Consider the following 72089-nt stretch of genomic DNA (forward strand, 5'->3'; position numbering starts at 1 on the left):
ATAGTAGTAGATGCAGAATCGTTTCGGTCTACTTGTCATGGACGTGATGCCTATATACATGATCATGCCTAGATATTCTCATAACTATGCTCAATTCTGTCAATTTCTCAATAGTAATTTGTTCACCCACCGTAGAATACTTATGCTCTTGAGAGAAGCCACTAGTGAAACCTATGGCCCCCGGGTCTATTCTCATCATATCAATCTCCATCACTTTAATCTTTCTTTGCTTTTTACTTTGCCTTTTACTTTTCACTTTGCATCTCTATACCAAAAATACCAAAAATATTATATCTATCAGATCTCACTCTTGTAAGTGACCGTGAAGGGATTCACAACCCCTAATCGCGTTGGTTGCGAGTAGCTATCGTTTTGTGCAGGTACAAGGGACTTGAGCGTGGCCTCCTACTGGATTGATACCTTGGTTCTCAAAACTGAGGGAAATAATTATGCTACTCTGCCGCATCATCCTTTCCTCTTCGGGGAAATCCAACGCAAGCTCAAGAGGTAGCATCGGTCGGCGCCATCTCGCCGCACCACCGCCTCCTCACTGCCCCGGCAAGTCCGCCGACGACAACTCCGGCCAGCTACAGGGACTCCGGCGACCTCAACTTCCATGCCCGATCCGATCTGGATCTGGAAACCCTAACCGGTTGACTTTTTCGTCTAACTCCCAGATATTTTTAGCATTCTTCGTCATGGCATAACTCTGCATCCATGGCTCCGATTCGTGCGTGTAGCATATCAAAATGTTTGCCTCGACTAGTACTTCATTTCATCTCATTGCATCATGTTCATTTGAGCTCATCTTGATGCCCTAAATGCTGTTGGAAGAGTGCTAGTTTCTGTTAGTTTCAGGTTCATATCAGTATTTGGACTTTTGTCATTTTTTCCATGATTGATGTGTGCCTCCTATGAACTTGAGCTCTACATGTGTTTTGAAGTATGCCATGCCATCTTTACAGGGGTGTATGCCATGTATTTTTGTGATCTCTGCGGTGACTAGCACAAGCATGCAAAGTAGCCCTCTCAATGTTGCTGATTTCAGGGACTTAGAAATATTCCAAGTCTTTGCCCTGTTAATATTTTTATGCCATGTATTCATGTTGCTACCGAGTGATCTGTGCCTCTTTTGAGCATGATCAGTAAGGATGTTTTGTAGAAATTGTGGTGCTCTATCCATCCATGTCTTTGTTTGCAATTATGGATCACCCTAGCTTGACTCAATCGAGCTCTAATTTTGATATAAAATGTTCCTGGCAGAATGTTTACATGTTAAGCATTTTTGCCGAGGTTGTTGTAGTTGATCCGTGCATGCTATGATGTTGTTCTTGCCATGTGTAGCTTCTATGCCATGTCTACTTGCTGGGTGTATGCTTATTTTATCAAGCAATGCCTTGTGGTGAGTGCATCAAGCTCGTAAACATGCCTACTTGATATCTGTTTTGCCATGTTCCAGTTTTCTACCAAGTCTGAATCTGTTAACGATAATTGCTATGTTCACATGGTTGCCATTGTATTTTCTGATCCCTTTTGGCTTATGGTCAGTAAGGGACTTTTGTTGTATGCTTTGAGTAGCTTCATGCCATGCCTTACTTGCCATGATATGTTCCTGTAGCATGTAGTTATCTTGCTCTGAACATTGCTTCCTGATGTTAAATTCCTGACTTGATGTTATTTTCACTAAATCTGTAACCTGTTATCTTTTGCACTTTTGCCATGATTGTTTGAACCTGCTATTGAGTGAATTAGCCGTAGCTCAGTGTTCATCTTTTGTCAAGCATCTGGAGTGGATCCCTGCCATGTATTTTGTTGTTATGTTAGAGTGTTGTAGCATGTTGTTCTTGATGCATTTAGATGGCCTCATGCTGGTAATCGCAGATCGGTGCCATATTTGTTTTGCTTGCCATTTGCAAACCGTGCATCTGATTCCGGTGATCTTTATATCGATTTCGACCGAAATCAACTCCTCTTTCCAGTGGCACTCTTGGTTTTCCAAGTTGAGGCCAGGTTCAATCTTTCCTTTCCAAAACATGCATATGCATCGCATATCACATCCCGCGTATCATGTCATGTTTTGTATCATGTTGTTTGTGCATTGCCCGTGGTTGATTGTGTCTCCCTTTGCTTGTTGTTCTTGCTTTGGGTAGAGCCGGGAGACGAGTACGTGATCAAGGAGCCCGTTTAGTATGCTTATGAGGATCAAGCTAACGTCAACTCGGAGAACTTTGCAGGCAAGATGACCATACCCTCGAAATCACTTCTATCTTTGCTTGCTAGATGCTCGCTCTTTTGCTATGCCTATGCTACGATATCTACCACTTGCTTATCATGCCTCCCATATTGCCATGTCAAACCTCTAACCCACCTTGTCCTAGCAAACTGTTGTTTGGCTATGTTACCGCTTTGCTCAGCCCCTCTTATAGCGTTGCTAGTTGCAGGTGAAGATTGGAGCTTGTTCCTTGTTGGAACATGTTTATTGTTCGGATATCATTATATTATCTTGTCTATTTTAATGCACCTATATACTTGGTAAAGGGTGGAAGTCTCGACCTTATGCCTGGTGTTTTGTTCCACTCTTGCCGCCCTAGTTTCTGTCATACCAGTGTTATGTTCCTTGATTTTGTGTTCCTTACACGGTTGGGTTATAATGGGAACCCCTTGACAGTTCACGTTGAATAAAACTCCTCCAGCAAGGCCCAACCTTGGTTTTACCATTCGCCACCTAGCCTTTTTCCCTTGGGTTTCACAGACTCAAGGGTCATCTTTATTTTAAACCCCCGGGCCAGTGCTTCTCTAAGTGTTGGTCCAACCCAGAGCACCGTGCGGGGCCGTCCCTTGGCAACTTGGGTTACGTTGGCTTCCGTACGCTTAGCTTATCTGGTGTGCCCTGAGAACGAGATATGTGCATCTCCTATCGGGATTTGTCGGCACAGCGGGTGGTCTTGCTGGACTTGTTTTACCATTGTCGAGATGTCTTGTAACCGGGATTTCGAGTCTGATCAGATTGTCTTGGGAGAAGGAATATCCTTCGTTGTCCGTGAGAGCTTGTGATGGGCTAAGTTGGGACACCCCTGCAGGGATTTGATCTTTCGAAAGTCGTGCCCGCGGTTATGGGCAGATGGGAATTTGTTAATGTCCGGTTGTGGAAAACCTAAACTTAACTTAATTAAAATGAATCAACAGAGTGTGTGGCCGTGATGGTATCTTTTTGGCGGAGCCCGGGAAAAGAACACGGTCTCGTGTTATGCTTGAACGTAGGTTATTCAAGGATCACTTCTTGATCATAGTTTCTCGACTGTGCCCTTGCCTTCTCTTCTCTCTATCATTTGCGTATGTTAGCCACCAAATATGCTAGTCGCTTGCTGCAGCTCCACCTCATACTTTTACCCTTCCAATAAGCTTAAATAGTCTTGATCGCGAGGGTGTGAGATTGTTGAGTCCCCGTGACCCACATATTACTTCCAAAACCAGATGCAGGGATCGATGATACCGCTCCAGGTGATTCGACTGAGCTCAAGTGGGAGTTCGATGAGGGCTCGGGATGATACTACGTTTCCTTTCCAGACGATCAGTAGTGGTGCCTAGTTGGGGCGATCGGGGACTTTGTCGCATTTGGGGTTGTTCTTTATTTTGGTTCTGTAATCGGACCTTGAGTGTATCTGGATGAATGTAATGATATTTATGCTATTGTGTGACATGGCGAGTGTAAGCCAACTATGTATCTCTTTTCCCTTATTCATTACATGGGTTGTTGTGAAGATTACCTCACTTGCGACATTGCTTACAATGCGGTTATGCCTCCAAGTCATGATTCGACACGTGGGAGATATAGCCGCATCGTGGGCGTTACAAGTAATTCTTGCATTGGAAACTTTCCTCGTTTCCCCTATAGCAATCATATCAATAAACCCTTCCACATCATTACGATGTTGTTCCTCTATGCTGCCCTGAAAGGGCAACTTGCAAACCGCACAAAAGTCATAAAGTGACATCTCCTTATACTCATCATACAAATAAAAATCCACAGAAGGTGGTGACCTCCTAGCATGGAAATGGAAATTTTGCACAAAAATATTAGTGAGTGGGAGATACTGTTCGAGCTCGTCGTGGAGGAGGTCGGTGAGGCTCGCATTCTCAGCCAAATAATGAAAGTCATCATGAATCCCGGATGCTCTCAAGAATTTATCACAAGGCCATTCACATGGCCGAACCTCCGCAGTACAAGGGAGATTATATTTGGGCTTCTTATTCTCTTCACTTTGCTTATCCTTCAAGCTCCGGCTCGAAGAGCCCCTCAACAATCGCTTCATCATTTTCTCTCAACGGGGATATGAATGCCCCCAACAATAAGAATATCATATTTCTTCTTCAAAGTAGGAAGAGGGAATTCAAAACCTCCAATAGTTATCGTTGAATTTTTTCGAATAGAATTGATACTATTGACTTGAGGCTGTTTCCTCGAAAAGTGGACCGTATGCTCATTACCATTAACATGAAAAGTGACATTGCCTTTGTTGCAATCAATAACAGCCCTTGCAGTATTCAAAAGGGGTCTACCACGGATAATCGACATACTATCGTCCTCGGGAATATCAAGAATAACAAAGTCTGTTAAAATAGTAACATTTGCAACCACAACAGGCACATCCTCACAAATACCGACAGGTATAGCAGTTGATTTATTGGTCATTTGCAAATATATTTCAGTAGGTATCAACTTACTCAAATCAAGTCTATGATATAAAGAGAGAGGCATAACACTAACACCGGCTCTGAGATCACATAAAGCAGTTTTAACATAGTTTCTCTTAATGGAGCATGGTATAGTTGGTACTCCGGGATCTCCTAGTTTCTTTGGTATTCCACCTTTAAAAGTATAATTAGCAAGCATGGTGGAAATTTCAGCTTCTGGTATCTTTCTTTTATTAGTAACAATATCCTTCATGTACTTAGCATAAGGGTTCATTTTAAGCATATCAGTCAAACACATACGCAAAAAGATAGGTCTAATCATTTCAGCAAAGCGCTCAAAATCCTCATCATCCTTTTTCTTGGATGGTTTAGGAGGAAAAGGCATGGGCTTCTGAACCCATGGTTCTCTTTCTTTACCGTGCTTCCTAGCAACAAAGTCTCTCTTATCATAGCGTTGATTCTTTCATTGTGGGCTATCAAGATCAACAGCAGGTTCAATCTCTACATCATTGTCATTGCTAGGTTGAGCATCAACATGAACATCATCATTAACATTATCACTAGGTTCATGTTCATTACCAGATTGTGTTTCAGCATCGTAAATAGAAATATCATTGGAATTCTCAGGTGTGTCTACAACATGTTCACTAGAAGCATGCAAAGTCCTATCATTTTTCTTTTTCTTCTTCTTAGAAGGACTAGGTGCATCAATATTAGTTCTTTGAGAATCTTGCTCAATTCTCTTAGGGTGGCCCTCAGGATACAAAGGTTCCTGAGTCATTTGACCCCCTCTAGTCACAACTCTAACAACATTATCATTTTTCTTATTATTTAATTCATTGAGCAAATCATTCTGAGCTTTAAATACTTGTTCTACTTGAGTGGTAACCATAGAAGCATGTTTACTAATAAGTTTAAGTTCACTTTTAACTCTAGACATATAATCACTCAAGTGTTCAATCATATAAGCATTGAGTTTCAATTGTCTACCAACATAAGCATTGAAATTTTCTTGTTTAACAATAAAATTATCAAGATCATCTAAGCATTGGCTAGCAGACTTATTACGAGGAATATCACCTTCATCAAATCTACAGAGAGAATTTACCTTCACTACCTGTGTCGGGTTATCAAGACCATGTATTTCTTCAATAGGCGGTAAATTCTTAACATCTTCAGCTTTAATACCCTTTTCTTTCGTAGATTTCTTTGCCTCTTGCATATCTTCGGGACTGAGAAATAGAATACCCCTTTTCTTCGGAGTTGGCTTAGGAGTTGGTTCAGGAAGTGCCCAATCATTTTCATTACTCAACATATTATTTAATAGCAATTCAGCTTGATCAACAGTTCTTTCCCTGAAAACACAACCAGCACAACTATCCAGGTGGTCTCTTGAAGCATCGGTTAGTCCATTATAAAAGATATCAAGTATTTCATTTTTCTTGAGAGGATGATCAGGCAAAGCATTAAGTAATTGGAGAATCCTCCCCCAAGCTTGTGGGAGACTCTCTTCTTCAATTTGCACAAAATTATATATTTCCCTTAAGGCAGCTTGTTTCTTATGAGCGGGGAAATATTTAGCAGAGAAGTAATAAATCATATCCTGGGGACTACGCACACAACTAGGATCAAGAGAATTAAACCATATTTTAGCATCACCCTTTAATGAGAACAGAAACAACTTAAGGATAAAGTAATAGCGAGTTTTCTCATCATTAGTGAATAGGGTGGCTATATCATTTAATTTAGTAAGATGTGCCACAACAGTTTCAGATTCATAGCTATAAAAAGGATCAGATTCAACCAAAGTAATTAACTAAGGATCGACAGAGAAATCATAATCCTTATCAGAAATATAGATAGGTGAAGTAGCAAACGCAGGGTCATATTTCATTCTAGAATTCAAAGATTTTTCTTTAAGCTTAGCTAATAATTTCTTAAGATCATATCTATCATTGCAAGCTAAAAAGTCTCTAGCAGATTCTTCATCCATAACATATCCCTCAGGCACAATGGGCAATTCATATCTAGGGGGAGAATCTTCATCATCACTTCCATCAATATTATCAGTTTCAATAATTTCATTCTCTCTAACCCTAGCAAGTTGTTCATCAAGAAATTCACCTAGTGGCATAGTATTATCAAGCATAGAAGTAGTTTCATCATAAGCATCATGCAAAGCAGAAGTGGCATCATCAATAACATGCGACATATCAGAATGAATAGCAGGAGTAGGTGTCGCAAGTTTACTCAAAATAGAAGGTGAATCAAGTGCAGAGCTAGATGGCAGTTCCTTACCTCCCCTCGTAGTTGAGGAAAAAACTTGGTTCTTTTATCTTTTAAGTTCTTCATAGTGATCAGCAGATATAAATCCCAAGTGAATCAAAGAATAGAGCTATGCTCCCCGGCTACGGCGCCAGAAAATAGTCTTGATAACCCACAAGTATAGGGGATCGCAACAGTTTTCGAGGGTAGAGTATTCAACCAAAATTTATTGATTTGGCACAAGGGGAGCTAAAGAATATTCTCAAGTATTAGCAGTTGAGTTGTCAATTCAACCACACCTAGAAAACTTAATATCTACAGCAAAGTATTTAGTAGCAAAGTAATATGGAAGTAACAGTAACGGTGGCAAAGGCAATAGTAATAGTTTTTGTAGTGATTGTAACAGTAGCAACGGAAAAGTAACTAAGCAAAGATCAATATGTGAAAAGCTCATAGGCAATGGATCAATGATGGATAATTATGTCGGATGCAATTCCTCATGCAACAGTTATAACATAGGATGACATAGAACTAGCTCCGATTCATCAATGTAATGTAGGCATGTATTCCGAATATAGTCATACATGCTTATGGAAAAGAACTTGCATGACATCTTTTGTCCTACCCTCCCGTGGCAGCGGGGTCCTATTGGAAACTAAGGGATATTAAGGCCTCCTTTTAATAGAGTACCGGACCAAAGCATTAACACTTAGTGAATACATGAACTCCTCAAACTACGGTCATCACCGGTAAGTATCCCGATTATTGTCACTTTGGGGTTAATGGATCATAACACATAATAGGTGACTATTGACTTGCAAGATAGGATCAAGAACTCACATATATTCATGAAAACATAATAGGTTCAGATCTGAAATCATGGCACTCAAGCCCTAGTGACAAGCATTAAGCATAGCAAAGTCATAGCAACATCAATTTCAGAACATAATGGATACTAGGGATCAAACCCTAACAAAACAACCTCGATTACATGATAAATCTCATCCAACCCATCACCGTCTAGCAAGCCTATGATGGAATTACTCAGCACAGCGGTGAGCATCATGAAATTGGTGATGGAGGAAGTTTGATGGTGACGATGGCGACGGATTCCCCTCTTCGAACCCCCGAACGGACTCCAGATCAGCCCTCCCGAGAGAGATTAGGGCTTGGCGGTGTCTCCGTATCGTAAAACGCAATGAATCCTTCTCTCTGATTTTTTTCTCCCCGAACGTGAATATATAGAGTTGGAGTTGAGGTCGGTGGAGCACCAGGGGGCCCACGAGGCAGGGGGCGCGCCCCCACCCTCATGGACAGGGTGTGGGCCCCTGGCCTTGATTCTTTCGCTAGTATTTTTTATATATTCCAAAAATAATCTCCGTTGATTTTCAGGTCATTCCGAGAACTTTTATTTCTGCACAAAAATAACACCATGGCAATTCTGCTGAAAACAGCGCCAGTCCGGGTTAGTTCCATTCAAATCATGCAAGTTAGAGTCCAAAACAAGGGCAAAAGTGTTTGGAGAAGTAGATACATTGGAGACGTATCATGCGGCTCATTGAAGAGTGTTCGATGTCAGAGTACTTGAGCCGGAGATGGTGTCGTCGGAGTGTTGACTAGCTCCGTCTTGAGTAGGACTGAAAGTGCTAGTGATCGACTAGAGGGGGGGTGAATAGGTGATTTTTATGAAAGTCTTCAAAACATGGAAGTTTCGAAGACAAACGATAGAAATAAACCTATTACCATGCAGCAGAAGGTAGACTACACTAGGCAAACCATAGTCAAGTATTCAATGAAGTGAAAGCACAATGACTAATAGCAGCTAGGCAGTAAAGATCAGGTAGGAAGATATTGTGAAGCCAATCAGAACAAGCAGTCACTCAGTGAAGACAGAAGATAATGCAATCATACAATGACTTCACACGGACCAACGGTAAGTAAAGGGAAGGGAAGGATGAAACCAGTGACTCGTTGAAGACAATGATTTGTTGGACCAGTTCTAATTGCTGTAACAACTGTACGTCTGGTTAGGGAGGCTGAGATTCAACTCAGAAGACCTCGTCTTCACCTTATTCCCCTTGAGCTAAGGACACCCATTCCTCGCCCAATCACTCTGGTAAGTCTTCAAGGTAGACTTCCAAACCTTCACAGACTTCGTTCACCGGCGATCCACAATGACTCTTGGATGCTTACAACGCAACGCCTAACCGGCTGGAGGATTCACAGTCCTCAAGTGTAATAAGTCTTAAGATCACACAAATAGGAAGACTTATGTGATGCCTAACACTCTTTGGCTCTGGGTGTTTAGGGCTTTATCATCGCAAGGAATTCTCTCTCAAAGGCTTCGAGGTGGGTTGCTCTCAAACGACAAAAGCCGTACTCTAACTCTGAGCAGCCAACCGTTTATGGTTGTAGGGGGTGGGCTATTTATAGCCACTAGGCAACCCGACCTGATTTGTCCGAAATGACCCTGGGTCACTAAGGAACTGACACGTGTTCCAATGGTTAGATTTCAAACACACACGCCAACTTTACTTGGGCTACAAGCAAAGCTGACTTATCCAACTCTGGACAAGATTTGCTCTCATAATCTTCACTCGAAGACATAGGATTTTGGTTAAGCATCACTTTAGTCATTCTGACTGGTTCTCTTGGACCCCACTTAATAGTACGGTGGTTCCTATGACTCAACAAAGAAAAACATAGAACGACGAAACTGCTAAGTCTTCGCGCTCCATAGTCTTCACGCGATGTCTTCTCTTGTCATAGTCTTCAATGTGAATGTCTTCACATGCCACCTTTGACTTCAATGTCTTCATACATTTTTAGGGGTCATCTCTGGTAGGAAAACCGCATCAATGAGGGACTTCTACCTGTGTTATCCTGCAATTCTCACAAACACATTAGTCCCTCAACTAGGTTTGTCGTCAATACTCCAAAACCAACTAGGGGTGGCACTAGATGCACTTACAATCTCCCCCTTTTTGGTGATTGATGACAAACTAGTTGAAGTTTTCAATGGGGAATATAATACATGAAATTGTAAAGGATAGGGGATTGTCTTCATAAGTTGTAAGGGCTCCCCCTGAAGATGTGCATATAAGTAATTTGCTTTTGGAATGCAAATGCACATGGCAGGTTGTACTTGTGGAGATCCTCTTCAACTTATGATGACAATTCATCATGCATGAGAAGTATGTGAAGATAATGACATGCATAATGAAAAATGGACGTCTGCAAAATGATCTTAGTGTGGAATTTATCATCGCATCACAGAATAGCAAATAAGTAGCAGACGACCATCGAGTTTAAGTGTTACAACTCAAAGAACCAAATGTATCAAAACGAGAGTTGTAAACACTAGGCAAAATATAAAGCAACCGCCCATATGGACCCGCTTGAAGACTATAAAACTCATATGCTTCTCCCCCTTTTGTTAGTAAGGACCAAAAAGGTTTGAAGACATAGAGCGTCTACTCGTTCCCATGAGGAGTAGGTGAAGCAGCAAGGTCGTCGGTGTTTTTAGGCGGTGCAGACGAACTCGGGGCAGTGTCGATGCGTGCAGAAGTAGGGGGCGGTGAAGTAGCATCATCTTCGTCATCGATCACTCTGGCATTCACAGTTGCCGCGGAGGAAGAGAACTCAGAGTCTTCAAGAGACGGAGTTCGTCACAGCACAGTCCTTCTTGGAGGTGTGGAGTCAAACTTGAAGCGTTCAGAGAAGCCATCCTCTTAAAGATCATCCTCAGAGCACATAAGCGTCAGCCCTTTCCATGTACGCCAACAGGTTTCATGGGCAAATTCTTGGTGGCAAGATTGCGAATCCTGTTTACGTCCACCAAGAGGCTTTGCATTTGGCGCTTCAGCCAGTCATGATGCCTATCCTATTTCTGATGAAGGGCAACCAGAAGCTCTCGGTCATTAAGAACACGAGATCGCTTCTTGGGCCGTTGGGCAATGGTGCTTTCAGTGGCTTCAGTGAGGGCACGATGAGGTGCACGTGTAGTACCAGCCAGAGGATAAACACGAGTGACTGCTTGAACTCCTTCAATGTTTTGAGAGAAGCTTTGATTCTCAGCATTTTGAAGACTAAGGGGCTCCTTGGAAGGCTCTGGATAGATGGCTTCAACTGACATATCGACGTCAGGCAAAAAGATCCGATGATTGCGAGCAGAGGGCTGATAGGTGACAGCTGAGTGTAGTTTGATCAGCCGCATAATCCATGGAGCGTAAAACTTCAAGCCAAAAATGTCAGATCCTGATGCGGCAAGCTGGCGAATGAAGAAATCTTGTGCATTAAAGCTTTTGCCATGAAGAATATGAAAGACCAAAGTCTTCATTGCGCCTTCTAGCTTGGCATGTGGAGAATGTCCTTTGATGGGCCAGAGAGTTCGTCGTATGATGTGATAGATAGTACGTGGCAGATACTCAAGGTCTTCAACAAAGAACTCCTTAGGATATTCAACATCTTGAGGCAAAGGCTTCATCATGCTGAGCATCTGACTCATATTGGGCTCAGGCTTGTGGAAGATGCTTTCCATAGCAGCACTGTGAAGGTGACAACCAGGTTCATACAGATCTCCTGGAGTGGGTAGGCCAGTAAGCTCAATGATATCAAAGGCTTTGGCTTCATGATGAACATTGCCTATCATCCACTCAAGGACCCAAGTCTTCGGATCCCTGTTGTAGCCACGGATATGAAGAGTGGCATAGAATTGGAGCATCAGTTCTTCATTCCAGTGCTCCTTATCAGTGACGAACTGCAGCAAGCCAGACTCTTTGAAGCAATCCAGAGCTTCTTCCAAATAGGGCAGACCAGTTATGGCTTCAGTGTCAAGACGCATATGTGGGAAAATGCGACCTTGATTGTACAGAATGCATGAGTAATAACTTCGCTGCTGATAGCTCCAGAACCGATCAGAAGATATTCTTGCCTTTGAGTAGGGGTTCTTGGCGCTATTGAAGAAGGTGTTGTGTGCCTTGAAACCATTGATATTGAACGATCCGGGTGCAGATGCAGTGCCTGGAAACCTGGGTGACCTTGGTATTGGCTTCTGAACCTGAGGCCTGTGCTCAACGTGATAGTCAAACTGAGGACCAGCAGCAGGCGGAGGAGTCAGAAAAGGCCATTTGACAGTGACAAGTTGGCCATAGTTGAATGCTTGCTCGATAGTGTGTAGCCGAGGTGGCGGAACAGGAGCAGTGGCATTAACAGAGACGTTAGGCTGCACAATAGAGGCTTCAGGAGCAATTGCATCATTGGCTTCATTGACTTCTGGCACATTGGTTGGTGCAGGCTCCACATTTGCTTCAGCCATGACTACGTCATTGGCTTCATTTGTGTTGGTGGTGGCAGCCTCAAGATTCTCAACCTCCACTTGATGAGCTGGAGGGTCGGGCATAGACACGTTCTCCTCGAGAACAGCTTCTTCAGTAATGGGGGGAGTAGGGACACGTTCTTCTTCTTGTGTGTCGTCGGCTGATGCAGCCGGAATGTCTTTAGCAGCTTTAGCCTCAGACTCGGAGACATTCACAGTAGGAGTGGCATCTGGAAACACTTGACGTGCAACAGATTGGTGGGGCACTTCTCCTTCTGGAACGCTCGAAAGAGGGACTTGAGGCCTTGGTCCTTTGCGAAGCCTGCGTAACGTTGGTGACGCCTTTGGAGATGGAGTTGGCTGGGCCTCAAAGTCATCTTCTTCTTCTTGCCGGGGTGGTGTGACTTGTTGTTTGGGAGTACTCGGGGTGTCTTGTTGTTGTGGGTGATCAGCCCATGATGCATCCTGAGCAATTGGCGTCAGAGGACGACCAATGCTGATGAGTTCATTGTGCGTAAGCACAGGCAATGATACCAGTTGGTGCTCGATCTGAGGAAGAACTACATCATCTTCAACATTGTCATGGTGACCAATGTCTTCAGCAGCGGTGGGATCAACTGCTGGAATGTCTTCAGCTTCATGAGCCTCTGTGGAAGCAGGCTCATGGACAATCTGTTGGCGCTCTTGATGTTCAGATGCAGGGCGAACCATTGAGATAGGTTCAACAACTAAGGGCTCTGTGGGAGCAGCCCGATCCTTCTTGGTTTTGCGCTTCTTCTTGGAGGGAGCAGCATCAAAGGCTTCAGGATGTTTCCTCTTTCTAGCTTCAGCCTCAGCAGTCCTTGTCTTCTTCAGTTCTGAAGCGGTTGACCTGACCATTGGCTTCGAGCCAGTCATGCTGGCCGGGAAGACAATGGGATGTGCTTCCTGCCTTAGTACTTCGGGTTCGGCCACAGTTGGCTTCTTCTTCTTCTTTGCAGCCATCCTGGGATCGATGCCAGGACGACCAAGAGCCTTGTGCTTCTCAGCCTCATTGTAGGCTTGCACACACTTGTCAGCCAGGCTCTTCATGCGCTCACGAGAACCTTGAGCTTCTTCATGCTTCTTGAGAAAGGCTTCTTTGAGCTCGTGCAGCATGATCTTGAAGTTTTTGACATCTTGCACGCTAAGCTTTGCCATGTGCTTCTTGAACTGAGCTTTCTCATAGTCAATTTTGTGCTTTAGCTCAACTATGCGCTGAGCTAGAGCTAGCTCAGAAGCAATGGCACTAGAGAAGGCGACGCTGAGGCCAATTGGAAGTTGCAGATCCTCAAAGCTGAGATTGGGGGTTTCAAACCACTCATCAATGAAGTTGTGGATGATTGCCACGTCAAAGAGAGGCAAATCATTAAAGATTTCTGCTTCTTCTTTGCTCTTGATCAGTTGCTCAAGAGCGTCATCTGCAAGATCTTCATCGCTGGAAAAATCAATGGCATCGTTGCGCAGAATAGCAGCAGCAGTCAGTTCTTAGTTGGTGTGTTACAAAGGCATCTTTACTCTCGAGGGCTTGGATATGCGTGAAAAATCTTCCGACTGCACACTGTCTTCAGGAGGTGCAGTAGCCAGTGGCTTCGCCCGTGAGATTTTTGGTGATGAGGCAGGCTTTGAAGCTGTAGGCTTCTTCAGTTTCTTTGGCTTCGGCAGTGCAGGCGCTTCATCAGATTCAGCGTCATCTGCAGGCTCATCCACGGCTGTCCCTTGAACCTTGATATGAGTGATGAGACCTTCCAGGTTGTAGAAGGGCCCAACAAGATTGGGTTCAGCTTCGCGGGTGCCATCGACACAGGGAGTAGAAGGTCCAGGGTTGAAGTCAAGTCCCCATGACTTCTTGTTTTGCTTGGCCGAATTCTTAGCAAACTGGAAGTTGCGCTTGAACAGATTGTCATCACGACACCATAGTAATGACGATGGGTGTGCATCCGTAGGCTGTGGTCCACGGACCATGCAGGGATAGAAGCCTTGTTCAATGGCTTCAACTCTGGACCTGGGTTGAAGATTTTTGTATAGGATGTCTCCCCATGGTCGCTTGATGGCATTTTTCTCAGCATATTCCTGGGTCACAAACCTGTACTTGAACCATTGTTCTGCCCAATATCTTCGAATCCATTGGATTCGGGTCTTGCGCTGATTGTAATCCTCTTCAGGATATGTCTTGTAAAGCTCTAAGAGGTCATCAGGCAAATCTCTTGATGTTCCCCCACGACATTGTCTGCCACCCTTCCTTACTAATTTCTCTGCAGCCATGAACTTCAAACTAAATGGCTTCAACACGTTCAAAGGCTTCAAAAGGCTTTCGCTTGCTGGACAAACAGGAACTGGCTTCGGGAGAATTTATATGATGTTGTAAGAATTTTGCAAATGAATGCAGACTATGAGAACCAAGGGATTCTCCCACGGACATGTACCTGTGACAACATTAAGGTGCGAGGGAAGGGGAAGAGGTCATATGAATTCTCAGAAGATTTTGAAGATAAATCAGTTTAGAGGACATTGACCTCATAGTGCGAAGACATTCACTCATAGATAGAGAGTTGGTTCCAGATTTGTACAAATCCATCAATAAGTACAAGTGAGGAATCTAACTACTTTGTGAAGCATAAGTGAACATACTAGGCATATTATGAGATGCAGTATGAAATAGATCCAACTTGTGTGAACAGAAACTGCTTGTTGTAGAAAGTGATGAATCTATAGGATCAAAGGGGCCGTAAAAAGGAAGTTTTATTTACCACACGAAGAACTGCTAGACGGAGTGGGAGAGGAGGCCGAGCAGTTCGATCGTCCGTGCCCTAACTTGGCGACGGAGGACACCTACGACGACGGCGGAGAAGACGATGTCCGCGGCCGGCGTGAAGACGGCGTCGGAGAGGTCGCGTCAGCTAAGCGCTTTGTCGTCGGCGTCGTCGAGGGCTAGCGGTGGCGCTAGGGTTTGTGCGAGAGTGGAAGAAAGGATAATGACTGTGGTGAGGCATGTATTTATAGGGACAGGGACGGCACAGTGTTATTACACAGGTGACCCTGGCGATTCACATCTGAAGGGAACGTGGCTATCATGCAACATATCGGAGGTTATTCCACGTTCCCACGCACGCCTGGATTGTCGGGTGGTCATTCCCACTTCTCCGGGTTTCAGGTGAAAGGATTTAGCATTGAAAACAGACTTAAAGTTTGTCTCTGTATCTTCTGCTGACAAGGACGCAGAGAAGATATTCGACAGTTTCAATAGAACGCATATGATTTGGAGAGATAGAGTTTGAGATAGAAAGCATAGAGAGGTTAGGGTCCGATCACATTCACTTAGTTCAAAAGATTCAACAAGAAGACGTAGCTATAAGTGAATGATGTAGAGGACAGAACACTCGTATATATATATATATATATATATATATATATATATATATATGAGAAAGACAATCACATCAACATAGTGAAGATAATCATGAAGACAAGTTGAAATGAAAACAAACAAAATGTGAAGACATAGCAAATGTAACGCCATGAGTGAAACACTTCAAACAGAAAAATTTGGTGGTGGCGTTACCCACCGTATAGGAAGTATTAGACTCAGACACGGCGCACAATTATCGTGGCGCTCTGAAGTCAAATTCCACATTAATGTATTCACACTTAGAATGTAAGTCTTGATTGATTGAAGATATACTTTACTTCGTGTGTTGCACATCTAAGTCATCAATATGCATAAGTGTTAGGATGTGTGCCTGATCACAGTACATTTGAGGATTCCAAGATATTCAGCTCACACAGTAACTTGTAAAACCTCTTCTCATCCAAGGGCTTGGTGAAGATATCTGCCAGTTTCTCTTCAGTGTTGACGTGTATGATATCAATATCTTCCTTCACAACATGATCTCTGAGAAAGTGATGACGAATTTCAATGTGCTTTGTCTTCGAGTGCTGAGCTGGGTTGTTGGCAATCTTGATGGCGCTTTCGTTGTTGCAGTAGAGTGGCACTTGCTTCAGATGAATGCCATAATCTTTGAGTGTTTGCTTCATCCATAGAAGCTGAGCGCAGCAAGATCCAGCAGCAATGTATTCAGATTCAGCAATGGAGAGAGATACACAATTCTGCTTCTTTGAAGACCAACATACAAGTGATCGTCCCAGAAAATGACATGTGCCTGATGTAGACTTGCGATCCAACTTGTCACCAGCATAATCAGCATCCGAGAATCCAACTAGATCAAACTCTGAGCCCTTTGGATACCATAATCCTAATGTTGGGGTGTGAGCCAAATATCAAAGAATTCGCTTCACAGCTAAGTGATGCGATTCCTTTGGTGCCGCTTGGAATCGAGCACACATGAAAAAACTAAGCATAATATCTGGCCTAGATGCACATAGATAAAGTAAAGAACCAATCATGGAGCGGTATACCTTTTGATCGAACACTTTACCATTGTCGTCGGGACCCAGATGATGTTTGGCTGGCATTGGAGTCGTGAAGCCTTGCAGTCTTGCATCCCAAATTTCTTCAGGCAATCTTTGAGGTACTTCTCTTGAGATATGAAGATGCCGTTGCATTGCTGATGTATTTGAAGAGCAAGGAAGAACTTCAGCTCACCCATCATGGACATCTGGTATTGCTCTTGCATCATATATCCAAACTCTTCAGTGTATTTTTGATTGGTGCAGCTGAAGATAATGTCATCCACATATATTTGGCACACAAACAGTTCACCATCATATGTCTTCATGAAGAGAGTGGGGTCGAGGGAACCAGGTTTGAAGCTTTTCTCTTCAGGAAGTCTTTGAGTGTGTCATACCAAGCCCGAGGGGCTTGTTTGAGGCCATACAGTGCCTTGTTGAGCCTGTACACCATGTCAGGATGTTTTGGATCTTCAAAGCCAGGCGGTTGTGCAACATACACTTCTTATTCAATCTTGCCATTGAGAAAAGCGCTCTTCACATCCATTTGATACAGAAGAATGTTATGATGATTTGCATAGGCCAGCAGTATGCGTATGGCTTCAAGTCTAGCTACAGGAGTAAATGTTTCATCGAAGTCAATCCCTTCAACTTGAGTGTACCCTTGAGCAACAAGACGAGCTTTGTTTCTGACAACTTGACCATGCTCATCTTGCTTGTTGCGATATATCCATTTGGTGCCTATTATATCGTGCTTGCGAGGATGAGGACGCTTAACCAATTCCCATACATTATTCAGGTCAAACTGTTGGAGCTCTTCTTGCATAGCTTGAATCCATTCAGGTTCCATGAAGGCTTCTTCAACTTTCTTGGGTTCAGATATTGAGACGAATGCGAAGTGCCCACAGAAATTTGCTAGCTGTGTTGCCCTTGAATGAGTGAGTGGACCTAGTGCATTGATGCTATCAATTATTCTTTCAAAATGTACTTCATTTGCAACATGAGGATGTACAGGACGAAGATTTTGCTCTTGGTGATCATTGTCATCGTTAGAGGGATTGTCTTCAGGCTGAGCATTGTCTTCAGGTTGATCAGGTGCGGAGATGATAAGTTCCTCTTCAGGCTGAGCTTCAGACGGTATGATTTCTCCAGTACACATATGTTTGATTGATTCACTGGATGGAACTTCATCTAGCACATTTGGCAGGTGCTCTCTTTGTGAGCTGTTCGTTTCATCAAACCGCACATCCACTGTTTCAACCACTTTATAGTGAAAAAGGTTGAAGACTCTGTAGGAGTGCGAATCCTTTCCATATCCAAGCATAAAACCCTCATGTGCTTTTGGTGCAAATTTTGAAGTGTGATGTGGATCCTTGATCCAGCACCTGGCGCCAAATACTCTGAAGTAACTGACATTTGGCTTCTTGCCAGTAAGGAGCTCATAGGATGTCTTGTTCAAAAGCTTGTGAAGATAAACACGGTTGATGATATGGCATGCAGTATCAGTGGCTTCAGGCCAGAATTTTCTTGGAGTCTTATATTCATCAAGCATCGTCCGGGCCATCTCAATAAGTGTTCCGCTCTTGCGTTCGACGACGCCATTCTGCTGTGGCGTGTACGGAGCTGAGAATTCATGTGTGATGCCCAAAGTATCAAGATATGTATCTAGGCCAGTGTTCTTGAATTCAATGCCATTGTCACTTCTGATGTGCTTTATCTTGGCGCCATAGTTGTTCATTGCTCGATTGGCGAAGCGTCTGAAGACATCCTGCACTTCAGTCTTGTAGAGGATTATATGCACCCAAGTGTATCTTGAATAATCATCAACAATGACAAAGCCATAGAGACAAGCAGTAGTAGTAAGAGTTGAGTAATGAGTGGGGCCGAAAAGATCCATGTGGAGCAGTTCGAAGGGTTGAGTCGTTGTCATGATTGTCTTCGAGGGATGCTTGGCCCTCGTCATCTTTCCTGCTTTATAGGCACCGCATAAGTGATCCTTCTTGAACTTGACGCCCTCGATGCCTATGACATGCTTCTTCCTTGCAAGGGTGTGGAGGTTCCTCATGCCAGCATGCCCTAGCCTCCGATGCCAGAGCCAGCATTCAGAAGCTTTTGCTAGAAGACATACGGCAAGTTGTGGTCCTGCTGAGAAGTCTACCACGTACAAATCATCTTTCCGATACCCTTCAAACACTAGAGACTTGTCAGATTCCATTAGAACAAGGCAACGATATTTTCCAAATATCACAATCATGTTTAAATCGCAAAGCATTGAGACAGACATTAAGTTGAAACCAAGGGATTCAACAAGCATGACTTTATCCATGTGTTGATCCTTTGAGATTGCAACTCTACCTAGACCCAATACCTTGCTTTTACCAGTGTCAGCAAATGTGATGTGACTTTTGTCAGATGGACGTAAGGTTGAGTCCATGAGAAGACTTCGCTTGCCAGTCATGTGATTAGTACACCCACTATCAATAATCCATTCTGAAGCAGCTGGTGTCGTACCCTATAGTGCAGTTAGGGGGATAGGCTTCACGAAGAGAATTGTGAAGCATAAACATTGGACGAGCAAGTGGATTATGAAAGCTTAGATCGAGGTTAGGACTGATAGGGCAAGTGGCAAGCGACTCAGGAACAAAGTACATAATAACACCATTTGGGCATTTGATCTTGCGCCCTACAAGATGTTTAAGCTCCCCAGCAATAGCTTCAGACGATTTTGGTTTTCGGCTGGAGACCTTTCCCTGCAAAAGAGAGTTAAGCTTTCTTAGCCACCCACATCTTCAAGGGTGGCTTCGAAGCAATGAGTCTAAGTGCAGCATCTGAGAACTTTGGCTTTGGAGCCCTAGCAAAAAGTCTTGCAGGTGGACAATAGTACTCATAAGGATAAGCAGAATAGTTTTTGGTCTTATGAACATGGCGGTTTGATGAAACACGCTCATATTCATAGGCCTGAATAAGGTTTCCCTGCAAAACATTTGCGTTAGTGCGACTCAGGTGAGTCCTCTATCTGTATGAAGCCTTTGGGCCATATGAAGCCTGTGGTCTGGGATTTGTCTTCTTCACTTGTGGTGTCATGACGACATTCATAGGAAGATTCTCCAAACATCTTTTCGGCACCCAGACTTTCTTCATAGGCGGCCCATTCCTGCAGTTAGTACCAATATACCTGGCAAACACTTCACCATTCTGATTCTTAAACAGTTTATAGTTTGCATCAAAGGATTCATCAATAACAATGGGATTAGCACAAGTGAAGCCAGATAGGGTGGATGGATCCGCTGAAGGTTCCTTTGCAGCAACCCATGTGGTTTTGGGGTACTGCTCAGGTTTCTAGTAAGAGCCATCAGCATTCATTTTCCTTTCGAACCCAACACCCTCTTTCCTAGGGTTTCGGTTCAGGATCTGCCTTTTGAGGACATCACATAGTGTCTGATGCCCTTTGAGACTTTTGTACATCCCTGTTTCAAGCAATGTCTTCAACCTAGCATTCTCATCAGCAATAGCACTGGTATCCTCAGCAGAGGGGTTAGTTACCACATCAACAGTTGAAGATATTGCAATAGTAGTAGTAGTAGAACAACCAGCAACAGAAGTAGCGTTGTCACACTCGATGCATTTAAGACATGGTGGTTCAAATCCTTCCTAAGCTGAACTGATCTGTTCAGCGTGAAGTGACTCGTTTCCTTTTGAAGCTCTTCATGAGCCGCTCTCAATTTCTCAAGATCTTGCTTCCTTTGAAGATAATCATAGGAAAGCTTTTCATGAGTTGTTGAGAGCGTTTCATCACGACTTTCAAGTTCCTCATACTTAACGTGAAGATTTTTTATGTCTTCAATTAAGGACTGAGAACGAGTCATTTCAGCGTCTAACAGATCATCGCTTCTGTCTAACAGTTTTTGAATATGTTCCATGGCTTTCTGTTGTTCAGTTGCAATTTTAGCAAGTGTTTTGTAGCTGGGTTTGGAACCACAATCAGAGTCATCTTCACTAGATGTTTGATAGTGAGTAGTGCGTGTGTTTACCTTGGCACCGCGTGCCATGAAGCAGTAGGTAGGAGCGGAGTAGTCCTTGTCATTTGCATCGGTGTCGGTGATGAAGTCATTGTCTTCAGTGTTGAAGATGGACTTGGCAACGTATGCTGTAGCCAGACTCGCAACGCCAGAATCGGACTCCTCCTCAGACTCCACCTCCGCCTCCCCAGAAGCGGACTCCTCCTCAGAATCCATTTCCTTGCCAACAAACGCACGTGCCTTGCCAAATGAGCTCTTCTTGTGTGATGAAGACTTTGAGGAAGACTTTGAGGAAGACTTGGAAGAAGACTTTGAGTATTTCTTCTTCTTCTTGTCGTCAGAGTCATACTCCTTGCTCTTCTTCTTCTTCTTGTTCTCATTGTCCCACTACAGACACTCAGAGATGTAGTGGCCAGGTTTCTTGCACTTGTGGCATGTTCTCTTCTTGTAGTCATGAGCAGAAGCTTCATCATTCCTTGAGCTTGATCGTGAAGACTTTCTGAAGCCTTTCTTCTTGGTGAATTTTTGGAACTTCTTCACAACCATAGCAAGTTCCTTTCCAATGTCTTCAGGATCATCAGAACTGCTGTCAGATTCTTCTTCAGATGAGGAGACAGCTTTTGCCTTCAAGGCACGAGTTCGCCCATAGTTGGGACCGTAGATGTCTCTTTTCTCAGAAAGCTGAAACTCGTGTGTGTTGAGCCTCTCAAGTATGTCAGACGGATCGAGTGTCTTGAAGTCAGGACGTTCTTGAATCATCAAGGCTAGGGTGTCAAACGAGTTGTCAAGTGATCTCAGGAGTGTCTTGATGACTTCACGCTTGGTGATCTCAGTGGCGCCGAGAGCTTGAAGCTCATTTGTGATGTCAGTGAGTCGATCAAACGTGAGCTGGACATTCTCATTATCATTTCTCTTGAAGCGGTTGAAGAGGTTGTGAAGGACACTGGTTCTCTGATCTCTCTGGGTTGAGACGCCTTCATTGACCTTGGAGAGCCAGTCCCAGACTAGCTTAGATGTTTCCAAAGCACTCATGCGGCCATACTGTCCTTTGGTCAGATGACCACAGATGATGGTCTTGGCAGTGGAGTCCAGTTGAACGAACTTCTTGACATCAGCAGCAGTGACACCTTCACCAACCTTGGGAACGCCCTTCTTAACGACATACCATAGGTCGACATCAATGGCTTCAAGATGCATACGCATCTTATTCTTCCAATACGGATATTCAGTTCCATCGAAGACGGGGCATGCAGCGGAGACTTTAATTATCCCTGTAGTCGACATAGCTAAAACTCCAGGTGGTTAAACCGAATCACACAGAACAAGGGAGTACCTTGCTCAGATACCAATTGAAAGTGCTAGTGATCGACTAGAGGGGGGTGAATAGGCGATTTTTATGAAAGTCTTCAAAACATGGAAGTTTCGAAGACAAACGATAGAAATAAACCTATTACCATGCAGCGGAAGGTAGACTACACTAGGCAAACCATAGTCAAGTATTCAATGAAGTGAAAGCACAATGACTAATAGCAGCTAGGAAGTAAAGATCAGGTAGGAAGATATTGTGAAGCCAATCAGAACAAGCAGTCACTCAGTGAAGACAGAAGATAATGCAATCATACAATGACTTCACAAGGACCAACAGTAAGTAAAGGGAAGGGAAGGATGAAACCAGTGACTCGTTGAAGACAATGATTTGTTGGACCAGTTCCAGTTGCTGTAACAACCGTACGTCTGGTTAGGGAGGCTGAGATTCAACTCAGAAGACCTCGTCTTCACCTTATTCCCCTTGAGCTAAGGACACCCAGTCCTCGCCCAATCACTCTGGTAAGTCTTCCAGGTAGACTTCCCAACCTTCACAGACTTCGTTCACCGGCGATCCACAATGACTCTTGGATGCTCAGAACGCGACGCCTAACCGGCTGGAGGATTCACAGTCCTCAAGTGTAATAAGTCTTCAGATCACACAGACAGGAAGACTTAAGTGATGCCTAACGCTCTTTGGCTCTGGGTGTTTAGGGCTTTATCCTCGCAAGGAATTCTCTCTCAAAGGCTTCGAGGTGGGTTGCTCTCAAACGACAAAAGCCGTACTCTAACTCTGAGCAGCCAACCGTTTATGGTTGTAGGGGGTGGGCTATTTATAGCCACTAGGCAACCCGACCTGATTTGTCCGAAATGACCCTGGGTCACTAAGGAACTGACACGTGTTCCAACGGTCAGATTTCAAACACACACGGCAACTTTACTTGGGCTACAAGCAAAGCTGACTTATCCAACTCTGGACAAGATTTGCTCTCATAGTCTTCACTCGAAGACATAGGATTTTGGTTAAGCATCACTTTAGTCATTCTAACTGGTTCTCTTGGACCCCACTTAACAGTACGGTGGTTCCTATGACTCAACAAAGAAAAACACAGAACGGCGAAACTGCTAAGTCTTCGTGCTCCATAGTCTTCACGCGATGTCTTCTCTTGTCATAGTCTTCAATGTGAATGTCTTCACATACCACCTTTGACTTCAATGTCTTCATACATTTTTAGGGATCATCTCTGGTAGGAAAACCGAATCAATGAGGGACTTCTACCTGTGTTATCCTGCAATTCTCACAAACACATTAGTCCCTCAACTAGGTTTGTCGTCAATACTCCAAAACCAACTAGGGGTGGCACTAGATGCACTTACAAGGATGAAGTGTTAGAAGAGCAGTTGACCAACAAAGCACAAATCTCGTCCATTCTTGCGTCATTCTCTTGTTTGTGGTCGTCGAGCTTGTTGTCGAAGTAGTCTCTTGTACGTTGCTCGGAGAGTCGCAAGTCACTGGCGAGGTTGTCGATGCGTTCATTCATTGTTTGTTGCTCTTGATGCAAAGCTTGTTGTGCACCAAAGAGGTGGCTCTTTGTGACGTAGGAGGACATGTCGTCGTCTTGCTTGATGAAGAGTGGGTTGGTATAAGTACTTGGCCTATCCATCATTCCAAGCAAATATGTGAGAGGGAGAAAGAGAAGAACTTATACCAAATGTACCTTGACCGATGTTGAAGATGGATCAATGATCACTCAAATGTGGAACAAGGAAATAGCACAATTGGTACCAATTCTTGTCGGTTTCTCACACCTACACAAGTAAAATCTTATAGTGGAGCTCGGTTAGGATGGTTGCACAAAATTTGATGCAATTGTTAGTGAGCCTCAATAATGTTGGAAAAGATTCACAAATTTGCAAATGCAACAAGTAGACCAATAGCAAGATATGATACACGGAAACTCACACACGGATAGATAAATGGGGTTGTGCAACCAAGGAATGAGCCAAAATGTGGAATCCACGAAAATGCTCTTATTGCACAACACTAGAGAGACGCTAGCACGATTGCACAATAGGCGGATACGAAACTTGTGCCCAACCTACTAGGAAAAAATGCAACGACTTCTATCCCAAGTATGCTATATGTATGGTAATCCGGTGATATGATCCAAGATTATCTAGTATGACAATTTTAATGTAGTATGATGCTATGGTTCTTGCTTATAAGCTCTTTGCTTATCTTTCCTCTTTTGCTTAAAATCTTGCATGGCTCTTTCTCTTTTGAGCTATTTTCTCATGCAAAACTTCGCGAGCCAAGATACCAATTGTGTATGCTTATGGCAACCTTGTGACACAAGAGATGATACCAATATATGTACCAAGATGATATGGTATGTATGCAATGGGAAACTATGATCACTAATGTGCACAAGTAACATTGCCGGCAATACTCAAAGGCTAGTGTCGATAGGAAAGGTACGCAAAATGGTTTATGGGGTTATCAATGCAATGGCAAGAATGAATGTACAATGATGATATATCACGATACCAAGATGATATGGAGGTTACCGTTCTTGCTTACGGTGAAGGTGTCAAAATGGTGAGGTGGTCGATGTCAATGATGAATATGAGCGATGGTGATGTCGTTGTCGCACCGATAGGCTGGTCTGCTGGTCGAAGTCATTGCAGGGTGTGCTACGGACAGCTATTGTTCCTGGGCATTTCCTTACTCTCGTCATCACGTCAACATACACAAGGCTTGCCTTCACAGGGCCCCACCTTCACTTTCCATCATGGCTACACTCTTTTCATCAAAGCAACTCTTCTTAAGAAGACCCCTTTGTAATGCCCCGGATATAACTTTCCATAATTGTAACTCCAACTCTTGCCATTTTCGGCTATGGGATGTGCTATATCCTTCATGGTTGGGTTTTGTCTTTCGTTTTTGCCTTTTGTTCATGTCATGCATTTCATCTCATGTCATCATGTGCATCTCATTTGCATTCGTGTTCGTCTCATGCATCCGGTCATTTTCCCCGTTATCCGTTTCGAAATCCGACACTCCCACATGCACCCATTGCACCTCTCAAATCTCGTTTTGTGAGATGGAGAAAAACATTCTCAGAATGGGTCGAGATTTGTCGAGTGGCCTTAGTACATCACCGGTAGGCCGCCTATCAAATTTCATTCCATTTGGAGGTCGTTTGATGCCCCAACGGTTATCCCGGCAACCGCAAAAGCCCCTCTCTCATTGCAGCCCAACACCCCTCCAAAACAGCCCACTAGCCCATCCAAACCCCCTCCATGCTCTCCGTCGTTGGATCATGATTGTGTGGGTGAAAACCGCACCTCATTTGGACTCTCCTAGCTACCCCTAGCTATATATATGCATCCCTCGTCCAAATCTGGGCGAAACCCTAGCTCCACGCCTCCTCCGCGCGCCGGACACGTCCGGACGGCGTCGAACGCGTCCGCCGCCACCCCGCACCAACCGCGAGCCGCCACCTGTCCACCGCTCCGCCGCCTGCCACCGGCCGGCCGAGGCCCGCGCGGGGCCCCGGCCCGCATCGCCGCCGCCCGACGTCGCTCGCGCGACCCCGCCGCCGTCGCTTGCCCGCCGCGCCGCCGCCCTTGCTCGCCCGTGCCGCCGCAGCCACTCGTCGTGCCGCCGCCCTTGCTCGCCGGCGGCCCGTCCCCACGCCGTCCCGCCTCCTGCGCGCCGTCCCGCGCCTGATCCGGGCGAGATCCGGCCGGAGGAGGCCTCCCCTCGCCAGATCCAACGAGCTCCAGCCTCCATCTCCTTCAACTCTGGCAGGATCCGAATCGGCTGCCTTGGGATGTGTGTGAAGCCATAGATCATGCTAGGTATATTTTCTGTCCCGAAATTCCTGCATTATGTTCACCACTTTGACATGTCATATCTCCATGCTCATAGCTCCGTTTTGCGCATATGATATACCGAAATGTTCGTATCATGATGCTCTTCATGTTAGTGTCATTTGAATTCATGTTACTATTCATATTGATGTCCTAATCCTCGTTTGCAAAAGTGCTATATGATGTTGTCTGCTGGAATTTATCATAACTTGCTGATTTGTCATTTTCATTGCATTTTGTGTGTGCATCCTATGAGCATCATGTCTACATGTTTTAGAAGCATCTCCATGCCATCTTTACAGTGGTGCAAACCTTGTGTTTTTATGATCTCTGTGGTGACTAGCACAAGCGTGCAAAGTAGGCTACATGATGTTGCTGATTTCAGACACAGGATTTTTGCTAAGTCTTTTCCTGTCACAATATATTGCTATGTTGTCGGAGTTGCAAGCACGGTCCCTAAGTAGCCTAAACACCTTAGGAGACACAACTCACAACACAAACCAAATTGGGTTAAGTTGGGGTGGTGGAAGTGTATGGTGGGCAAGCCTATGTGGGAGTTATGGTGGTGGTGGTGGTTGATGAAGAAGCAATCGTCCCTAAGTAGCCTTAACACCTTAGGAGACTCGAATCACTACTCAAGCAACCACAAATGCTATAAGGAACAAAATTGGTTAGGTTGCGGAAGTCGGTGGTGGTTATGCGGAGGTTGTGGTGGAAGCCCTAGGCAAAGATGCCAAAGTTCCAAAAAATTGATGGAGTCAAATGGGTGATGGTAGTATTTTTGTGGGAAGGGGGATGTCAAGAGCTTTTCAATGAGCTAAAGAACGCGAAAATCGGACTCCGGATGAATTAGTTATGGACAAAAAGGTGAAATGGAACAGGCTGAGTTGCCAGGGGACGGATATCCGGGGGTGGGGGCCAGATATCTGATAGAGGCGAATGTGTCCCGATGTTTCGATGAGATAAATATCGTTTTCTGTGGGAGTCGACTTTGACGACCCGACTACGAACGTGCGAAGACGTCGCGCCTTAGCAATCGCTAAACCAACTTCTAAGGGTTATTGACCACGCCGGAGCACGATCAACCTGACCACGAGGGTCTATTTCCTGCGAGCAAACGAAGAAAAAGCAAGAAACTGAGATTGCAATCTAGATATTGTGAATAAAAGAGGAAAGCTTTATTAAAGAAGGTGGGGTTCTGTGACGTCTTGGTCTGGTCGTTGGACACAAATGAAGTATGCGAAGTTGCAGCTATGGCGAACTTTTAATCTAAACAAAACCCAAAGTCTAAACGATGCCCTAAGGGCTGTATATATGGAGAAAAGAGGGGGGGAATTTCGTGGCCCTTGGAGGAGGGGTCTGAAACCAACCCTAACTCTTGTTTCCCCACACATACGGACTCTAAAAACTGCCTATAATCAAGTATTTCGAAATTACATGGGCCTGGCCCAAAAATAAGGTGACGCAACACCTAGAATAGCCTCTCGACGAAATTTATGAAGTGGCATCATGTATATTTCGTCCAAGGTTTCATGCACTCATTATGGTGGCTTCAAAGTCCTGGAATCATCACTTGTAACTCCGTTCTTGTTCCCCTTGTGCATGCCATGATCTCCATGCTTGAACTTGCTCCAAGGTTCATCTTTCTTGTCCCAGCTAGGCCCTTCATTTGTAAGCAAAACAAATGTATCCAATTTAGGCAGCATCATATTCTCATGAACATTAGAATCGTTACCAAGAAACGGAAGTACCTGATAATTCAATTGGCGTGCACGAGCTCTAGTAATTGGTCCAGTATGTATAGCACTAGGCGCTGTGGCTGTAACAATGGTATTGATGTCCTCATCATCATCCCCTTCTTGAAATGAAGTCGTCCTCGACGAAAGCTCATCTTCCTCACCCAAATAAGGCTTCAAATCTACAATGTTAAAATGGAACTAACCCCAAAATCTGCAGGCAGCTCAAGTTTATATGCATTATCATTTATTTTATCTAACACCTTAAAAGGACCATCAACACATGGCATTAGCTTTAATTTGCTCAAATTAGGAAATCTATCCTTACGCAAATGTAACCAAACAAGATTTCCAGGTGCAAACACAACATGTTTTATACCCTTATCTCCAGCAAGTTTATATTTAGCATTCATATGCTCAATGTTGTCCTTAGTTAACTCATGCATTTTTAAAATCAATTCAGCATGTTCTTTAGCATCAAAATTAACCTTCTCCGAAGATGGCGGAGACAACAAATCAATAGGTGCACGAGGTAGGAAACCATACAGAATTTCAAAAGGGCACATCTTAGTAGTAGAATGCAATGAACGATTGTAAGAAAATTCAGTATGAGGCAAGCATTCTTCCCATATTTTCTTATTATTCTTCAAAACAGCCCTAAGCATAGTAGACAATGTTCTATTGACTACTTCAGTTTTTCCATCGTTTTGGGGGTGGCAAGTTGTACTAAAAAGCAGTTTAGTCCCCAACTTAGCCCATAAATATCTCCAAAAGTGGCTAAGAAATTTAGTGTCACGATCTGAAACAATAGTATGTGGCACACCATGCAAGCGAATAATTTCACGAAGGAACAAATCAGCAGCATTAACAGCATCATCGCTTCTATGACATGGTATAAAGTGTGCCATTTTCGGGAACCTATCCACGACAACAAATATGCTATCCCTCCCCTTCTTTGTTCGAGGTAAACCTAAAACAAAGTCCATAGATATATCCTCCCAAGGAACACTAGATACAGGCAAAGGCATATATAAACCATGAGGATTGAGTCATGACTTAGCTTTTTGACATGTAGTGCAGCGAGCAACAAAACGCTCAACATCCCGTCTCATCTTTGGAGAAAAGAAATGTGTAGCAAGTACATCCTCCGTCTTCTTCATGCCAAAGTGTCCCATTAGTCCTCCCCCATGCGCCTCCTGCAACAACAAAAGACGAACAAAGCTAGCTGGAATGCGTAGCTTGTTAGCACAAAACACAAATCCATCATTAACAACGAACTTGTTCCACGTTCTTCCTTCTTTACAATTATGCATTACATCTTTAAAATCAGCATCATGCATATATTGATCTTTGATGGTCTCCAAACCAAATATTTTGAAGTCAAGTTGTGAAAGCATAGTATAGTGACGAGACAATGCATCAGCAATAACATTTTCTTTACCCTTCTTATGGTTAATAACATAAGGAAGTCTCAATGAATTCAACCCATTTAGCATGTCTACGATTCAATTTAGCTTGAGTTTTAATATGTTTCAAAGATTCATGATCAGAATGTATAACAAATTCTTTGGGCCATAAATAATGTTGCCATGTCTCTACAGTCCGAACAAGAGCATATAATTCTTTATCATAAGTAGAATAATTCAGACTAGGCCCACTCAATTTTTCAGAAAAGTATGCAACAGGTTTGCCATCTTGTAATAGCACACCTCCTAATCCAATTCCACTAGCATCACATTCAAGCTCAAAAGTCTTATTAAAATCAGGAAGTTGGAGTAAAGGAGCAAGTGTCAACTTATCTTTCAATACCGTGAAGGCTTCTTCCTGTGCGGTACTCCAAACAAAAGGCACATCCTTCTTTGTAAGCTCATTGAGAGGTGCAGCAGTGGTGCTGAAATCTCTCACAAAACGCCTATAGAATCCAGCGAGGCCAAGAAAACTTCTCACTTGTGTGACTGTTTTGGGCTGCGGCCAACTCTCAATAGCTTCGATCTTGGCTTTATCAACTTCAATTCCCTGTGGAATAACAACATAGCCAAGAAAAGATACTTGGTTGGTGCAGAAGGTGCACTTCCCAAGGTTACCAAACAAACGTGCATCACATAGAGCAATAAAAACAGCACGTAAATGTTCCAAATGTTCGTCCAAAGATTTGCTATAAATCAGTATATCATCAAAATAGACTACCACAAATCGTCCAATGAAAGCACATAAAACTTCGTTCATTAGTCTCATGAAAGTACTAGGTGCATTAGTTAACCCAAAAGGCCCGACTAACCACTCATATAAACCAAACTTAGTTTTAAATACTGTTTTCCATTCATCTCCCAATTTCATACGAATTAGATGGTATCCACTACGCAAATTAACTTTGGAGAAAATTGTAGAGCCACTCAATTCATCGAGCATATCATCTAGCCTAGGAATAGGATGACGATAAAAAATAGTAATATTATTAATGCCTCTACAATCAACACACATATGCGACGTACCATCCTTTTTAGGCACTAGTATAATAGGAACAACACAAGGACTAAGAGATTAGCGTATGTAACCTTTGTCGAGCAGCTCCTGTACTTGATGCATAATCTCCTTCGTCTCCTCTGGATTGGTACGGTATGGTGCACGGTTGGGTAGCGATGCACCGGGAATTAAGTCAATTTGATGCTCAATCTCTCGAATAGGTGGTAATCCCGGTGGCACGTCTTGTGGGAAGACGTCAGCATCTTCACCATCTCCATGCTAGCTAAGTTATTGCAGCTCCCTCCGTCTATGATGACGCGAACAGAACGTTCCTTCACAACTCCCTTTGTATGGAACAAATTATGCCTCTGATTTTCCTCAGCTTGTGTAACCTGCACACTCAAAACACGTTGAGCAACTAAACATCCATACCTGTCAGCATCTTCAGCAGCAATGTGTAGCGTCTCATGATCAGAATCATCTCCACCGTGTTCTTCACATGTAATAAGAGCCAACGTCTCCTCATCATAGTCACTAGCGGACTCATACCCACCATCCTCAGTAGCAATCATCACACGCTGAGATTTGCATTCTCTCGCAAAATGTCCTCTTCCCTTACAATGACGACAAATAATATCACTTGTGTGCCCTGTTGATGACATGGAAGAAGAAGAGCTCTGTGCAGGCCCGGCAGGTGTGCTCTTGGCAGATAGTGGTGGTTGTGCCTGCTTTCTTGTATCATGGCTGGAGGTGGCACCTGATGGAGGTGCTGGTGTAGTGGAAGTACAGGATGCACGTGGTGTCCATGATGAAGATCGGCCTGCAGAAAAGTTAGTCCGTGCCAATGCCTGTCGATCCTGCACTTCACGTTCAGCTTTACAAGCAAGATGGAATAAACGAGTGATATTAGTATACTCCTTATACTCTAGAATGGTCTGAATATCTCTATTTAGCCCAACCATAAAATGTGCAAGTATAGCTTCATTCTCCTCAACAATACCACATCTAACCATGCCACTTTGTAATTCCTGATAATATTCTTCTACAAAAAAATTTCCTTGTCTTAAACACGGCAATTTTTGAAGTAATTCACGTTGATGATATGGTGGAACCCAACGAGTACGCGTAGCAGTTTTCAAAGCAGCCGAAGTAGCTGGAATAGGATATAATCTACAATGTTCAGACCACCAAACACATGCGAAGATAGTGAAAGCACAAACAACAGGAACACGTCTATCCTCAGGATATTGTAAACATGTAAAACGTTGTTCAGTTTCTAACTCCCAAGTAAGATATATATCAGGAACATATCTACCCTCAAATGGTGGAATATTCAATTTCAGTTTAGGAAGATGGTCATGATCTCGTACCTCATGTGGTAGTGCAGCCCTATCGTTGCGATGATATACCTGAGGATGACCTGGTGCTGGTGGTGCTGGTGGTTGCACGTAGTTCTGACTTTGATCAACCTCATCCTCGTAATGGTCCTCCGCCTCTACAGTAGCAGCAGGAGCTACAGAAGCATCAACAGCGGCACCTGAATTTCGCCCAGGGTCAATGGGAACACGCTGTTGAAAGTGCAACTATCCCTGGGTTGTTTTGGTAACTCCTAACAACATATAGCTCATTGAGCTAACATTATTCCAAGATTAATATTTTAGGAAAAGCTCAATGAATGGCATGGCATGGATGAGGAAAGTGGACCCCTCAAAATACTAAGGATAAAAAGATTGGCTCAAGCTCAAAGCTCAAGACTCTACATTTTATATTTTAGTGATCCAAGATCACATTGAGTCTATAGGAAAAGACAATACTATCAAGGAGGGATGAGGTGTTGCTTGATGAGGTTCTTGCTTCATAGAGCTTTGTGATATACTCCAAAACCCTCAACTACCTTCCCACATCCACATATGACCTAAACCAAAAGCCAAACTCGGCCCCACCGATTCTTTCTATCTGGCGCCACCGAGTTCAGATGTCATAGCCACTGCCACAAACCCTAGGCAAATCGGTCTCACCAATAGGGATCTCGGTCACATCGAGATGGGGTTGTAATCTCTATGTTTCCCTTCGTAACGTTTCGGTCCTACCGAGATGAGCGATTGGTCCCACCGAGATTGCAATGTAAACTCTCTGTTTCCCTTTTGTAACATTTCGGTCCCACCGAAATGAGCAAATCGGTCCCACCAAGTTTACCTGACCAACTCTCTGGTTAGCTTATTACCAAAATCGGTCCAACCGAGTTTGTGTAATCGGTCACACCAAGATTACGTTATGCCCTAACCCTAACCATATCGGTCCTACCGAGTTGCATCTCAGTCCCACCGAAAATCCTAACGGTCACTAGGTTTGCTAAATCGGTCTGACCGAGTTTCTCAATTCGGTCTCACTGAGATTGGTAAATTGTGTGTAACAGTTAGTTTTTGTGTGGAGGCTATATATACCCCTCCACCCACTCTTCATTCGTGGAGAGAGCCATCAGAACATACATGCACTTCTAGTACACATTTTCTGAGAGAGAACCACCTACTCATGTCTTGAGGCCAAGATATTCCATTCCCACCATATGAATCTTGATCTCTAGCCTTCCCCAAGTTGCTTTCCACTCAAATCTTCTTTCCACCAAATCCATATCCTATGAGAGAGAGTTGAGTGTTGGGGAGACTATCATTTGAAGCACAAGAGCAAGGAGTTCATCATCAACACACCATTTGTTACTTCTTGGAGAGTGGTGTCTCCTAGATTGGCTAGGTATCACTTGGGAGCCTCCGACAAGATTGTGGAGTTGAACCAAGGAGTTTGTAAGGGCAAGGAGATCGCCTACTTCGTGAAGATCTACCGCTAGTGAGGCAAGTCCTTCGTGGGCGATGGCCATGATGGGATAGACAAGGTTGCTTCTTTGTGGACCCTTTGTGGGTGGAGCCCTCCGTGGACTCGCGCAACCGTTACCCTTCGTGGGTTGAAGTCTCCATCAACGTGGATGTACGATAGCACCACCTATCGGAACCACGACAAAAACATCCGTGTCTCCAATTGCGTTTGAATTCTCCAAACCCTTCCCTTTACATTCTTGCAAGTTGCATGCTTTACTTTCCGCTGCTCATAGACTCTTTGCATGCTTGCTTGAATTGTGTTAAGATTGCTTGACTTGTGCTAAGATAGCTAAAATCTTCCAAAGACTAAAATTGGGAAAAGGATAGATTTTTAATTGGTCAAGTAGTCTAATCACCCCCCCTCTAGACATACTTTCGATCCTACAAGTGGTATCAGAGCTTTGGTCCATTTGCTTTGATTTCCATAGCTTTTGGTGGTCATAGCCTTGGTTTCACAACCTAGGAGAGTATGGCGTCTAGCGAGGGAAATTATCACCGTAGAGGTCCTTACTTTGATGGTACTAACTTTACTAGTTGGAAGCATAAGATGGAAATGCATATTCTTGGACATAACCCCGCCGTTTGGGCTATTGTGTGTATTGGCTTGCAAGGTGAATTCTTTGATGGGAGAGAACCGAATCGTGAAGCCACCGCGGAAGAGTTGAAAATGCTGCAATACAATGCTCAAGCTTGTGATATCCTCTTCAACATATTGTGCCCCGAAGAATTCAACAAAATCAGCCGTCTTAGAATGCAAAGGAAATTTGGGATACTTTGATTGACATGCATGAAGGTACCGACTCCGTCAAGGAATCCAAGTTGGATGTGCTTCAAAGTCAACTTGACAAGTTCAAAATGAAGGATGGTGAAGGTGTCGCTGAAATGTACTCTAGGCTTGCTCTTATCACAAATGAGATTGCCGGCTTAGGAAGTGAAGAGATGACCGACAGATTCATCATCAAGAAGATCCTAAGAGCCTTGGATGGAAAATATTATACCATGTGCACATTGATTCAAATGATGCCCAATTACAAAGATCTCAAGCCAACAGAAGTCATTGGAAGAATTGTTGCTCATGAGATGTCACTCAAGGATAAGGAGGAACTTCACAACAAATCAAGTGGTGCTTACAAAGCCTCATGCGAAGCCCCCACATCATCAAGTGAGAAACAAACCTTCAATGAAAAATTGAGCTTAATGGTGAAGAACTTCAACAAATTCTACAAGAGTAGAAGCAAAGAGAGAAGCTCCAAGTCAAGGTCCTACAATGACAAAAGATCTTCTAGTCGAGAGCGAAACTGCTACAATTGTGGAAGGCCCGGACACTATTCCAATGAGTGTACGGAACCCCACAAAAGAAGAGAAGATTCTCCAAAAAGAAGAAGTAGAAGAGAAGAATCACCACCTAGAGAAAGAAGGAGTAGAGATGATCGTTATGAACGAAGACCCTCACGGAGAAGCAAGGATTAGGAAAGAAAGGACAAGTCATCAAGGAGCTACACAAAACGAAGACATCAAGCTCATGTTGGTGAATGGGTATCCGGCTCCGACTCCGACAATCACTCCGAGAGAAGCTATCACTCCGACTCCGAATATACTCAAGATGAAGGTGTTGCCGGTCTAGCACTTGTGTCAACCAACTCCTACGACATATTTGATTCACCAAATGAAGGAATTGGAAGATGCTTCATGGCCAAAGGTCCAAAGGTATCACATCCCGAGTATGTTGATTTCAATAGTGATGAAGATGACTTGTTAGGCGATGATGATTTACTTGTTGACAACTCTAGTGATGAATACTATGATGAAACATCAATTAATCATGCTAATCAAGATGAAATGAATGACAATGATAAGGAGAAGATTGAGTCTCTAACTAAAGAACTAAACACTCTTAAGTTAGCTCATGAAACTATCTTAGGAGATCATCGAGAACTTTTAAGGACTCATGAGAAATTACGTTTTGAAAAGCTCAACCTTGAGCAAGAGCATGAGTTCTTGAAGGCAATCAATGATGATCTTTGCAAGAAAAGTTCTTCTTACATTGCCAAGTGTTTACTCTTATCCACTTACATGCGTCAAGTCTAGTAACAAGAACAAGAAAGACTCTTCCTCTAGTAGTAACAATAATCATGCTAAATCCAATGTTGTTGCTTCTAGTAGTTCTCTTGATTCCACTAATGATTCTCTTAGCCAAGTTACACTTGAGCAAGAAAATAGCTTATTGAAGGGAATTATAGAGAAAGGTGTTTACAAGAGCCTTGCCGGGAGTAAGCAATTCAAGGAAATTGTACGCAAGCAAGGAAGGCATCGGAAGAACCAAGGTGTTGGTTTTGAACAAAAGTTCAATGCCAATGGAGTTGAGTGGGAAGAAGATCAATACCCCAAGACGAAGTTTGTTCCTCAACAAGAGAAGTATGAACCTACTTCTTTCAAAGGGACACAAGCTCAAGATGATCTTTCACCACAAGACCACAAGCAAAAAGGCAAGGACAAGCTTCAACAGGAAATTGATGCATTTGAAGAAGATCCTAAGGCCTTGGTCAAGTGGGTTCCCAAGACTACATCAAGTTCCACTTCATCAAGTACAACTACAACTCCGAGGATTCCCATCAAGATGGTGTGGATCCCGAAGAAGAAGAACTAGAGAGTTCTTGAGGGTGACTCCGCCAACATACTTCACTCTTATCATTTTGGCAAGAACGAGTGCAATCAACTTCCACATCTTGCACTAGTTCAAGGAGTCACAAACCCTCTTGTTTGTAAGACAAGAGACAAGGTAACCTAAAGCTTTCATAGACATCATCTTGTGTGTGCATCACTCTATGCATATGGATATCCTTGTTTGTTCCTTGTGGGACTAACCCGTGTAGGTATTGAAAGTGCAACTCACTCCAAAGGATAGCTCCAAATGATCTACATCAACATTGAGCATCCACATCTTCAACATCTACATGAAGTCATCATAGACAAAACCCAAGGTTAGTTCATCCCTCTTAGGGGGGGATCTCACATCTAGGGGGAGCTTTACTCTAAGAATTGAGCTAAAGCAACTCTAATGGTGTGAAAACAACAACGCTTTATGTAAAAGTGGTAACCCCACTTGTGCTTAAACGATGAGTATGACCTATGATCAAATGTTCTCATTTGACTCCTAAGTCAATATACTCATATATAGATTACCTAGTCATCGCCAATTGCTTGATAGATGCTAGAATTGGTTGTGCATGCTTTGCCACATATTTCAATTGCCATTTTATTGTGTGAGCATGTTGGTTGCATAATTTACTCATTCAAGGACATCCACTTGTTGTTTTGATTGATTGGTTTCTTTTTTCTCTTGCCAAGTGGATGGACAAGAATGCCTAAGAACCTTCTCTGGCTATCTATGCTTTTCTCGTCTCAAACTCTATTCATGCTACATCACAAAATTTGATCAAGTCAGATTCGAACCACTCTGTGTGAGGAGCACTCGGAGACCCCGATTCGTCATAAACTTAAACTTCCAAAACTTTGTGCGTTTCGGTCTAACCGATCGACCCATTTCGGTCATACCGAGATCACTAAGTCGATCTAGGTTTTCAATCTCGGTGCAACCGATTTGAATTTTTCGGTCACACCGAGTTGCAGCAACTGCTTGCAGTTATGCATCTTGGTGCCACCGAGTTGTTCCACTCGGTCACACCGACAAGGTCAGGCTATATATACCCACGGGCAAAATTTTGGAAATTTTCTCCGAACTCTTTCGCCCGTGCTTAGCCCGCTCTACCTCCAGGGTCTCCGGATCGTCCTCCTCGTCGCCAGTTGCCTCCTGCCACTAGTCTCCCCCGCCGTCAACGGGAATCATCCCCGCCGTTGCCGCCGTAGCGAGTTCATCGCCGAACTAGGGTATGAACTTGATCACTGTGCTATCCTTATTTGATTCCTAGCACATTGTGTTCGCCATGAATCTTGCCACGATTGAAACTATCTTATCCAGTCAAAAACACTCCGTAGATAGAGATGATTTGAAAATTTAGGGTTAGGTTTCCGCCGAAACCATCTCAGACCAACCGAGTTGTGGAACTCGGTACCACCGATTCGGCTCAGGCCATTGCACATGTGATTCTTGGTCTGACTGAGAATTGAAAATTGGTGTGACCGAGTTCAGGACTTTGTGAAACCCTAGCAGTCTCGGTGCCACTGAACTGTGACTCGGTCTGACCGAGTTCACTAGTTTAGGTTCCAACAGCTGCTTCGTTATCACCGAGTTTACAAATCGGTTGATCCGAAATGCTTTCTGAGGAAAACTAAAACTAAGTTTTTGATTCATTCTTTTGCAAAAACCTCTGTATTTTGTGATGCTCATCCACTCTACCTCATCTATAATCTATTCACAGGGTCAGCTGTTAGAGATTGCATTATGTCTGATCAAAGTGACAGTCAGAACAAGTCAAAGGAGCAGGTTCACATGAGTGAGGGCACTAGTCCCTCTAGCAGCTCAGATGATGGAAGCAGGAGCACACCCAGCAACTTGTCAAAAGCTGCCACCAGGGCCTGAAAGAAGAAAACTTCTGAATCTGAGGGTGAAGACTATGTGGAAGTTGAGGATGAGGCCACTTCCAAGAAGAAAGTGCTTAAAAGGAATATAGCACTGCTGCTACAACTAAGCCAGGTCTGAAGACCAAGAGGCCAGCAGGAAGACAGCCAATGTCTAAACCTAGGAAAGTTGCCACAGGTGAGAAAATGGAGCTCACTCTTGAACCCAAGGAAGCTAGAGATGGCAAGAAGAGGAAAGAGAGGGTCAAGAAGACCATGGCCAGAGTAATTGGAAAGCCATCTATGATGAGAGACTCTAAAGAGGAAGAGGAAGAAGATGCTGCACCAGCACCTAAGGCACAAAAACTTATGGGAGATGCCATAAGATCAGGGGCTGCTTCATCTAAGCCCAAAGAAGCTCCCAAGCCAGCTGCACCAAAACCCAAAACTACACCAAAGAGGAGTACCAGGAACATTCCAGCTGCTGAGAAAAACAAGGCCCCAGTGCCTGAAACTGTTGCTAAAGAAGAAGATGATGAGACACATGTTTTGAGGAAGTTAAAGCCAAAAATTCTAGATCATAATGATGCTCATCCTGTAGCAGAAAACATGAAGATCAGGAAGGACTCAGGATTGAGGCTATGGAGAGAGTCAGATCCATATGCCACCAGAAGGAGAACTACTATGGACTACAAGTTCCATACCAAAGAATAGCAGGATTTTTATGAGACAGTGTTGCTTGACAAGAAACCAATAGTATGTGACATGAGATGGGTCAGCTGGGAGTACATCAAGGAGAATGAAGAACACTATCCAGGAGTATATGACAGTTTCAAGGCTTGTGGAGTTGATGACTTTGTGGCTCAAAAGCTCACAAAGTGGAATGATGAGCTTATCATGCAGTTCTACTCCACAGCTCACTTCTACCCAGATGGCAAGATAGTCTGGATGTCTGAAGGCACTAGATACCAGTCAACAGTAGCAGAATGGGCTCAATTGATCAATGCTCCTGAGGAGAATGAAGATGACTTGGATGTCTATGCCAAGAAGAAGAAGGATCACAACTCCATGGCTAGCATGTATAAGGAGATTCCTGATGCAGATCTTGAGACTCACCAATTTGGATCAGTGAAACACCTGCTGTCAGGACTGCCTACTATCAATTGGATCCTCAGGCACACTCTTCTGCCCAAGTCTGGTGATCACAGAATGATCAGAGGCCACTCCATCAATCTGCTACATATATTTGATGTGCCACAAAAGTTCAAGGTCATGAGTCTTATAGTTGAAACTATCAAGAGGAGAGCTGCTGACATAAAGAGAAGCTGTGGGTATGCACCACAGATCCAGGAGTTGATTATCTCCAAGATGGACACTGGCACATACTTGTTGGACAAGGAGCACATGCCTATCTATCCAGACTTTGAGGACAACCAAGTGGTTATGAATGAGGATGAACCATCTTCTGTGCACGCTCAAGCAAAGAGGGAGAAGGCAAAGGCTGAGAAAGCTGCAAAGATGCCAACCATGGAAGAGGCATCTCAGTATCTTTTGAAGAGCAAGCAAGATCAGCTTGGCTACTTGATTGCATCCACTCTAAGGATTGAGAAAGGGCTGGCCACCCTGACTCAAAACCAGGAGAGCTTGGAAAGGATCATGGAGCAGAAGTTCTATGACATGGATGTGAAGGTAACTGAGATCCAGTCTGTTGTGGAGCAACTTCAGGATGATATGCAGGAGAGGAAGGGCAAGACAACCACTGAGGCATTTGCAGAGTGCCTAGAGCTCAACTGCAGTGCCAGTAACAGACACCAGAGCCACTTCATCTGCACCACCTACAGCTTCAGTGCCACAAGCTCCAGCACCTACTCCAACAGCTCCATCTACACCGACTAAAGCCTTCGTTCTTGGAGTTCTCTGGACACCACCACCTGAAGACCAAGCCTGAGAGACGATTTAGTGCTATGCATTTTCTATGAACTTTTTGGTAACTTGTTGCCAAAGGGGGAGAAAAATGTACAGATCATAGGCTTCGAGAGAGAGTGTTGCTTTTTTATTCTCCCTTGCTTTGGTGGTTGAACTTTATTTGCTTGACTGAGGATACTTTCTGTCTGTGTGATACTTGGATGATCATGTGTGTTTGATCATATGCTACATTAATGCTTGTTGGATGACATTATCATTTTATCCCTATATGATCATTCACTTTGGTTGGTGATGAGTGCAGGTATTTAATTATTATCATTTTGAGGGCTCCACCAAGATGTATGTGACATGGAAGAGTAACCCATGAGCCTAACTCTCTGTGCATTTGGAGTCCAAAGCAAATCATAAACTATGCACAAATTTAGGGGGAGCTCTTGCTTTTCACATACTTCTCAAAGCGACAATGTTTTTCACTCTTATTATCATTCGTCAAAGCTTTGATCTATATGTTGTCATCAATTACCAAAAAGGGGGAGATTGAAAGTGCAACTATCCTGGGTGGTTTTGGTAATTCCTAACAACATATAGCTCATTGAGCTAACATTATTACAATATTAATATTTCAGGAAAAGCTCAATGAATGGCATGGCATGGATGAGGAAAGTGGACCCCTCAAAATACTAAGGACAAAAAGATTGGCTCAAGCTCAAAGCTCAAGACTCTACATTTTATATTTTAGTGATCCAAGATCACATTGAGTCTATAGGAAAAGCCAATACTATCAAGGAGGGATGAGGTGTTGCTTGATGAGGCTCTTGCTTCATAGTGCTTAGTGATATACTCCAAAACCCTCAACTACCTTCCCACCTCCACATATGACCTAAACCAAAAGTCAAACTCGGCCCTGCCGATTCTTTCTATCCGGCGCCACCGAGTTCACATGTCATAGCCATTGCCACAAACCCTAGGCAAATCGGTCTCACCGATAGGGATCTCGGTCACACCGAGATGGGGTTGTAATCTCTCTGTTTCCCTTCATAACGTTTCGGTCCTACCGAGATGAGCGATCGGTCCCACCGAGATTGCAATGTAAACTCTCTGTTTCCCTTTTGTAACATTTCGGTCCCACCGAAATGAGCAAATCGGTCCCACCAAGTTTACGTGACCAACTCTCTGGTTAGCTTATTACCAAAATCGGTCCCACCGAGTTTGTGTAATCGGTCACACCGAGATTACATTATGCCCTAACCCTAACCATATCGGTCCTACCGAGTTGCATCTCAGTCCCACCAAAAATCCTAACGGTTACTAGGCTTGCTAAATCGGTCCGACTGAGTTTCTCAATTCGGTCTCACCGAGATTGGTAAATTGTGTGTAACGGTTAGTTTTTGTGTGGAGGCTATATATACCCCTCCACCCACTCTTCATTCGTGGAGAGAGCCATCAGAACATACCTACACTTCCAATACACATTTTCTGAGAGAGAACCTCCTACTCATGTGTTGAGGCCAAGATATTACATTCCCACCATATGAATCTTGATCTCTAGCCTTCCCCAAGTTGCTTTCCACTCAAATCTTCTTTCCACCAAATCCATATCTTGTGAGAGAGAGTTGAGTGTTGGGGAGATTATCATTTGAAGCACAAGAGCAAGGAGTTCATCATCAACACACCATTTGTTACTTCTTGGAGAGTGGTGTCTCCTAGATTGGCTAGGTGTCACTTGGGAGCCTCCGACAAGATTGTGGAGTTGAACCAAGGAGTTTGTAAGGGCAAGGAGATCGCCTACTTCGTGAACATCTACCGCTGGTGAGGCAAGTCCTTCGTGGGCGATGGCCATGATGGGATAGACAAGGTTGCTTCTTCGTGGACCCTTCGTGGGTGGAGCCCTCCGTGGACTCACGCAACCGTTACCCTTCGTGGGTTGAAGTCTCCATCAACGTGGATGTACGATAGCACCACCTATTGGAACCATGACAAAAACATCCGTGTCTCCAATTGCGTTTGAATTCTCCAAACTTTTCCCTTTACATTCTTGCAAGTTGCATGCTTTACTTTCCGCTGCTCATAGACTCTTTGCATGCTTGCTTGAATTGTGTTAAGATTGCTTGATTTGTGCTAAGATAGCTAAAATCTGCCAAAGACTATAATTGGGAAAAGGATAGATTTTTAATTGGTCAAGTAATCTAATCACCCCCCCTCTAGACATACTTTCGATCCTACAGCTGTGCTCATCCCACTTGATTTGGAAGGCGACGTTGTTGTTGTTGTTGTAGAGGTGCGTTAGTGTAGCGACCCGACCTCAGATGGTCAAGTCTCTGTGGTTCAGTGTCATCCCTGGATCGGTAATGCTGACACACACAGTACTCGAAGGATTTATAACAGGGTAGCAATCACACACTATTACATCGAATATCTCCAAAGAGAACTTATTACAATAATATGGCTTAAGGCCATCTAATGCGATAACAACGGAAGGCTTGGAAGATAAGGTGAGTCCATCAACTCCAACGGCATAGCTGAGCTGCACGGCAACGACCTAACGAACCTTACTCCTCGTCTGAAAAGTCTGCAACATAATACGTTGCAGCCCGAAAATGGGTCAGCACATGGAATATGCTGGCAATATAACACAGTAGAGCAGAAACGGAATAATGCTATCACTACATGCATATATGGCTGGTGGAAAGCTGTATGGTTGTAGTTTTGCGAAAAGCCAATTTTTCCCTACAACAACGGAATATATTTTAATTTTACTATCATGGTGGTTGAAGCATCATTGAGCAGGTATCCCCAACTCAATCCCAATTAAAGTGATTAACAACCCAACAATATTAATTAAGCATGGTGAGATACATGTGATAACCCAAGTACTAGATGCTCAAGAATTGTCCATAACCGGGGACACGGCTAACCATGATTAGATTGTACACTCTGCAGAGGTTTGCGTACTTTTGCCCACAAGACTCGATCGCCTCCATTGGATTTCTCGCACTACATGGTGTTTGAGAAACGGATGACCGAGACACAGTCTTTCAGAAACGTTAACTCTCTACTCCGGGTAGACCATACCAAACCTACAAAACCCACTACCTGCTGATCTACCTCTTCAAGAGCTTCATGTAACTTACTCAACTATGCTAGAGCCCATAATAGCTTGTGGCTGCACACGGAAGTTTCTAGCATGAATCATCTCAGTTCCCTTTGAGCCTGGGTGGCGGTCCATAGGAAGATCACACGGGTACCCCGGGATTTCCAAAAAAAACAGACAACACTGGGTTCCCCAAGTGCCTCAATCCACCCAGTTGTTTGATTAAGTTGCCACCTTAAGTTGAACCATTAATTAACAATCTCACATCTGACATGAATTTCATTCAAACCCAAACCACGTCTACGAGCATAGCATAGCAATAAGCAATACATAGAAGTAACTCCCAAGGGTTTGAATGTAACAGGGCAATAGGTTCTACCTCAGCAACTACCTCCCAACCCACAAGTTAATGACATCCTAATCATGCAATGTTAGAGGATTGGAACTAATGCATAAAAACTGGGTAATAATGGGATATGATCAAAGTGTTACTTGCCTTGCTGACGATCCGCGAATCCTAGAGACTCTTAGTAACACGCTTCGCACTCCGGGAATTCTATTGCAAGCAAACAATAACATACATAAGTAACAAGCAACGACGCACAAGAAAAACTCAAATAAGAGAGGTTGACTAGAAATTTCAAATTAAGAACTCCGGTTCACAAAAATAATCAAATCAAACGAAGCAACGAAACTCAAACAACAAAAGAAAGAAGCTTCGTTTACTAATCTGAAACTAGGTCAAATTTTACAGTAGCAAAAACTTGTTTGAGCTGGTTAAACGGAAAGATGGTTTTGAGACGAAACTCCAGGCACTTGAATCGCCTGATTCCGTTAAACGAGCTAAAAGATAAACAGAAACTAAGATCGGATCAGAAATCATGACCAGAAAAATCGCGGAATAAATCCGATAAAAGAAAACTCACGAACAGACTAACGAACGAGCGTTCGTTAGTTGTTTCTAACGGGCGAGGAACCGTTCGTTAAAACGAACGAACGAGCAAACGCTCGCTAAAATAATAAACCAGAGAAAAACCGATCTATTAATAAAAAAACGAAAACTAGGGTTTCGAAAAAAATAAACCGAACGGTTTTTTTTAAAAAAACCGACGGCTCGGATCCGGGGGATACCTCCGGCGAGAGGTCCGGCGAGGCAGGGTGCGGGGCGGCGGCTCGCGGGGCGACGGGACTTGGCGGCGGCGGCGGCTGCGGTAGGCGGCTGGGCTTGGCGGCAGTGGTGGTGGTGTTGGGGCGGGGGTGGCGGCGTATATAAAGGGGGTAGGGGCGGCGACTTGGAGGAGGGGGCAAGGCGCGGCGGAGGCGGAGTCCAACTCGGACTCCGGTCAGAGTGGCGGCAGCGGCAGCGCGCGCGCAGGAGGCGGCGGCGACGACGACCTGGCGCAGCTGGGCCTTAGGCCCAGTCGGCGCGGAACCTTTTTAAAAAAAAAACTTCGCCGACCGAAATAAAATCCTAAAAAAAATAAATAAAACCTAAAAAATGCCAAAACTATTTTTCACCGTCTAAATAAAATATTTAGAACAAGATGAACATTTTCTTGGCCCTAAAATGCAATTTTGAAAAACATGCAATTTTTCTAATGCAAATAAAATCCGAATAAAATCAAATAAAAATCAATTTAATGATTTTAATATTTTTCCTCCAATATTTCATTTATTTTGGAGAAGTCATATTATCTCCTCTCTTTAATTTTTAATGTGAAATATTTTTCGGAGAGAAATAATTAAAATCAAATCCTCTTTTCATTATTTGATAAAAGAATCAAATATGAAGACCGGGAAATCCCCAACTCTCTCCGAGGGTCCTTGAGCTGCTTAAGATTTCGAGGATTACGGAACGGAAAAGCAATAAAACATGATATGCATGGATGATCTATGTATAACATTCCAAACTGAAAATTTGGGATGTTACAAACCTACCCCCCTTAAGATGAATCTTGCCCTCGAGATTCAGGTTGGCTAGAAAATAGGTATGGGTGGTCCTTGCGGAGATCATCCTCTCATTCCCAGGTAGCTTCATCTTCAGTATGGTGGCTCCACTGAACTTTGCAAAACTTGATAACCTTACTGGGGTGACTCTGCTGACAAACTCAAGAATCTTAACTGGCTTCTCCTCGTAAGTCAAATCACTTTCCAACTGAATCGCCTCCAAGGGTACTGTATCTCTTAATCGTATTTCCGCCATCTCAGCATGACACTTCTTCAGCTGTGAAACGTGAAACACATCATGGACTCCTGACAATCCCTCAGGTAACTCCAACTTGTAGGCGACTTCTCCCATCCGTTCCAAAATGCGATACGGTCCTACAAATCTCGGGGCTAACTTTCCTTTAACTCTAAAACATTTCACTCCTCGCAAGGGCGATACTCGCAGATATGCTCTATCTCCAATTTCGTAGGTTACCTCCTTGCATTTTGAGTCTGCGTAACTCTTCTGCCTGGACTGAGCAATCTTCAGTCGGTCTCGGATCAGTTTTACCTTCTCCTCAGATTCTTTAATCAAGTCTGGTCCAAACAACTGTCGGTCTCCTACCTCATCCCACATCAACGGTGTTCTGCACCTGCGTCCATACAAGGCTTCAAACGGTGCCATCTTCAAACTGGCTTGGTAGCTATTGTTGTATGAGAACTCTGCATACAGAAAATTGTCATCCCAACTAGATCCATAATCTAGCGCACAGGCTCTCAACATGTCCTCCAAAATTTGATTGACTCTCTCAGTCTGTCCATCTGTCTGCGGGTGAAACTCTGTACTGAACTCCAATCTCGTTCCCAAAGTCTGGTGTAACTGATGCCAAACTTTGAAGTAAACTGTGTTCCTCGATCCGATACGATGGTCCTTGGAACTCCATGCAGACATACGATCCTGGACATATAGATCTTGGCCAACTTTGCACTTGTATAGGTGGTTTTCACTGGGATGAAGTGAGCTACTTTGGTCAAACGATCAACTACTACCCATATGGAATCATATCCTGCTTTAGTCCTGGGTAATTCGGTGATAAAGTCCATGCCAAGTTTATCCCACTTCCATTCGGCTATCGGCATAGGCTGTAACAGTCCTGCTGGCTTCTGATGTTCTGCCTTAACTCTCTGACATACATCACATACGGCTACATACTCGGCAATATCCTTCTTCATACCAGTCCACCAGAAACGTTCCTTCAAATCCAAATACATCTTGGTGTTTCCGGGGTGTATCGAGTATGGTGAGTCATGGGCCTCTTGAAGTATTAACTTCCTGATCTCCTGGTTGTTGGGCACATAAACTCGGTCCTCAAACCATAGGGTATCGTGCTCACCCTCACGAAAACCTTTGGCCTTTCCTTTGCCCATCTTCTCCTTTATCTCGGCAATCTCTTTATCATATTTCTGAGCTTCCCGAATCTTGTCTAGCAATGTCGACCGAACCTCCATTTTGGCAATGAACCTTCTAGGTACAATCTCTAACCGAAGTTCCATGATGTCCTTTGCTAATTCCTTCGACAGTCCTTTACTTTCAAGGATATTAGCATAACTCTTCTGACTCAATGCGTCTGCTACGACATTGGCCTTTCCTGGATGATAGTGTAGCTTCATGTCATAATCCTTTATAAGCTCCAACCATCTCCTCTGCCTAAGGTTCAGCTCCTTCTGGGTGAAGATGTACTTCAAACTCTTGTGATCCGTGTACACATCACAACGGTTTCCAATAAGGTAATGTCTCCAAGTCTTCAACGCATGCACTACGGCTGCTAGCTCCAAATCATGTGTAGCATAATTCAACTCATGAGGTTTTAGTTGTCGTGAGGCATATGAAACAACTCTTCTGTCCTGCATAAGCACACATCCAAGTCCTAAGTGAGAGGCGTCACAATACACTTGGAACTCCTTATGTATATCTGGCAGTACTAGCACTGGGGCTGTAGTCAAACGTTTCTTCAACTCCTGGAAACTTGCTTCACAATCTTCTGTCCATTTAAACTTGGTATCCTTCTTCAACAGTTCAGTCATTTGTTTTGCAATCTTGGAAAATTTCTCAATGAATCTCCGGTAGTATCCTACGAGTCCAACAAAACTGCGGATCTCGCTAACTGAGGTGGGTGCCAACCATTCAGTGACTGACTGAACCTTGCTGAGGTCTACTGCTATACCTTCTCCTGATATAACATGTCGAAGGAATCCGACTTCCTTCAGCCAAAACTCGCATTTGCTAAACTTAGCATACAACTGGTGTTCCCTGAGCTTCTCGAGAACTAAATGCAAATGCTCTTTGTGCTCCTCCTCGTTCTTCGAGTATACCATGATATCATCAATAAACACCACAACAAACTTGTCCACATACTCCATGAACACCTTGTTCATCATGCTCATGAAATAGGCAGGGGCGTTAGTCAGTCCAAACGACATGACCGTGTACTCGTATAATCCATATCGCGTTGTGAACGTCGTATTTGGTATGTCCTTCTCTCGTATCTTCAACTGATGATACCCTGATCATAAATCGATCTTTGAGAATACTTTAGCTCCTTGCAACTGATCAAACATATCGTTGATCATCGGCAGTGGGTACTTGTTCTTTATCGTCACTTCATTCAAGGCTCGATAATCAACAACCATCCTTAGGGATTTATCCTTCTTCTCAACCAAAAGTACTGGGGCTCCCCAAGGTGATGAACTTCTTCGGATGTATCCTTTCTCCAATAACTCCTTGATCTGTTTCTTAATTTCTTCCAGATCATTTGCGGGCATCCGATAGGGTCTCTTGGATATTGGTCCTGTTCCTGGTAACAGCGCTATCAAAAACTCAATATCTCTGTCCGGTGGCATGCCTGGTAACTCCTCTGGGAAAACATCCGGGTAATCCTTCACTACAGGCATTTCCTCCTGAACAACTCCCGTAAGGGCATTCACTTGACTCCTCCTAGGCACATGCCTAGATACATACTTAATCCTTCTTCCTTCCAGGGTGGTGAGATAAATCGACTTACTAGCACAGTCAATGCTTCCTCCAAACTTTGACATCCAGTCCATACCCAATATCACATCCAATCCTTGTGACTCCAAGATAATTAGGTCGGACGGAAAAACATGTGTACCAATGGTTAAGGGTATCTGGTCACACCATCGGCTAGCCATATACTCTGCTCCGGGTGAACTCACTAAAAGAGGGGTCCTAAGGGTTTGGGTTGGCAGTTTAAACTTATCCACGAATCCCCTTGATATGTATGAATGCGATGCACCAGTGTCGAAAAGAACAAGAGCGGTAAATGACTTAACCAAAAACTTCCCTATTACCGCGTCCTGCTGCTCTTCAACCTCCTCCACGTTAACGTGGTTCACTTGTCCCTTGTTGAATGGATTGGGCTTATTCCCAGTGCTTCCATTTCCGTTTCCATTCCTTCCTTTGGGGCAATCATTGGCATAGTGCCTTGTCTTCCCGCACTTAAAACAGGTAACCTGACTTAAGTCTCTTTTGGCGGGAGTGGACGGGTTGGAGCAGTTCTGATTGTTGTTAGCTCCGTTCCCATTCCCATTCTTAGCACCACTGTGGTTATGTGATCCTCCTCCAGTGTGGTTGTGACCGCCATGGTTGTGAACAAGTCCTCCCGTGTTCAGGGTTAGGCGAGGCTTCTGCTGAGCTCCTGAGTTATACTTCCCTTGTCCATACTTTCTCTTGCGGCTCTCAATCTGCTGTTGTTTCCCTTCAATCATAAGAGCCTTATCTACCAACTCCTGGTAGTTGTTGAAGGTTGCTACCATCAACCGCATGCTCATCTCATCATTCAGCCCTTCCATAAACTTCTCCTGCTTCGCGGCATCTGTGGCCACATCATCAAGGGCGTAGCGAGATAACTTGCTAAACTCATCCATGTACTGAGCCACAGTACGGTTCCCCTGGCATAAGTTGCGGAACTCCCGCTTCTTCATTTGCATAGCTCCAGTGGAGACATGGGCTGTGCGGAAAGCTTGCTGAAACTGGTCCCAAGTGACATTGGCTATAGGAAAAGTGGCTATGTAATTCTCCCACCATGAGGCTGCTGGTCCATCCAATTGATGTGCGGCAAAGCGTATTCTCTCAGCATCTGTGCAACCTGCGGTGGTCAACTCCCTTCCAATACGGCGTAGCCAATCATCAGCAACTATAGGCTCGGTGCTACTGGAAAACACCGGCGGCTGTAACCTTAAAAAACGGGCTAGGTTGTCCACTGGCGGTGGGTTGTTGTTGTTGTTGCCCTGGTTCTGAACTAGCAATTGCATCAAGGCATTCTGCTGTTGGATCAACTGGGTGAGCTCCGGCAGGAAGGCAAAACCGGTGTCACGTCTCGGAGGCATCTGATGGGTTTAGATGGGAGAGATTTAGAATAGAAGAGGTCTAATGAGAGAACACTACCCATATGCACATGAGACAAACACAATCATTTCACTCAATCAATCAAGCAAGGGCATACAAACGGTCTAGAACTATCGCAAAAGTTCTCACTACTACTATATACATGGGGGAAATACTACTAATATATGGTAGTCATCTAGAAATTTTGATCGGTGGAAGACTGCATGATGTCTGCTCCAGCTTCGTCTTCAAAGTCATCATCACTAGGGTCGGAGTCGGTGTCGTCGATGAGGATGTAGTCCTCGGGGGATATTTCCTTGGGTTCTTCTTCTTCTTCTATTGGTGCTGGTCCTCCCATGAATACTCCGATCTTCTTGACTAAGTCGTCATTCTTCTCCAGTAGGGTCTTGATTTCCTCCTCATATCCATCGCAGGTAAACTTGAGTTCTTCTTCCAGCTGGATGATCCTAGTCTTCGGCTTCTTCAAGTCCATCATGTCCGCACACCTCTGGTTCTCCTGACGTCGAATGTGCTGGTTTAACTCCTGCATGAAAGCTGCAATGGATCTATCCTTCCTGGTGTTGATTACTTCTCATTGCTCGTCTCGGCGCCCACATATTTGGTAAATAGTGTCCTTAAGCTCCCTGTTGTAAACTTCTCCAATGCGTCCCATGGTGATGTGAGCTGCCATACTCTTTCCTAAACTCCAGGTTGGTGCGTCGAAGGAAAATTCTATGGGTTTAGAAGTTGGCAAGAACGTCCTTCCTGGAACTTGTACTTGAATCATCCAGCGCTCCTCTTCAGGTAAAGTGGCGTGGTACGTCCCGGTGAAGCTTGGTATTCCAATGTTCAAGTACCTAGTGACTTCCTTCAAGTGGCGTCCAAAAGGTGTGTATTCATATCCGTCATCCTAAAGAGTAGAAAATGGAGAGGAGTCAGAAATGAGAAGAGAAGTGTGACCTAGGGTTTATCTTAGTGGTCGTGTCCTACACTCAGCGTGTGCTCTGATACCATCTTGTAGCGACCCGACCTCAGATGGTCAAGTCTCTGTGCTTCAGTGTCATCCCTGGATCGGTAATGCTGACACACACAGTACTTGAAGGATTTATAACAGAGTAGCAATCACACACTATTACATCGAATGTCGCCAAAGAGAACTTATTACAATAATATGGCTTAAGGCCATCTAATGCGATAACAGCGGAAGGCTTGGAAGATAAGGTGAGTCCATCAACTCCAATGGCATAGCTGAGCTGCACGGCAACGACATAACGAACCTTACTCCTCATCTGAAAAGTCTGCAACATAATACGTTGCAGCACGAAAACGGGTCAGGACATGGAATATGCTGGCAACATAACACAGTAGAGCAGAAACAGAATAATGCTATCACTACATGCATATATGGCTGGTGGAAAGCTGTATGGTTGTAGTTTTGCGAAAAGCCAATTTCCCCTACAACAACGGAATAGATTTTAATTTTACTATCATGGTGGTTGAAACATCATTGAGAAGGTATCCCCAACTCAATCCCAATTAAAGTGATTAACAACCCAACAGTATTAATTAAGCATGGTGAGATACATGTGATAACCCAAGTACTAGATACTCAAGAATTGTCCATAACCGGGGACACGGCTAACCATGATTAGATTGTACACTCTGCAGATATTTGCGCACTTTTCCCCACAAGACTCGATCGCCTCCGTTGGATTTCTCGCACTACATGGTGTTTGAGAAACGGATGACCGAGACATAGTCTTTCAGAAACGTTAACTCTGTACTCCGGGTAGACCATACCAAACCTACAAAACCCACTACCTGCTGATCTACCTCTTCAAGAGCTTCACATAACTTACTCAACTATGCTAGAGCCCATAATAGCTTGTGGCTGCACAAGGAAGTTTCTAGCAAGAATCATCTCAGTTCCCTTTGAGCCTGGGTGGTGGTCCATAGGAAGATCACACGAGTACACCGGGATTTCCAAAAAAACAGACAACACTGGGTTCCCTAGGTGCCTCAATCCACCCAGTTGTTTGATTAAGTTGCCACCTTAAGTTGAACCATTAATTAACAATCTCACATCTGACATGAATTTCATTCAAACCCAAACCACGTCTACGAGCATAGCATAGCAATAAGCAATACATAGAAGTAACTCCCAAGGGTTTGAATGTAACAGGGCAATAGGTTCTACCTCAGCAACTACTTCCCAACCCACAAGTTAATGACATCCTAATCATGCAATGTTTGAGGATTGGAACTAATGCATAAAAACTGGGTAATAATGGGATATGATCAATGTGTTACTTGCCTTGCTGATGATTCGCAAATCCTAGAGACTCGTAGTAACACGCTTCACACTCCGGGAATTCTATCGCAAGCAAACAATAACATACATAAGTAACAAGCAACGATGCACAAGAAAAACTCAAATAAGAGAGGCTGACCAGAAAGTTCAAATTAAGAACTCCGGTTCGCAAAAAGAATCAAATCAAACGGAGCAACGAAACTCAAACGGCGAAAGAAAGAAGCTTCGTTTACTAATCTGAAACTAGGTCAAATTTTACAGTAGCAAAAACTTGTTTGAGTTGGTTAAACGGAAAGAGGGTTTCGAGACGAAACTCCAGGCGCTTGAATCTCCTGATTCCGTTAAACGAACGAAAAGATAAATAGAAACTAAGATCGGATCAGAAATTGCGACCAGAAAAATCGCGGAATAAATCCGATAAAAGAAAACTCATGAACAGAATAACGAACGAGCGTTCGTTAGTTCTTTCTAATGGGTGAGGAACCGCTCGTTAAAACGAATGAACGAGCGAACGCTCGCTAAAATAATAAACTGGAGAAAAACCGATCTATTAATAAAAAAACAAAAACTAGGGTTTCGAAAAAAAATAAACCGAACGGTTTTAAAAAAAAATCGATGGCTCGGATCCGGCGGATACCTCCGGTGAGAGGTCTGGGGCGGTTGCGGCGGCAAGCGCGGGCGGCGGTGGCGGCGCTAGGCGGCGGGGCTTGGCGGCGGTGGTGGTGGTATTGGGGCGGGGGTGGCGGCGTATATAAAGGGGGCGGGGGCGGCGACATGGAGGAGGGGGCAAGGCGCAGCGGAGGCGGAGTCCAACTCGGACTCCGGTCCGAGTGGCGGCGGCGGCGGCAGCGCGCGCGCAGGAGGCGGCGGCGGCGGCCTGGCGTGGCTGGGCCTTAGGCCCAGTCGGCGCGGAACCTTTTTTTTAAATTCGCCGACCGAAATAAAATTCTAAAAAAAATAAATAAAACCTAAAAAAATGCCAAAACAATTTTTTACCGTCTAAATAAAATATTTAGAACAAGATGAACATTTTCTTGGCCCTAAAATGCAATTTTGAAAAACATGCAATTTTTCTAATGCAAATAAAATCCGAATAAAATCAAATAAAAATCAATTTAATGATTTTAATATTTTCCCTCCAATATTTCATTTATTTTGGAGAAGTCATATTATCTCCTCTCTTTAATTTTTAATGTGAAATATTTTTCGGAGAGAAATAATTAAAATCAAATCCTCTTTTCATTATTTGATAAAAGAATCAAATATGAAGACCAGGAAATCCCCAACTCTCTCTGAGGGTCCTTGAGCTGCTTAAGATTTCGAGGATTACGGAACGGAAAAGCAATAAAACATGATATGCATGGATGATCTATGTATAACATTCCAAATTGAAAATTTGGGATTTACAGTTAGGTGCAGCCGGTGGTGGTGGTGGAAGACGCGCGAGCAATTCATTAAACTTGTTATCGAGATTTGTTTCGAACGTCTTCTCCATGCCATCTATCTTCTCCATGGCCTCTTCAAATCTCTTTAGCACATCTTGCATCTGTCCACTCATCATTTGCTGAAATTTATCATGCAACCCCTTATTCATCATGTTCTCCCAGTCAGTCTCGTCGGCTTGTGATCCTTCCATGGTTAACAGCAATAGAAACACACAAGAATATGATCCAACAGACCAGTAACAAGAGGTGGTGGTGGGTGTCACAAATCCGTCAAGCAAATCTAAAATTCTTACCAGTTCTTACCCAGCAGCAGGCGGTGATCGGCAATCGTCGTAGTCAAAACTCTCAAAGCTTGGATAGAGCGATTACCAGGGAGAGTCAAACGCACAACGTAGATGTATGTGGAGCTAGGAAGGCTTATAATATGGTAGAAAAAAGGGTCAGCAATAATCAATTCAGAGATGCAAAGTTGAATAAATGCCAACGACAGTACTGTGCTGGTCCTAGGCTAGACCGTGCTAGAGACGCGAGCCTAGAACACTAACAAAATCACGGCACTCCATGTAAACAAGGGAGGAGCACGCTTTGAATTTTTTTTCCTTTTTTCACTTTTTTGGCACTTTTTTCCTCTTTTTTTTGCTCCGCAACAAAATATTTTCGAAAAAGTCTACAAATGGTCTAAAAACTGCCTAGCCAAAAATTTTCACACTTAGTTTTTTTTAACTAGAACTATTTTTCTTCTGTGGATGGCCCGGGAGTTGGGGAATCCTACTCTGTCACGACTCGGAGTATCGCGTGATCTGGAAATCAGAAACAAAGCAACAAATATTGGACTCGGACTAGGACTGGTAGTGAAGATGAATCTAGTGGAACTCAGACTGGTGGCGGCGATGAATCTGGTGGAACTCGGACTGGTGGTTGTATATGGCGATGGTATATCTGGACTCGGATTGGTGGTGGTATATGGCGACGGTATATGCGGACTCGGATTGGTGGTTGTATATGGCGATGATATATGTGGACTCAGATTGGTGGTTGTATATGGCAGCGGCGATGTATATGGTGGGGTGGTGGTATATGGCAATGATGATGACGATGGTGCAGCGGCGGCGTGACAACCTATAAACAGAACTCGACGCGATGATGCAACCGCAAATTCAACAAAGCAAAACTCTAAAAACACTATGCAAAGGCTCAGATTGGTTCTGATATGATGAACTAACCCTAATTTTTTTTGGCTTTTTTGGACTGTAGGTATGAAGAACAGACTCGATCTAAACTACGAAAAACTGTAAAATCAAACCGAGCAACCTGGAAATCTGATACCACTTGATAGAGGCGAAGGTGTCCCGATGTTTCGATGATATAGATATCGTTTTCTGTGGGAGTCGACTTTGACGATCCGACTACGAACGTGCGAAGACGTCGCACCTTAGCAATCTTTAAACCAACTTCCGAGGGTTATTGACCACGCCAGAGCACGATCAACCTGACCACGAGGGTCTATTTCCTGCGAGCAAATGAAGAACAAGCAAGAAACTGAGATTGCAATCTAGATATTGCGAATATAAGAGGAAAGCTTTATTAATGAAGGTGGGGTTCTGTGACATCTTGGTCTAGTCGTTGGACACAAACGAAGTACGCGAAGTTGCAGCTATGGCGAACTTTTAATCTAAACAAAACCCAAAGTCTAAACGATGCCCTAAGGGCTGTATATATGGAGAAGAGATGGGGGAATTTCGTGGCCCTTGGAGGAGGGGTCCGAAACCAACCCTAACTCTTGTTTCCCCTCACATACGGACTCTAAAAACTGCCTATAATCAAGTATTTCGAAAATACATTGGCCTGGCCCAAAAATAAGGTGACACAACACCTAGAATAGCCTCTGGACGAAATTTATGAAGTGGCATCTTGTATATTTCATCCAAGGCTTCATGCACTCATTATGGTGGCTTCAAAGTCCTGGAATCATCACTTGTAACTCCATTCTTGTTCCCCTTGTGCATGCCATCATCTCCATGCTTGAACTTGCTCCAAGGTTCATCTTTCTTGTCCCAGCTAGGCCCTTCATTTGTAAGCGAAACAAATATATCCAATTTAGGCAGCATCATATTCTCATGAACATTAGAATCGTTACCAAGAAACGAAAGTACCTAATAATTCAATTAGCGTGCGCGAGCTCTAGTAATTGGTCCATTATGTATAGCAGCAGGGGTTGTGGGTGTAACAATGGTATTAATGTCCTCATCAATATCCGGGGGTCAGTGTCCAGAACCGTGCAGATTTGGCGCTCCAGGAGCCGGATGACCGGCTTGGGGACTGGATGTCCTGAGGCTTGGATGTCTGGCCTGACGATTCCAGATCTCGTTTGGGGCGGAAATTTTTGAATTGGGGCAGAAATTGATAATTTTAGGGGCAAAATTGATGAGATTTCATGGACGGAAAGTGGGGAAACTTGGGGATATGCTAGATCCACTCGAAAACAAGCAAATCCATGGATCAAAATCAACAAAACTTCATCAAACCAACAAAACACAAAAAAAAATTGGGGCTATTTTTGGTGGGGAATTTAGGATGAAATCAACAAAATTAGGCTAGAAAACACAACGAGGAGGCTCCGAAATCGTGATCAACATGGCTCATGATACCAAGATGATGTAGGGTGGAACCCTATACGGCCGATCTTTCACGAAAGGAGCGGATCCTGCGAAGAACACGAAGAACACGGGGAAGAATGGAGAGAAAACACAAGGGGAAACGCTCAAGAACAAGTCCAATCACACATCCACTAGACAATCAAATACACAAGATCCACAAGGTACAGGAACAACAAAGGGAAAGATACAAGGTAAGGTTCATCCACATGAGGAGGTCTTGATGGAAGAGTTCATCCCAAATCCAAAGGAGATGGGGGCTTGAATCCTAGAAGGATCTTCCCACAAGGGGGTCTTGAATCCAAGGTGGATCTTCTCCGAAGAGGGGTCACGGTCTCTCTCGTGGAGTAGATCCGTAATGGATGAGCAAAGCTCTATGTCTAATGAGCTACTACTTTGCTAACCCTAGAAAGGAAGTGGAGGTGGAGTATATATAGTCTAGGTGGGCGAAGGGGTACATGGGCATCGGCCCTTTACTGTGCGCAGACAGATGGGGCCGGATTTTGGGCATCGGCCGGATGTTCGGGCCTTCCCGAGGGGCCGGATGTCCGGGCTGGCGAGGTCGGCCTTGGTGCTCTCTGGATAGGGGGCGCCAGATTTCCGGGCTTCTGGCCGGATATCCGGGCTAGGGCTGGATGTCCGGGGCCTGTAGGTACTTGGCGGTTGGGCGGCTGCTGTGGGTGATGCTCCAGGGGCCGGATGTCCAGGTCCTAGGAGTTGTCTCCATCTTCTGTCGTCGTCGCTTCCAGGCTTCCCTCGCGGATGGTGTAGTTGTTCCTTGGTGCTTGCACTCCTCCTCGTCGTCCGTAGCATTCCGACAATACCTATGCATGCACACGAGTGGAGTGTCAAGTAGTATACCATCCTCGAAAGGGTCAAGTGAGCACGTGTAAAGGAGATGATTCACCTTTGTGTATGTGAAGTAGATGTCGCACGTGTCACTCGCCGAACAGACTCTTGACATGGTGATGTCCATATGATGCTCCGCATCACCATGCCTTTTTTCCATGATATGTTCATGTAGCATGCTGTTTGCTAGCTCTAAACATTACTACCTGATGTTGTTTATGACATGTTTAGTATTTTCACTAAGTCTGTGAAGTTGTTATCATTTGCAATTTTGCCATGCTATTTTAGGCTTGTTCTAGTGAGTTCTAGCAAGAGCTCAGTGTTCATGATTTGTAGAGCTTCACTTGTACTTCACTGCCATGTGCTTTGTTGCTATGTTGGAGTGTTGTAGCATAGTTTCTTGTTGCATCTTAAGTGTTATGATGTTGTTAAGCGTAGTTTTGCATCATTCTTGTTTTGCTTGTCATTTGCAAATCGTGCATCCGTTTCCGGTGATCCTTATATCGATTTCGACCGAAATCACTCAATCTTTCTAGCGACATACTTGGTTTGTCAAGTTGATGCGTTGATCATCATTTCCCTTCTGGAGTACCCATATGCATTGCACCTCATACCTTGCATTCCATGCCATGTCTTGCATCATGTTGCTTGTGCATTGCATTGTGATTGATTGTTGTTCTGTTGCTTGCGTTCTTGCTTTGGGTAGAGCCGGGAGACAAGTTTGTGAACGAGGAACCTGTTGAGTACGTTTACGAGGAGCAAGCTTTCGACAACCCTGAGAACTTTGCAGGCAAGATGATCATTACCCTCGACATCACTTCTATCTTTGCTTGCTAGTTGTTCGCTCCATCGCTATGTCGTGCTGCCTACCACTTGTTTATCGTGCCTCCCATATTGCCATGTCAAGCCTCTAACCCACCTTCCTAGAAAACCATTGTTTGGCTAAGTTACCGCTTTTACTCAGCCCCTCTTATAGCGTTGCTAGTTGCAGATGCCTTGCAGGTTGTTCCACATTGGAACATGGATATGTTGGGATATCACATTATCTCTTATCTAATTAATGCATCTATATACTTGGCAAAGGGTGGAAGGCTTGGCCTTTTGCTCGGTGTTCCATTCCACTCTTGCCGCCCTAGTTTTTGTCATACCGGTGTTATGTTCCTTGTTTTTGCGTTCCTTACGCGGTTGGGGTTATGGGACCCCCTTGAAAGTTCGCTTTGAATAAAACTCCTCCAACAAGGCCCAACCTTGGTTTTAACATTTGCCTAACAACAACCTAAAATTTTGCCTAGGGAGTAATTAACCTGAGGATCATCTTTATTCAACCCCCCCCTCGGGGCCAGTGCTCCTCTAAGTGTTGGTCTGAACCGAGTAGCCTGCGGGGCCACCTCTGGGAAACTTGAGGGTTGGTTTTACTCGTAGGATGTCTCATCTGGTGTGCCTTGAGAACGAGATATGTGCAGCTCCTATCGGGATTTTTCGGCACATTCGGGTGGTCTCGCTGGTCTTGTTTTACCATTGTTGATTGAAATGTCTTGTAACTGGGATCCCGAGTCTGATCGGTTGTTCCAGGAGAAGGAATAGCCTTCATTGATCGTGAGAGCTTGTGATGGGCTAAGTTGGGACACCCCTGCAGGGTATAAACTTTCGAGAGTCGTGCCCGCGGTTATGTGGCAGATGGGAATTTGTTAATATCTGGTTGTAGAGAACTTGACACTTGACTTAATTAAAATGCATCAACCGCGTGTGTAGCCGTGATGGTCCCTTTTCGGCGGAGTCCGGGAAGTGAACACGGTTGGGTTATGTTTGAACGTAAGTAGTTTCAAGATCACTTCTTGATCACTTCTAGCTTTATGTCCGTTGCGTAGTTTCTCATCTTACTCTTGTACTCGTATGTTAGCCACCATATTTTTGCTTAGCGCTTGCTGCAACTCCACCTCGTTACCACATCCTACCCATAAGCTTAAATAGTCTTGATCTCACAGGTTTTCATATTTCTGAGTCCTCATAACTCACAGATACTACCAAAACAGTTGCAGGTGCCGATGATACCAGCACAGGTGATGCTACCGAACTCAAGTGGGAGTTCGACGAGGACCTTGGTCATTACTATGTTCCGTTTCCTGATGATCAGTAGTGGAGCTCAGTTGGGACGATCGGGATTTAGCATTTGGGGTTGTATTTTCATTTGGATTTGTCCATAGTCGGACTATGTGTGTACTCTGAATGATGTATGAATTATTTGATCATTGTGTGACGTGGCGATTGTAAGCCAACTATTTATCCCTTCCTTGTTCATTACATGGGATTGTGTGAAGATGACCCTTCTTGTGACAAAACCAACATGCGGTTATGCCTCTAAGTCATGCCCGACACGTGGGAGATATAGCCACATCTTGGGCGTTACACCCTTGGTCCCCAGAACGAAGTTCCTCCATAGAGAACCCAACTGTACAACACCATCGAAAAGGTTTCTTCGTAACCTGTGCCATGGTGGTACGCTAAGTATAATTCATTCAACAAACGAAGGGTCAGCAGATACCAGAGAATAGGGCTCAGCAGATGTGGATTAATTCTTGACTCTAGATAGAGGGAAAAGAGTAGAGAGTGCCAACCATTGTGGAAGTTCACCACTTGATTTGGTTTAGAATTTAGGAAGAGAAGGAACGAATTTCTTTGATAGGGAATCATGCCTTGTTGACTGATGATCTTTTCCATTCACCAATCCGGCAAAGGAAGTCATTCATAATATATTCGAGGTAAAAAGGCTGGCTTGTGGTACTTGGGGCCAAGAGAAGCGAAACCTTTATCGAAGCAAACTGCGATCAGCAAGCAGCAAGCGGAGGAGAGTCAAGTCAAGTACAACACAGGACTGATGATGATAGAGGCGAGAGTGTCCCGATGTTTTGATGAGATGGTGGCTATCGTTTTTCTGTGGGAGTCTACCTTGACGATCCGACTACAAACGTGCGAGACGTAGCGCCTTAGCAATCGCTAAACCAACTTACGAGGGGTTATTGACCACGTCGGAGCACGATTAACCTGACCACGAGGGTCTGTTTCCTGCGAGCAAACAAAGAACAAGCAAGAAACTGAGATTGCAATCTGGATATTCCAAATATAAGATGAAATCTTTATTGATCAAGGTGGGGTTCTGTGATGCCTTTGTCTGGTTGTTGAACATAAACGAAGTACGCGAAGTTGCAGCTATGGCGAACTTTAATCTAAACAAAACCCAAAGTCTAAATGATGCCCTAAGGGCTGTATATATGGAGGAGAGAGGGGGAATTTCATGGCCCTTGGAGGATGGGACCAAAACCAAACATAACTCTTGTTTCCCCACACATACGGACTCTAAAAGTAGCCTATACTTAAGTATTTCGAAAATACATCGGCCTGGCCCAATAATAAGGTGACTCAACACCGAGAATAGCCACTAGACGAAATTTATGAAGTGGCATGTTGTATATTTCGTCCAAGGCTTCATGCACTCCTTATGGTGGCTTCAAAGTCCTGAAATCATCACTTGTAACAACGTTCTTGATCCCCTTGCGCATGCCATCATCTCCATGCTTGGTCTTGCTCAAGTGTTCATCCCTCTTATCCATGTCGGTCCCTTCATTTGTAAGCAAAAAAATGTATCAAATTTAGGCAGCATCATATTCTCATAAACATTAGAATCATTACCAAGAAACGAAAGTACCTGATAATTTAATTGGCGTGCGCGAGCTCAAGTAATTGGTCCAGTATGTATAGCAGCAGGTGTTGTGGGTGTAACAGTAGTATTGATGTCCTCATCATCCTCCCCTTCTTGAAATGAAGTTGTCCTCGACGGAAGCTCATGTTCCTCACCCAAATAAGGCTTCAAATCTGCAATGTTAAAAGTGGGACTAACCCCAAAATCTGCAGGCAGCTCAAGTTTATATGCATTATCATTTATTTTCTCTAAGACCGTAAAAGGGCCATCAGCACGTGGCATTAGCTTTGATTTGCGCAAATTAGGAAATCTATCCTTACGCAAATGTAACCAAAGAAGATCTCCAGGTGAAAACACAACATATTTTCAACCCTTATCTCCAGCAAGTTTATATTTAGCATTCATACGCTCAATGTTTTCCTTCGTTAACTCATGCATTTTTAAAATCAATTCAGCACGTTCTTTAGCATCAAAATTAACCTTCTCCGAAGATGGAAGACGCAACAAATCAATAGGTGCATGAGGTAGGAAACCATACACAATTTCAAAAGGGCACATCTTAGTAGTAGAATGCCATGAACGATTATAAGAAAATTCAATATGAGGCAAGCATTCTTCCCACATTTTCTTGTTATTCTTCAAAACAGCCCTAAGCATAGTAGACAATGTTCTATTGACTACTTCAGTTTGTCCATCAGTTTGGGTGTTACAAGTAGTACAAAAAAGTAGTTTAGTCCCCAATTTAGCCCATAAACATCTCCAAATGTGGCTAAGAAATTTAGTATCACGATCTGAAACAATAGTATTTGGCACACCATGCAAGCGAATAATTTCACGAAAGAAAAAATCAGCAACATTAACAGCACCATCGCTTTTATGACATGGTATAAAGTGTGTAATTTTCGAGAACCTATCCACGACAACAAATATGCTATCCCTCCCCTTCTTTGTTCGAGGTAAACCTAAAACAAAGTCCATAGATATATCCTCCCAAGGAAAACTAGGTACAGGCAAAGGCATATATAAACCATGAGGATTTGGTCGTGACTTAGCTTTTTGACATGTAGTGCAGTGAGCAACAAAACGCTCAACATCACATCTCATATTTGGCCAAAAGAAATGTGTAGCAAGTATATCCTCCGTCTTCTTCATGCCAAAGTGTCCCATTAATCGTCCTCCATGCGCCTCATGCAACAACACAAGACGGACAGAGCTAGCTGGAATTCATAGCTTGTTAGCACGAAACACAAATGCATCATTAATGACGAACTTGTTCCACGTTCTTCCTTGTTTACAATTCTGCATTACATCTTTAAAATTAGCATCAGGCACATATTGATCTTTGATGGTATCCAAACCAAATATTTTAAAGTCAAGTTGTGAAAGCATAGTATAGCAACGAGACAATGCATCAGTTATAACATTGTCATTACCCTTCTTGTGTTTAATGACATAAGGGAAAGTCTCAATGAATTCAACCCATTTAGCATGTCTACGATTCAGTTTAGCTTGACTTTTAATAAGTTTCAAAGATTCATGATCAGAATGTATAACAAATTTTTTGGGCCATAAATAATGTTGCATGTTTCTGAAGTCCGAACAAGAGCATATTATTCTTTATCATAAGTAGAATAATTCAGACTAGGCCCACTCAATTTTTTCAGAAAAGTTTGCAATAGGTTTGCCATCTTGTAATAACACACCTCCTAATCCAATTCCACTAGCATCACATTCAAGCTCAAAAGTCTTATTAAAATCAGGAAGTTGGAGTAAAGGAGCATGTGTCAACTTATCTTTCAATAACGTGAAGGCTTCTTCCTGTGCGGTACCCTGAACAAAAGGCACATCCTTCTTTGTAAGCTCATTGACAGGTGCAGCATTGGTGCTGAAATCTCTCACAAAACGCCTATAGAATCCAGCGAGGCCAAGAAAACTCCTCACTTGTGTGATCGTTTTGGGCTGCGGCCAACTCTCAATAGCTTCAATGTTGGCTTTATCAACTTCAATTCCCTGTGGAGTAACAACATAGCCAAGAAAAGATACTCGGTCATTGCAAAACGTGCACTTTCCTAGGTTACCAAACAAACATGCATCACGTAGAGCAATAAAAACAACACGTAAATGTTCCAAATGTACCTCCAAAGATTTACTATAAATCAGTATATCATCAAAATAGACTACCACAAATCGTCCAATGAAAGCACGTAAAACTTGGTTCATTGGTCTCATGAAAGTACTAGGTGCATTAGTTAACCCAAAAGGCATGACTAACCACTCATATAAACCAAACTTAGTTTTAAATGTTGTTTTCCATTCATCTCCCAATTTCATACGAATTTGATGGTATCCACTATGCAAATCAACTTTGGAGAAAATTGTAGAGCCACTCAATTCATCAAGCATATCATCTATCCTAGGAATAGGATGACGATAACGAATAGTAATATTATTAATGCATCTACAATCAACACACATATGTGACGTACCATGCTTTTTAGGCACTAGTATAATAGGAATGGCACAAGGACTAAGAGATTCGCGTATGTAACCTTTGTCAAGCAGCTCTTGTACTTGACGCATAATCTCCTTCCTCTCCTCTGGATTGGTACGGTATGGTGCACGATTGGGTAGCGATGCACCGGGAATTAAGTCAATTTGATGCTCAATCCCTCGAATAGGTGGTAATCCCGGTGGCACGTCTTGTGGGAAGATGTCAGCGAACTTCTGCAAAATGTTAGTGATAGCAGGGGGCAAAGAGGAAGGCACGTCCTCGAATGAAAATAATGCCTCTTTGCACACACAAAAGCATAGCAAACAGATTTGCTGAAATCTAGCTCATCAATATCAGATTTTGTGGCAAGTAAACATGCACTTTTCAATTTAATTTCAGAAGCAACACTAGATGGTTGATTATTAGGTTTCATTTGTTGCTCAAATTCTTTTGCCGCAATCTGATTTTCACTCTTATTTTTCGCCTGTTTTGCTTTATTAGCTCTATTAATATCATCTTTCAAAATTGATTCAGGAGTCATAGGAAGCAAAGTAATATGGCTATCCTCATGAACAAGACTATACTGATTATTTCTACCATGGTGTACAGAATTTTTTATCAAATTGCCATGGTCTACCAGGTAATAAGGAACATGCTTGCATGGGTACCACATCACAATCAACATAATCAGCATATGTAGAGATACTAAAATGCACATGAATAGTACGTGTTACCTTAACCTTGCCACTGTTGTTGAACCACTGGATGTAGTAAGGATGAGGATGTGGTTTTGTGGTGAGAGATAGCTTCTCCACCATCTCCATGCTAGCTAAGTTGTTGCAGCTCCCTCCATCTATGATGACGCGAACAGAACGTTCCTTCACAACTCCCTTTGTATGGAACAAATTATGCCTCTGATTTTGCTCAGCTTGTGTGACCTGCACACTCAAAACACGTTGAGCAACTAAATATTCATACATGTCAGCATCTTCAGGAGCCATGTATTGCGTCTCATGAGCAGAATCATCTCCACCGTGTTCTTCACGTGTAATAAGAGCCAAAGTCTCCTCATCATAGTCACTAGCAGACTCATACCCACCATCCTTAGTAGCAATCATCACACGCTGAGATTTGCATTCTCTCACAAAATGTCCTCTTCCCTTACAACGACGACGAATAATATCACTTGTGTGCCCTGTTGATGCCATGGAAGAAGAAGAGCTCTGCGCAGGCCCGGCAGGTGTGCTCTTGGCAGATAGTGGTGGTTGTGCCTGCTTTCTTGTATCACGGCTGGAGGTGGCACCTGATGGAGATGCTGGTGCAGTGGAAGTAGAGGATGCACGTGGTGTCCATGATGAAGGTCGACCTGCAGAAAAATTAGTTCGCGCCAATGCCTGTCGATCCTGCACTTCACGTTCAGCTTTACAAGCAAGATGGAATAAACGAGTGATATTAGTATACTCCTTGTACTCTAGAATGGTCTGAATCTCTCTATTTAATCCACCCATAAAATGTGCAAGCATAGCTTCATTATCCTCAACAATACCACATCTAATCATGCCAGTTTGTAATTCCTGATAATATTCTTCTACAGAATTTTTTTCCTTGTCTTAAACGCTGTAATTTTTGTAGTAATTCACGTTGATAATATAGTGGAACCCAACGAGTACGCATAGCAATTTTTAAAGCAGCCCAATTAGTTGGAATAGGATATAATCTACAATGTTCAGACCACCAAACACATGTGAAGCTAGTGAAAGCACAAACAGCGACAGGAACACGTCTCTCCTCAGGATATTGTAAACATGTAAAACGTTGTTCAGTTTCTAACTCCCAAGTAAGATATATATCAGGAACATATCTACCCTCAAATGGTGGAATATTCAATTTCTGTTTAGCAAGATGGTCATGATCTCGTACCTCATATGGTGGTGCAGCCCTACCGTTGCGAGGATATACCTGAGGACGACCTGGTGGTGGTGGTGCTAGTGGTTGCACGTAGTTCTGATTTTGATCAACCTCATCCTCGTAATGGTCCTCCACCTCTGCAGGAGCAGCAGGAGCTACAGAAGCATCAACAGCGGCACCAGAATTTTGCCCAGGACCAATGGGAACGCACTGTGCTCGTCCCACTTGATTTGGAAGGCGACGTTGTTGTTCTTCTTGTTGTTGTAGAGGTGCGTTAGGTGCAGCCGGTGGTGGTGGAAGACGTGCGAGCAATTCATACTTGTTATCGAGCTTTGTTTCGAACGTCTTCTCCATGCCATCTATCTTCTCCATGGCCTCTTCAAATCTATTGAGCACATCTAGCACCTGTCCACTCATCATTTGCTGAAATTTATCATGCAACCCCTTAGTCATGTTCTCCTAGTCAGTCTTGTCGGCTTGTGATCCTGCCATGGTTAGCAGCAATTGAAACACACAAGAATATGATCCTACAGACTACTAACAAGAGGTGGTGGTGGGTGTCACAAATCCGTCAAGTAAATCTCAAATTCTTACCAGTTCTTACCCAGCAACAGGCGGTGATCAGCAACCGCCGTAGTCAAAACTCTCATAGCTTGGATAGAGCGATTACCAGGGAGAGTCAAACGCACGACATAGATGTATGTGGAGCTGGGAAGGCTTATAATATGGTAGCAAAAAGGGTCAGCAATATTCAATTCAGAGATGCAATGTTGAATAAACGCTCAACGACGGTACTGTGCTGGTCCTAGGCTACACTGTGCTAGAGGCGCGAACCTAGAACACTAACAAAATCACGAAGCTGCACGTAAACAAGGGAGGAGCACGCTCTGATTTTTTTTTTCACTTTTTTCCTCTTTCTTTTTTTGCTCTGCAACAATTTTTTTCGAAAAAGTCTACAAATGGTCTAAAAACTGACTAGCCAAAATTTCCTAGACTTAGTTTTTTTTGAGTTTGGAACTATTTTTCTACTGCGGCTAGGACGGAATCTCGGGAGTCCTACTCTGTCACGACTCGAAGTATCGCGTGATCTGGAACTTGAAAGCAAAGCAACAAATACTGGAGTCGGACTAGGACTGGTGGCGGAGATGAATCTGGTGGAACTCGGACTGGTGGCGAATATATGTAGGGCGGTGGAACAAGGACTGGTGAAGAATCTGTGATGGAGGTGGACTCGGATTATCGTGATGGCGGTGGATATATGGTATATGGCAGCGGCGATGACGATGGTGGTATATGGCAGCGGTGATGACGATGGTGGTATATAGCAGCGGTGACGATGATGGTGGTATATGGCAGCGGTGATGATGATGATGCGGCGGCGGCGTGACTACTTGTGAATAGAACTCAAAACTCTAAAGGACTAGACACTAAGACCAGCAACTAGACACGACGATGTAACCGCAAATTCAACAATGCAAAACCCTAAAAAAATTATCCAAAGGCTCAGATTGGTTCGGATATGATGAACTAAACCTAATTTTTTGTGTGGCTTTTTCCTGGACTGTAGGTATGAAGAACAGACTCGATCTAAACTACGAAAAACTGTAAAATCTCACCGAGCAACTTGGAAATCTGATACCACCTGATAGAGGCGAGAGTGTCCCGATGTTTCGATGAGATGGTGGCTAACGTTTTCCTGTGGGAGCCGACCTTGAAGATCCGACTACGAACGTGCGAGACGCCGCGCCTTAGCAATCGCTAAACCAACTTCCGAGGGGTTATTGACCACACCGGAGCACGATCAACCTGACCACGAGGGTCTGTTTCCTGCGAGCAAACGAAGAAAAAGCAAGAAACTGAGATTGCAATCTGGATATTACGAATATAAGATGAAAGCTTTATTGATCAAGGTAGGGTTCTGTGACGCCTTTGTCTGGTCGTTCAACACAAACGAAGTACGCGAAGTTGCAGCTATGGCAAACTTTAATCTAAACAAAACCCAAAGTCTAAATGATGCCCTAAGGGCTGTGTATATGGAGGAGAGAGGGGGAATTTCGTGGCCCTTGGAGGAGGGGTCCGAAACCAACCCTAACTCTTGTTTCCCCACACATACGGACTCTAAAAACAGCCTATACTTAAGTATTTCGAAAATACATGGGTCTGGCCCAATAATAAGGTGACACAGCACCTAGAATAGCTTCTGGACGACATTTATGAAGTGGCATCTTGTATATTTCGTCCAAGGCTTCATGCACTCCTTATGGTGCCTTCAAAGTCCTGAAATCATCACTTGTAACAACATTCTTCATCCCCTTGCGCATGCCATCATCTCCATGCTTGGTCTTGCTCCAGTGTTCATCCCTCTTATCCATGCCAGGCCCTTCATTTGTAAGCAAAACAAATGTATCCAATTTAGGCAGCATCATATTCTCATAAACATTGGAATCATTACCAAGAAACGAAAGTATCTGATAATTTAATTGGCATGCGCGAGCTCTAGTAATTGTTCCAGTATGTATAGCAGCGGGGGTTGTGGGTGTAACAGTGGTATTGATGTCCTCATCAGACAGGTTGGGCGCGCCCCTAAGTAGCCAAAACACATTAGGAAACGATGAACCACAACTCAAATTCTCAAAACCAAAGTCAAATGATTGTGGTGGTTGAACAAGAAGCAACTGACCCTAAGTAGCTGAAACACCTCAGGAGACTCAAATCACAACTCAAGCAACCACAAATGCTGGGGGGAAACAAAATGGGTTAAGTTGCGGGAATCGATGGTGGTATAGCGGATGGTGTGGGAAGGACCTAGGGAAAGATGCCAAAGTTACAAAACTTTGATGGAGTCAAATGATGTTGGAAGTATTTTGTGGGATGGGGAATGTCAATAGCTTCAAAACGAGCTAAAGAGCGTCAAAATCCGAGTCTGGATGAATTAGTTATGGTCAAAACTGTCAATCAACCAAGGCTGAAACTGGGAGGGGCGGTTGTACCGCTTGCTAGGGCGGTTGTACCGCTCCTGGAGCGCCCCGGAGTTCCAGTTTTGGTTGGCAGAAGTATCAGGTTATGGGGAAGCGGTTGTACCGCCTCGGGGGCCGGTTGTACCGATTTTGTCGGGAAAATTCTCAGATCTGGATACGGGATGAACTTGGGGCGGGAATGGATGATTTTGGGGGCAAAATTGCGAAGATTTAGAGGATGGAAGGTGGGAAACTTGTGGGGAAGCTACATCTACCTACTACACACGAAATCCATGGATCAAATCCAACAAAACATCATCACACCAACAAATCACAAAAAATGTGGGGCTGTTTTTGGAGGGGATTTTCAAATTTAGGACGAAAACAAACAAAAGAAGGCTAGAAAAGGGTAGGGGAGACTCCAAATTAATGATCAATGTGACTCATGATACCAAGATGATGTAGGGTAGAACCCTAGTTGCCCGATCTTTCACAGGTGGAGCGAATCCCACAAAGAACACAAAGAACACAAGGGGGAAGCATGAGGGGAAACATGAGAGAATCACTCAAACCAACAAGAATGATCACACATATGCTAGATCCTCGAAACACAAATAGATACACAATCTGAATCCAACAAAGGACGATACATAGGGTAGCTAGTTCATCTCCAAAGGAGGACTTGATGATCTTCCCAAAAGGGGTCTTGAATCCAAGCAGGATCTTCTGCGAAGAGGTGTCGGTTCCCTCGCAGTGGAGTAGATCCGAATGGATGAGCGAAGCTCTATCTCAATCTGAGCTAACATAACACTGCCCTAATATGGAGCTAGGGGACGAGTATATATAGTCCAAGGGGTAAGTTGGGGATACATGGGGTGAAACCGCTTTCACTGCGCACATGCAGGGTGGTAGTACCGGTCAGGGGGGCGGTTGTACCACTGGGAGCTCAGGTGCGGGTGCCTGAAGATGTTTCCGGAGGTGCTTGGCGGTTGTACCGGTGTTTGGAGCAGTTGTACCGGTATGATGGCTATTACGGGGATAAACTAGTGTTGTACCGGCCTTGCACCGCTCGATCACAGAAGCTTGACCGGTAATTGGGCGGTAGTCAAGCGGTTGTACCGCTCAGGCGGTAGTTGGGCGGTACATGGGTGGTTGCACCGGGATTTCTGCGCTGGACAGATTCTCTTCATGCTCTTGATGTCCATCTTGCGCCGTAACTTCTCCTTGGTTGCTTCCTTGGTACCTAAGCACACAAAGCATCTCCGTTTGAGGTAGTAGCCATGACTCAAGTGGGTCAAAGGGGAGTTCAACAAGGAGAGAGTTAACCTCGTTCTTGATAGCCCTTGCATGCGCTCGTGTCATCCGTCCACGTGGTGTCTTGGGAGAGGAAGATAGGTCCACGGGGATGGTCGTAGGATGCTCTGCATCATGAATCCAGGTTGAAAAATGATAGAGGCAAAGGTTTCCCGTCTTTTGATGAGATGGTGGCTATCGTTTTTGGTGGAGTAGACTTTGACGATCCGACTATGAACGTGCGAGGACGTCTTGCCTTAGCAATCGCTAAACCAACTCCGAGAGGTTATTGACCACGTCAGAGCACGATCAACCTAACCACGACGGCCTATTTCCTGCAAGCAAACAAAGAACAAGCAAGAAACTGAGATTGCAATCTGGATATTGTGAATATAAGATGAGAGCTTTATTAATCAAGGTGGGGTTCTATGGCATCTGGGTCTGGTCGTTGAACACAAACAAAGTACGCGAAGTTGCAGCTATGGTGAACTTTTAATCTATACAAAACCCAAAGTCTAAACGGTGCCCTAAGGGTTGTATATATGGAGGAAGAGGGCGGTTCGTGGCCCTTGAAGGAGGGTCCAAAACAAACCCTATCTCTTGTTTCCCCACACATACAGACTCTAAAAACAGCCTATACTCAAATATTTCGAAATTACATGGGCCTGGCCCAATAATAACGTGATGCATCGCCTATAATAGCCTCTGGACAAAATTTATGAAGTGGCATCTTGTATATTGCATCCAAGGCTTCGTGCACTCATTATGGTGGCTTCAAAGTCCAGAATTCATCACTTGTAACTCCATTCTTGTTCCCCTTGCACATGCCATCATCTACATGCTTGATCTTGCTCCAATGTTCATCCATCTCGTCCATGTTAGGCCCTTCATTTGTAAGCAAGACAAATATATCCAATTTAGGCAGCATCATATTCTCATGAACATTAGAATCGTTGGTCCAGTATGTATAGCAGTAGGGGCTTTGGGTGTAACAATGGCATTGATGTCAACATCATCCTCCCCTTCTTGAAATGAAGTCGTCCTCAACAGAAGCTCATCTTCCACACCCAAATAAGGCTTCAAATATGCAATGTTGAAAGTGGGACTAACCCCAAAATCCGCACGCAGCTCAAGTTTATATGCATTATCATTTATTTTCTCTAACACCATAAAAGGACCATCAGCATGTGGCATTAGCTTTGATTTGTGCAAATCAGGAAATCTATCCTTACGCAAATGTAACCGAACAAGATCTCCATGTGCAAACACAACATGTTTTCTACCCTTATCTCTAGCAAGTTTATATTTAGCATTCATACGCTCAATGTTTTCCTTAGTTAACTCATGCATTTTTAAGATCAATTCAGCATGTTGTTTAGCATCAAAATTAAACTTCTATGTAGATGGAAGAGACAACAAATCAATAGGTGCACGAGGTAGGAAACCATACACAATTTCAAAAGGACACAGTAGTAGAATGCAGCGAACGATTATAAGCAAATACAATATGAGGCAAGCATTCTTCCCACATTTTCTTGTTATTCTTCAAAACAGCCCTAAGCATAGTAGACAATGTTCTATTGACTGCTTTAGTTTGTCCATCAGTTTGGGGATGACAAGTATTACTAAAAAGCAGTTTAGTCCCCAACTTGGCCCATAAGCATCTCCAAAAGTGGCTAAGAAATTTAGTATCACGATCTGAAACAATAGTATTTGGCTCACCATGCAAGCGAAAAATTTCACGAAAGAACAAATCAGCAACATTAGTAGCATTATCGCTTTTATGACATGGTATGAAGTGTGCCATTTTCGACAATCTATCCACGACAACAAATATGCTATCCCTCCCCTTCTTTGTTCGAGGTAAACCTAAAACAAAGTCCATAGATGCATGCTCCCAAGGAGCACTAGGTACAGGCAAAGGCATATATAAACCATGAGGATTGAGTCATGACTTAGCTTTTTGACATGTAGTGCAGTGAGCAACAAAACGCTCAACATCCCGTCTCATCTTTGGCCAAAAGAAATGTGTAGCAAGTTCATCCTCCGTCTTCTTCACGCCAAAGTGTGCCATTAATCCTTGATGTAGGGTAGAACCCTAATCGGCCGATCTTTCTGAAAGGAGCGGATTCCGCGAAGAACATGAAGAACACGAGGGAAAACTCGATAAAATCACTAAACCAACAAGAGATACTCACACATATGCTAGATCCTCGAGTACATAAGAGATCACACGATCCACGGACAACTAAGGACGATACAAAGGTAGCCGGTCTTCTCCGTGAGGAGGTCTTGAATCCACAAGGGGGTCTTCCTTTAGAGGGGTCTTGAATCCAAAGGGATCTTCTCCGAAGAGGGGCCGCGGTCTCTCTCGTGGAGTAGATCCGATGTGGATGAGCAATGCTCTATCTCTAAATATGAGCTAAACCAATGCTAACCCTAGCTAGGATGAATAGGAGGTCTATTTATAGTTTTGTGCAAATGGGGGCGAAAGGAGGGGGTACATGGGCCTCGGGCCCGAAACTGGGCATAGGCAGGTACCAGACGTCCGCTGGGGGACCGGTCGTCCGGTGGCTCAATGGCGTCCGGACGTCCGGTGGCTTCCGGACATCCGCTGGATCCGTTCTGTGATGGCGGTGCTGGACGTCCGGTCACTTCGGACTTCCGCTGATATTGGCTCGGGTGCAGTGGCGTCGGTCGTTCGGTCCGGGCCGGACGTCCGCTCGCTGTAGCTCGGCTGGGTCGTCAGGTGCCGGACGTCCGGTCCCGAACGGTTGTCCAGTGGCTGGGACTTCAGGCTCCGGACGTCCGGTCCCGACCGGTCGTCCTATGGCTGGGGCTTCTTCCGTAGCTCCTCTTCTTCGCATCAATCTTCCTCTTCTGATCCTCCTTGCTCCTTAGCTTCTTCATGGCCAACTCCTTGATACCTGAGTATGCACAATGTCTCCGTTTGAGGTAGTAGCCATGTCTCATGTGCATCGAAGTGGAAATCTGAGAGGAGAGATGTCACCTCAGTTTCGAGAGCTCTTGCACGTGCTCGTGTCATGGGTTCGCTAGGCACTTGGTGAGACGATGGTAGGTCCATGGGAATGACCTTGGGATGCTCCGCATCATCTCCCCTCCCTTGGGGAAGATCTGTCCTCGGATCAAATTCTTCATCACCATGGTAGGGAGAGAGATCTTTGACGTTGAAGATGTCGCTCATGGAGTACTTATCGCATGGAATGTCGATCTTGTATGCATTGTTGTTGTAGTGTCCAAGCACCTTGAAGGGTCCATCCGCTCGTGGTCGAAGTTTGGACTTGTGTTCTTGGGGAAAGCGGTCCTTGCGAAGGTGTAGCCACACAAGATCTCCAATGTTGAATACCATAGGGTGCTTGTTGATGTTGAGCTTGGTCGCAAGTCGTTGTACTTGGCACTTGATGGTATGCCTTATATCTTCATGCACCTTCTTGAGATGATTCACACGTGCACTTACGTCCAAATTGATGCGCTCTTGGAGTGGTAGAGGAAGAATGTCCAAGGGTGACAATGGGTTGAATCCGTAGATGACCACAAAGGGGGACTTGCTAGTTGTTGAGTGTTTTTCTCGGTTGTAAGCGAACTCGGCGAAAGGTAGACACTCCTCCCACTCCTTGATGTTC

The sequence above is a fragment of the Triticum urartu genome, chromosome 2A, assembly GCF_056163025.1.
Source record: "Triticum urartu cultivar PI428250 chromosome 2A, HENAU_Tu73, whole genome shotgun sequence".
In the NCBI taxonomy this organism is placed as follows: Eukaryota; Viridiplantae; Streptophyta; class Magnoliopsida; order Poales; family Poaceae; genus Triticum; species Triticum urartu.